The 71,442-nt window shown below is 46.0% G+C and overlaps 5 protein-coding genes across 7 annotated transcripts in view; 2 read left to right on the top strand and 3 right to left on the bottom strand.

Annotated features, from left to right (window-relative positions):
• Positions 1 to 2,426: 2,426 nt before the first annotated feature.
• Positions 2,427 to 4,028, bottom strand: LOC138358883 (transcription initiation factor TFIID subunit 1-like). The gene has a single exon (XM_069317234.1). The coding sequence runs from the start codon at positions 4,026 to 4,028 to the stop codon at positions 2,427 to 2,429; it is 1,602 nt and encodes a 533-aa protein (XP_069173335.1).
• An 18,004-nt stretch (positions 4,029 to 22,032) lies between these two features.
• On the bottom strand, positions 22,033 to 37,455 carry LOC138358882 (collagen alpha-2(I) chain-like). The gene is made up of 4 exons (XM_069317233.1): positions 37,383 to 37,455; positions 36,499 to 36,549; positions 26,904 to 27,413; positions 22,033 to 22,535 (listed from the first exon to the last, which is right to left on the bottom strand). The coding sequence occupies exons 1-4, from the start codon at positions 37,453 to 37,455 to the stop codon at positions 22,033 to 22,035; spliced, it is 1,137 nt and encodes a 378-aa protein (XP_069173334.1).
• Positions 37,456 to 39,395: 1,940 nt separating this feature from the next.
• On the top strand, positions 39,396 to 64,437 carry Lk6 (Lk6 kinase). 2 transcript variants are annotated; one of them, XM_045729064.2, is made up of 6 exons: positions 39,396 to 39,499; positions 52,142 to 52,186; positions 58,629 to 58,754; positions 60,007 to 60,104; positions 60,311 to 61,131; positions 61,576 to 64,437. In XM_045729064.2, exons 1-6 carry the CDS (start codon positions 39,469 to 39,471, stop codon positions 61,796 to 61,798), a joined length of 1,344 nt encoding a protein of 447 aa, XP_045585020.1. In that variant the 5' UTR covers positions 39,396 to 39,468; the 3' UTR covers positions 61,799 to 64,437. The 2 variants fall into 2 exon arrangements, with proteins under 2 accessions (XP_045585020.1, XP_045585021.1); XM_045729065.2 differs by lacking the exons at positions 39,396 to 39,499; positions 52,142 to 52,186 and adding an exon at positions 55,620 to 56,001.
• Positions 64,438 to 64,771: 334 nt separating this feature from the next.
• Positions 64,772 to 66,178, top strand: LOC138358881 (protein roadkill-like). Its single transcript, XM_069317232.1, has one exon. The coding sequence runs from the start codon at positions 64,772 to 64,774 to the stop codon at positions 66,176 to 66,178; it is 1,407 nt and encodes a 468-aa protein (XP_069173333.1).
• A 2,749-nt stretch (positions 66,179 to 68,927) lies between these two features.
• LOC123747072 (uncharacterized) overlaps positions 68,928 to 71,442 on the bottom strand; it is a 12,073-nt gene continuing 9,558 nt past the window's right edge. For both annotated transcript variants that reach the window (XM_045729067.2, XM_069317368.1), the window contains exon 7: positions 68,928 to 70,660. In XM_045729067.2, coding sequence (XP_045585023.2) covers positions 70,121 to 70,660 — 540 coding nt within the window. In that variant the 3' untranslated portion in view covers positions 68,928 to 70,120. The remainder of the gene's footprint in view (positions 70,661 to 71,442) is intronic.

Below are 71,442 nucleotides of genomic sequence, written 5' to 3'. Positions count from 1 at the left end.
TCAACCCCCAAGACACTCCAGACAAAGCCAAAGTAATTACCAGGGTCAGATTGGGCTGCCTTAGACAGGTCCCGACACGTCACGAATCTCCCAATCCCGAGCACTCCAGGTGCAAACTCGGACCAGCAACTGTGTCATAGTCTCTCGCATTGCAGGCATTGAAATCCCACCTGTCGGTATGAGGTACCTGGCGCTCTGTATCAGTATTCTAGCCTGATACTGCATTCGGAGTATGCTAATGCCAGCTCCTGATCACATGGTCAAGTGAGATGAAGGAGTTTAGTGTCTCATTGCTAGCAATTGCTCACTGATTGGTGGGGCCAGGATTCTTCAGCCACGTCTTGGGCACTCAACAGGGCCATTGGACCAGCGTCGTCCACGCTAAGACCTTGATAGTGCCGAAACTAAAGCAGTTAACGCCTTGTAAGGGCAAGCTGTGTGTGTGTGTGTGTGTGTGTGTGTGTGTGTGTGTGTGTGTGTGTGTGTGTGTGTGTGTGTGTGTGGTGCAGTCCTGCTTATATGCATGCTTGAGACGTGGCTGTCTTAAGCAACCCCCCCTGCATGACTGCACACTAAATGTGTGTCCCAGGTGGGTGCTGAGACGCAACACACACACACACACACACACACACACACACACACACACACACACACACACACACACACAAACACAAACACACACACACACACACACACACACACACACACACACACACACACACACAAACACAAACACACACACACACACACACACACACACACACACACACACACACACACACATAGTTGAGAGGCGGGACCAAAGAGACAAAGCTCAATCCCCGCCAGCACAACTAGGTGAACACACACAGGTGCTGGAGGAAAGTCCTGCTATCATTACACAAGAACACAGTGATAGCGGTCCGGATATCGTGAGAAAGCAAGATGACTCACTTAGGTATCGAGGCATTTCCAAGAACTTTGTACAGACAGACGGAATCTTGGAATAACTGTGTAATAGAGAGACGGAGAGAGAGAGAGAGAGAGAGAGAGAGAGAGAGAGAGAGAGAGAGAGAGAGAGAGAGACAGCGAGAGAGACAGCGAGAGAGAGAGAGAGAGAGAGAGAGAGAGAGAGAGAGAGAGAGAGAGAGAGAGCGAGAGAGCGAGAGAGAGCGAGAGAGAGCGAGAGAGCGAGAGAGAGAGAGAGAGAGAGAGAGAGAGAGAGAGACAGAGAGAGAGTAACACATGTGTAAACATATGTGGTGTCTGGGGGGGAACCTGTCAACACCTATAAGACCTCGTGGGAACGCTGAAGGAGATAACAGCTTCCTGAACCATTAGTCACTCCACCACTCTCCCATCTTAAGGCAGGAAAGCGGTCAATCAGGAAGACAGACAGGTTGTCAATCAGTCAAGCAGGATGGCGGCCAGGCAGACAAGCCTCGCGATAGACTGCCAAGCAGGTAGCCAGCAGTGAGAATCAGGCCCTGGAAGGTGGGTTAGTAGTCAGCAGTCATCTGCTCTTTAGCACCCTCTACGAAACCGCTCCATCTTTGCTCAAACATGATAGCCAGGTCTACAGTAAACACTTAAAACAGTAAACACACAAAACAGTAAAAACACAGTAAAAACAGTAAAAAACAGTAAAAAACAGTAAAAAACAGTAAAAACAGTAAAAACAGTAAAAACACAAAACAGTAAACACAGTAAACAAAGCTCCGAAACACTGCGAGGTTATCAATAACAATAATAATCTATTGTAACTAATTCGCCATAATTGGGGAAAGATGAAGCGGTTTCGTCAATAGGCACGTAAGATGCTTGGGGAATGCTGACCTTGGCCGTTATCTGTACTCACCTAGTTGTGCTTGCGGGGGTTGAGCTCTGGCTCTTTGGTCCCGCCTCTCAACTGTGTGTGTGTACTCACCTAGTTGTACTCACCTAGTGGTGCTTGCGGGGGTTGAGCTCTGGCTCTTTGGTCCCGCCTCTCAACTGTGTGTGTGTACTCACCTAGTTGCACTCACCTAGTGGTGCTTGCGGGGGTTGAGCTCTGGCTCTTTGGTCCCGCCTCTCAACTGTGTGTGTGTGTGTACTCACCTAGTTGCACTCACCTAGTGGTGCTTGCGGGGGTTGAGCTCTGGCTCTTTGGTCCCGCCTCTCAACTGTGTGTGTGTACTCACCTAGTTGCACTCAGCTAGTGGTGCTTGCGGGGGTTGAGCTCTGGCTCTTTGGTCCCGCCTCTCAACTGTGTGTGTGTACTCACCTAGTTGTACTCACCTAGTGGTGCTTGCGGGGGTTGAGCTCTGGCTCTTTGGTCCCGCCTCTCAACTGTGTGTGTGTACTCACCTAGTTGCACTCACCTAGTGGTGCTTGCGGGGGTTGAGCTCTGGCTCTTTGGTCCCGCCTCTCAACTCATCCGTGCTAATTGTATTGTGCAGGAAGCACAATTAGTGCCTTGTTTGAGATGAGTTATTCTGTAGTTCTGATTGGTCGCTCTCATGTTCTGATTGGTCGTTCCTGTGTTCCATAGTGGTGTGTTCTGATTGGTCGTTCCTGTGTTCCATAGTGGTGTGTTCTGATTGGTCGTTCCTGTGTTCCTTAGTGGTGTGTTCTGATTGGTCGTTCCTGTGTTCCTTAGTGGTGTGTTCTGATTGGTCGTTCCTGTGTTCCTTAGTGGTGTGTTCTGATTGGTCGTTCCTGTGTTCCTTAGTGTTGTGTTCTGATTGGTCGTTCCTGTGTTCCTTAGTGGTGTGTTCTGATTGGTCGTTCCTGTGTTCCTTAGTGTTGTGTTCTGATTGGTCGTTCCTGTGTTCCTTAGTGGTGTGTTCTGATTGGTCGTTCCTGTGTTCCTTAGTGGTGTGTTCTGATTGGTCGTTCCTGTGTTCCTTAGTGGTGTGTTCTGATTGGTCGTTCCTGTGTTCCTTAGTGGTGTGTTCTGAGTGGTCGTTCCTGTGTTCCTTAGTGGTGTGTTCTGAGTGGTCGTTCCTGTGTTCCTTAGTGGTGTGTTCTGAGTGGTCGTTCCTGTGTTCCTTAGTGTTGTGTTCTGATTGGTCGTTCCTGTGTTCCTTAGTGGTGTGTTCTGATTGGTCGTTCCTGTGTTCCTTAGTGGTGTGTTCTGATTGGTCGTTCCTGTGTTCCTTAGTGGTGTGTTCTGATTGGTCGTTCCTGTGTTCCTTAGTGGTGTGTTCTGAGTGGTCGTTCCTGTGTTCCTTAGTGGTGTGTTCTGAGTGGTCGTTCCTGTGTTCCTTAGTGGTGTGTTCTGAGTGGTCGTTCCTGTGTTCCTTAGTGGTGTGTTCTGAGTGGTCGTTCCTGTGTTCCTTAGTGTTGTGTTCTGATTGGTCGTTCCTGTGTTCCTTAGTGGTGTGTTCTGATTGGTCGTTCCTGTGTTCCTTAGTGGTGTGTTCTGATTGGTCGTTCCTGTGTTCCTTAGTGGTGTGTTCTGATTGGTCGTTCCTGTGTTCCTTAGTGGTGTGTTCTGAGTGGTCGTTCCTGTGTTCCTTAGTGGTGTGTTCTGAGTGGTCGTTCCTGTGTTCCTTAGTGGTGTGTTCTGAGTGGTCGTTCCTGTGTTCCTTAGTGGTGTGTTCTGAGTGGTCGTTCCTGTGTTCCTTAGTGGTGTGTTCTGAGTGGTCGTTCCTGTGTTCCTTAGTGGTGTGTTCTGAGTGGTCGTTCCTGTGTTCCTTAGTGGTGTGTTCTGATTGGTCGTTCCTGTGTTCCTTAGTGTTGTGTTCTGAGTGGTCGTTCCTGTGTTCCTTAGTGGTGTGTTCTGAGTGGTCGTTCCTGTGTTCCTTAATGTCGTGTTCTGAGTGGTCATTCCTGTGTTCCTTAATGTCGTGTTCTGAGTGGTCGTTCCTGTGTTCCATAGTGTTGTGTTCTGAGTGGTCGTTCCTGTGTTCCATAGTGTTGTGTTCTGAGTGGTCGTTCCTGTGTTCCATAGTGGTGTGTTCTGAGTGGTCGTTCCTGTGTTCCTTAATGTCGTGTTCTGAGAGGTCGTTTCCATTTTCCTTAAGGTCACAATTACGTTCGAAAACTCCTGTACGAAACCTGTACATCTTTCCTCAGTCAAGACGGCTTTATTTCACATCTTAAACAGTAAACCAATCCTATATGAGCTTTTGAGCCTTCACAACCCAAGGTTGTTGTTGGTGTAAACAACCTTGCCGCTATGAGGACGGATGTATAGGTTTCGCAAGTGTTAGGGAAGCGTCTCGTGAGCACTAGGAAAATACATAAGTTTTGGCAACGTCACTACGACGTTCAAAACAACCTATTAGCAACGTTGCGACAACCTACATGCATCTACACGTGAACAAGGGAAATCCTGTGATACAACGTTATTACAACGTTCAGTTGAACGTTAATAAAACGTTATTAAAACGTTGCAGTTGTGTAGGAAGTAGCTTATTGAGACTATAGTAATCGGGGTCACACATCACAGTGTGATGTATTCAGGGTCACTAGTTCGAGGTCAAGGTATGCCATCAGGGTTCAGTGGTTCAGTGGAGAGGGAGGGTGGGACCTGCTGCATGGGTAACAGCTTCTCCTCCGTATCAACCTACCCAGGCTTTGCGACCTGGAGAGGCCACTCCAGACCGACAACCACGACCAATCAGGTACAGTGGTAGGTAATTATCATAGGACTAATCGGGTTACCTTGAGGTTACCTTGAGGTGCTTCCGGGGCTTAGCGTCCCCGTGGCCCGGTCGTCAACCAGGCCTCCTGGTTGCCGGGTTAAGTAACAAGTAATGGACAGTTTTATAGGACCAGTCAGGTCAATTGAAAGATAAATGGTAATTATATAGGACCAATCAGGTCAAGTGATGCAAACGATGAGCCACAGATAACGATACAGATAACGAGGCTGAAGATATGAGAACAAAACCACTCATCAGAAAGTGAAGAGACTACGACGTTTCGGTCTTTTTCTGGACGGACCGAAACGTCGCCGTCTCTTAATTTTCTGGGTCACAGTTATATTTGTTTGTTTGTTTGTTTGTTTGTTTGTTTGTTTGTGCAGACACCTCGCCAGGAGGCACTGTTGCCAGGGACTTGCTCGGCAGGCAGTGTCGCCAACTCCCTCATTCCTGGCTCGTGTCCCACGGGAAACAATTGATGATTACCGGGCTCACCATAGCCCGTGCTACTTGGAACTTTATGTTCCAGGTAGCGAATCTTTAACAACAACAATTGGTTGTTTAACCAATCATCTCTGCTGAATAAAGGAGACGAAAAGAGTGATTGGCGAATGAATTATGTTAATCTTGTATAGTCTGATTGGTTACTGATGGCCCTCACACTCTCATTAAAACCGGGTTTGATGCCTCAGTGGCGTCATTCGCTTCTGTGATTCAGTAAGTTGTGATGGTTGGTATTGTGTACCTGGTCGTTTGTAGGTCGTCGACCTTTGACCTGAGCAGGTATAGAGGTCTTACCCTGGAAACACAACCCGTAATTGTCTCTATTTTCCGCTTGTTACAACTTGTAATAAAGTTGTTACATCTTGGCTTAACGTGTTTATGACGTATTAGAACGTTGTTACAACTTGCTATATTGGTTGTTATAACTGGTTAGGTGTTAAAACTTGTTCGAACGTTGTACCAACGTCGTAGTTTCGGTGTGTGTTTGGCGGGTGGGCACTCACACACACACACCTGTTCCTTTGTAGTCCTTGTTTGCAACTTGTCCTGGTTTGCCTGTTTGCAGTGTTGGTTTGTAACTAGCGCTTGTTTGTACCTCTCTAATGGCCTCGTTAGTCGGTGGTTCCGTCTCTTGATTTCTCAGTGCGGGAGAGAGAGAGAGAGAGAGAGGCTTGTTATTGTTTTAAGTCTCTCTCTCTCTCTCTCTCTCTCTCTCTCTCTCTCTCTCTCTCTCTCTCTCTCTCTCTCTCTCTCTCTCTCTCTCTCTCTCTCTCTCTCTCTCTCTCTCAACCGGTGCACACAGAAGCAAGGCCAGCTGACCGTTGTCATAACAACACAACCAGCTAGGTTAACTTCGTCAACAGTGCCCCCCCTCTCCCCCCCTCCCACCCACCCCATATGTACAACCCTCATTAACAACCACAATTAGTCCACGTCAACCACCTCCACCACCACCACCACCACGTGCTTGGATTCCACAGACTCTGTGTAGCGGATCTATCAGTTGATTGATAGTTGAGAGGCGAGACCAATGAGCTAGAGCTCAACCTCCTGTAAGGATAACTAGGTGAGTACACACACACACACACACACACACACTACACACTACACACACACACACACACACACACACACACACACACACACACACACACACACACTACACACTACACACTACACACACACACACACACACACACACACACACTACACACTACACACTACACACTACACACTACACACACACACACACACACACACACACACACACTACACACTACACACTACACACTACACACACACACACACACACACACACACACACACACACACACACACACTACACACTACACACTACACACACACACACACACACACACACACACACACACACCATTCACGTAGATTTCCAATCTTTATTGTATCTGTGGAAACCATGCTGCCAGCTTTGGCCTACATTCGAAGACCGTCTACACGATGTATTTATAGAGCAGACACGTGTATAGTCGCCACACACCTGACAAGGCACACCAAACATGCCACACACACCTGGCAAACACACCAAGCATCCCACAAGATCATTAACTACGACTGTATGTTGGGAATCCTCATTTTGTTTTGAATACAGTCGGAACTGTATTAAAGAATTTGATATTGTTATCAAATTTTAAAATATTGTGTGACCGAGATAGTTGTTAGGAGAAAGCGCTAAGCCATTATGACTATATAGCCCTTGGAAGGGATGAGGATAAGGATTTGGGATAAGAGGAAGGGAAGGAATGGTGTCCAACCTACAAGGACAGTCGGGGATTGAACGCCGACCCGCAGTTCAATTTTTTGTATGATAGTGCAAATATTATAGCGTGTTTTAAAGGTTTATTAGTTATCTCTACTGTCTATCGAAGTCTTCGGTCTGCTAAAGTTTTCTGTCTACCAGTATCTACTGTCTACTAATATGTTGTCTACTTGTGTGTACTGTCTACTAGTGTGGTAATCGTCTACGAACATCAATCTAGTGCATTGTTAGGGACAGAGACAGACAGCGACAGACAAAGAAATACAGAGATAAATATACAGAGAGAGAGAGAGAGACAGAGAGAAACAGATAGTCAGACAGAGAGAACTTTACCAATACTATTTTCCCAATTCTGGCGTTCTCAGAACTTCATGGACATTACTTCTAGCCGAAAAAAACAAGTTATAGGACAATATGGCACTTAGAAGGAATGGCAGGATAAGAATCTAGGATACGAAGACTGTCTTAATCCAGCAATTGTGTTCAGCTTGGATGATAAGACGGAGAGATCTCCGTCTCTCTCTCTCTCTCTCTCTCTCTCTCTCTCTCTCTCTCTCTCTCTCTCTCTCTCTCTCTCTCTCTCTCTCTCTTTTCCACCTGTCACACAGGTAAAGGTACTACTACTCCCTCGCACCCCTCAACACACAATGACAGGTTGCAACAGTGCACAACCGTGTTCGTTCGCTGTCTTGACGTGATACATGCACCAAAACAGAGTACCATTGTGATTCACTCCACATTGCATGTGTGTCAAGGTTACCTTCAAAACAATTATTCCCATGAGCTATTTTGGCTTTTTGATAATTTGTCTTTCAAGGAAGTAATTTTTGTCTCGAAAGAAACTTTACAAATTGTTTTCTGGCATCAAAATCCCCCCCCCCCCACCCCCAAAAAAAATTATTTTGAAAAATTACCCTTTCTCTGAAACGTTCAAAAAACCATCTTGAAGGGGGGGAATTGAATAAGTTATGAGACTGTGTGGGAGACTCGAACCCTGGTCACGAAAACGCGAGAGAGAGATCCACATGCCAGCTCCCTGTATTCTTGTACGAAGAGGAAAATATAAATGATGTAATCAAAACTTCTACACAATTTCGTGGATTCTGAAAGTTCGTGACTGTGGAAAAGCGTAAATTCTGGCTCAGGTCTCGGCATTTCACGACCCCTGATATATATATATATATATATATATATATATATATATATATATATATATATATATATATATATATATATATATATATATATGTGTGTGTGTGTGTGTGTGTGTGTGTGTGTATCACGAAAATAAACACGTGATTAAAAATGTGACAGTGTCAGACCACGGAGGAAAATTGAAACAGAAATTTCCTTAAGTACTTTCGTATATTAATATACGTAAGTACTTAAGGAAATTTCCTGTTTCAATTTTCCTCCGTGGTCTGACATTGTCACATTCTTAATCACGTGTTTATTTTCGTGATATACACACATATATATATATATATATATATATATATATATATATATATATATATATATATATATATATATATATATATATATATATAATATATATATAATATATATATATATTATATATTTTATATATATAATAATTTCATTCGATATAGTCGTGCCATTTGCATTTAATTTATTTATTAAGCCAATAAGTCGTCGTCACGACCTGATAACACTCCAGGAGTGTTATTACTTAAGGATTATTACTTAAATAATCCTTATCCTGACCTCTTCCAAGTGCTACATAGTCGTAATGGCCTGCCGCTCTCTCCTGATAGTTCCCCCTTCCCTTACTTCATGTGTGTGTCGTTAGGCTTATTCCTCTCATACATGAGTGAATCAAGTTAAAAAAACACATAGGATAAAATCTATATATGATTAGATAAGATTAACGACCTACCTGAATAGAGAGGAACGAGTGTGTAAATAATGACATTCTGTGATTCAGAGTTAATTCAGGTTTCATTTGTTGATGTCCTTCGCACCCATTTGTACCCCATTTGTGCTGATTTGTGCCCATTTGTACCCCATTTGTGCTCATTTGTACCCATTTTGTACCCCATTTGTACCCATTTTGTACCCCATTTGTGCTCATTTGTGCCCATTTGTACTCATGTGTACTCATTTGTACCCCATTTGTGCTCATTTGTACTCATTTGTACCCCATTTGTACTCATTTGTACCCATTTGTGCTCATTTGTACCCATTTGTACCCCATTTGTACTCATTTGTACCCATTTGTGCTCATTTGTACCCATTTGTGCTCATTTGTACCCATTTGTGATCATTTGTACCCATCTGTACTCATTTGTACCCATTTGTACTCATTTGTACCCATTTGTACTCATTTGTACTCATTCACACCCATTTGTACCCATTTGTGCCCATTTGTACCCATTTGTACTCATTTGTACTCATTCACACCCATTTGTACCCATTTGTGCCCATTTGTACCCATTTGTACTCATTTGTACTCATTCACACCCATTTGTACCCATTTGTGCCCATTTGTGCCCATTTGTACTCATTTGTACCCCATTTGTGCTCATTTGTACTCATTTGTACCCATTTGTACCCATTTGTACCCCATTTGTGCTCATTTGTACTCATTTGTACCCAATTTGTACCCAATTATACCCATTTGTACCCATTTCTACCCCATTTGTCCCCATTTGTACTCATTTGTCCCCCATTTGTACCCATTTGGCTACTCTGAATCAGACAAATTCGGGCTCACATCTCGGAGCAACTGAGAACAACTTGAAAATTACGCATATCTGCTTAAGTAAAGTGGCCGGCTGTCTTTATTACATCCGTGGAACCTTCTAGAACAAGATGGCGCCTGTTAGTACTAAACATATGTCAAAATGCGACGTACTAGTCGACAGGACACCACCACCCGCCCATGTGACAGATTAACAATTAGCCAATCAGTTGCATTAAACAATCAGACCTTCTGTCTTCCATACCTGAGTGTGGGAAGCAGGTTTCAGCCACTCGATACCAACTTTTTGAGTACCTAAAGTTTTCTGAGTGTTTTGCTGTAGAATTAGTGTCTTCTGAAGGGCTCAAGTTGATGCAAGCCTAATGGCTGTTGTTTATTAGGGGTATTGATGACCCCTCGGGTATTGTGGTATTGAACACCGGTTGGAAATGTGGGTATTGATGACTGTAAAGTATTAGATTATTAATGACGGGTCGGGTATTTCTTAACTATTGGGTATTGGGTATGGAGTGAGGCATTAGGCTTCATCTCGTCGGGGGCTAATGTGTTTCAGATATTGTTTCTAGCCAGAAATTTAGATATCTAAAATTTCTAAGTGGATACCTCTCATACACATCCTGGTTAATTTTTTAAGTGGATATACACACTTGTGTAAACTTGAATTTTGTGTAAACCTGAATTTTGTGTAAACCTGAATTTTTGTGTAAACCTGAATTTTTGTGTAAACTTAAATTTTGTGTAAACCTGAATTTTGTGTAAACCTGAATTTTGTGTAAACCTGAATTTTGTGTAAACCTGAATTTTGTGTAAACTTGAATTTTGTGTAAACCTGAATTTTGTGTAAACCTGAATTTTGTGTAAACCTGAATTTTGACGATTGTTCACCATGTGTGGTGAAGATAGTTGTTAAAAAATCTATAGCTAGTGTGGTTAGCATTGTAATGTGTGGAATACAATGATCGTGGTGTCATTGTATGTGTGTAGTCATTATTCCCACTGAACGGGTTCCAATTATAAAGGAGAATACCTTGTAACCAGATCCAATTATGTTAAATTATTTTAACGTGGATATCCTCCTTTATATTCCATGTTAAATTGCAAACAAAGCTTCATTATATCTATGTTTACATAGGTAATTTGTTGCTGTTTAAGATTCGCTACCTGGAACAAAAAAAAATTCCAAGTAGCACGGGCTATGGTGAGCCCGAATACAGAGTAGATTGGGTTAGGTTAGATAGGTTTTAAAATCCGTTGGCAAACAGTTTTGCGCATGACAAGACTTTGTGTGTCCGGGAAGATTGCCAAACTGCAGTCTTTGTGTGATGGAAAACAGTGTTTCTCCACAGTCCAGCTTGGGCAACACTCTAAGCTGGGTACGTTTTAGATGATAATTTAGATAATTTAGATGATTTTAGATACATTAGGCTGCTACTAGAATACTCATCTACACCTCTACTTACTCTAGCACTTACACGACCATCAGTTATCATCACCTCTCACAAATCATCAATTCAAGCGTTCTGATGTTTACTAGAACTGACTGAAGCTTGACACTGGCTTCGTCAACAACAAAGTATGGAATGTCCTAAAGTTGTGAGACATGAATAACGGCGCCTGTTCATCCCGTTCATAATAGGTCGCGTTTTTTACGTTAAGGGAGACACAGAAGAAGTATTAGGTCTGTAGATACAGTCTGTGCTCTCTTCTGTGATGTTTGGAGTATTTAGATGCCCCAACCTTCTTAACAAACGTGAGCTGACAGAAGCTTTGTCCACTCTGACTTAAGCTTTGCTCGCTCTGACTTAAGCTTTGCCCACTCTGACTTAAGCTTTGCCCATTCTGACTTAAGCTTTGCCCATTCTGACTTAAGCTTTGCCCATTCTGACTTAAGCTTTGCCCACTCTGACTTAAGCTTTGCCCACTCTGACTTAAGCTTTGCCCACTCTGACTTAAGCTTTGCCCACTCTGACTTAAGCTTTGCCCACTCTGACTTAAGCTTTCTCCTCTTTATTAGTTGGCCTCTTGCAGTTTTTTTCTTTTATTTATTTTTCCTTTTTTTTTGTCTTGTTTTTCTGGGACATCTCCCTGTCCCAGGAGAGATGTCCCTGTCCCAGGAGAGATGTCCATGTACCGTGAGAGATGTCCCTGTCCCAGGAGAGATGTCCCTGTCCCAGTAGAGATGTCCCTGTCCCAGGAGAGATGTCCCTGTCCCAGGAGAGATGTCCCTGTCCCAGGAGAGATGTCCCTGTCCCAGGAGAGATGTCCCTGTCCCAGGAGAGATGTCCCTGTCCCAGGAGAGATGTCCCTGTCCCAGGAGAGATGTCCCTGTCCCAGAAGAGATGTCCATGTCCCAGGAGAGATGTCCCTGTCCCAGGAGAGATGTCCCTGTCCCAGGAGAGATGTCCCTGTCCCAGGAGAGATGTCCCTGTCCCAGGAGAGATGTCCCTGTCCCAGGAGAGATGTCCCTGTACCGTGAGAGATGGCCCTGTACCGTGAGAGATGTCCATGTCCCAGGAGAGATGTCCCTGTCCCAGGAGAGATGTCCATGTCCCAGGAGAGATGTCCATATCCCAGGAGAGATGTCCATGTCCCAGGAGAGATGTCCCTGTCCCAGGAGAGATGTCCCTGTCCCAGGAGAGATGTCCCTGTCCCAGGAGAGATGTCCCTGTACCGTGAGAGATGGCCCTGTACCGTGAGAGATGTCCATGTCCCAGGAGAGATGTCCCTGTCCCAGGAGAGATGTCCATGTCCCAGGAGAGATGTCCATATCCCAGGAGAGATGTCCCTGTCCCAGGAGAGATGTCCCTGTACCGTGAGAGATGGCCCTGTACCGTGAGAGATGTCCCTGTACCGTGAGAGATGTCCCTGTCCCAGAAGAGATGTCCATGTCCCAGCAGATGTCCCTGTCCCAGCAGATGTCCCTGTCCCAGCAGATGTCCCTGTCCCAGCAGATGTCACTGTCCCTGGAGATGTCTCTGTACCGTGAGAGATGTCCCATCCTTGTGGGATGCTCAGATGAAATAATAAAAAAATCTCTGTAATCATGATAGAGATTCTTATTTGTGACACAGTTTTTTGCCAGAGATTACTGGTGGGGAGAGGCCATTCAAGGGCCCCAGATGGTGGCCGGATATCTGGGTCAGGCCGGTTATCAGGCTCCGTTGCTCAACCTTTCACCTCACTATTCCTCCTCATATTCACTATTCTTTCACACTTTTATCTTTGATGATGTCCTTTTTCTGTCTTATCTTCGTTCTTAAGCTCTTCTCATTCGCTTCCCTCCTCCTTTCCCCTTATCCTTATCACCTCATCATCCTCATCATCCTCATCCTCCATCTCATTTTTTCTCCTTATCAACATTTTACATTCCTTACGAATATCACAGTAAACAAACATGCTATTTTGCTTTATTTTTGTAATTCTAAGACGATTGGGCACTTGGGTAGTTGTGGTGATCGGGTTGTGGGCTTCAGGGTGCCCCATGGTGTTGGGTCGTAGATGGTAGATAGCCATACTTCAAGGTCGTATAGATGGTAGATACCCACACAACAAGGTCGTATAGATGGTAGATACCCACACTTCAAGGTCGTGGATGGTAGATAGTACCCATACTTCAAGGTCGTAGATGGTAGATACCCACACTTTAAGGTCGTGGATGGTAGATACCCACACTTTAAGGTCGTGGATGGTAGATAGCCATACTTCAAGGCCGTATAGATGGTAGATACCCACACTTTAAGGTCGTGGATGGTAGATAGTACCCATACTTCAAGGTCGTAGATGGTAGATACCCACACTTTAAGGTCGTGGATGGTAGATAGCCATACTTCAAGGCCGTATAGATGGTAGATACCCACAGCACTGAAGAGGGTTGCATGTCGATGCTTTAAAAAATGCATCGGGGGGAGGTGGGGGGGATAGATTAGCGATAGCAGGAAGCAGTGAAGAGAGAGAGAGAGAGAGAGAGAGAGAGAGAGAGAGAGAGAGAGAGAGAGAGAGAGAGAGAGAGAGAGAGAGAGAGAGAGAGAGACCATGGCAACAGCAGGCTTTCTGACCCCAACACCTGATGCGGCTCTCAGTACATTGTAAACACAATCCCCTCCCCCTCATTCCATCCCCCCCCCCACCTTCCCATTAACCCATAACCCCCCTCCCCCCTCCCTCCTCCCCCTCTCCCATGTACCCCCCCCCCCCCCCCTTCCGTCTTGCAAAACACCCCATTAGCGCGTACAGTGTTCCCTGGATACAAGACACGTCTCCTCAGCGTAACAAGCATTCAGCCAATTATAGTGACTATTTACCATCTATTCATCACGAATCAGCCAATTGCATCGATGATATCAATCTCGAGTCTGCTTATGCACTCTTGAGGGGGGTCTCCGTAGTTCAGTTGGATTCGTTCTCGACGCACGGTCGAGAATTCCGGGAAATGGGTTGAGGCACATTTTCTTTCGCCTAATGGCGCTGTTCACCTAGCAGCAAGTTGGTACTCAGGCGTTAGTTAGCTTGTCGTGGTGTTACATGCTGGGCGGAGTCAGTAATTCGACCTTTGGGGGGGGGGGTAGAGGGGGAGGGGACCTTGATCAAAGCCTAACGTGTATACATACACTCAGGCTTCCTGTCCCCCCGACACAATGAATTATATAATGAATTATTATAAATTATTATTATATTTTGGGATAATTTAGCTGTGTTAGATTTAACCCAAACAAATCTAATTGGAACAGAAAGCTGATTATCTTAGCTTGATGCTATACTGGTTTAATGCAAACGTATTGCAGAAAAAGTCACAATATCATTAATTAAATCAACTCAATTAAGCATCTCAACTTCTGCATATCACACGTGCTGATCCAGTCACAGGCTGCTTGATCTTCTGATAAGTAAAAAAATAAGTAAAGATAAGTAAAGTTATACAAATTAATGTCTATAAACAACAATAGAACATAAAATATATCATTATTATACAAAATAAATTTTCTTTTAACTGTCCGAATTGATATCAAAGCTCACCTATTACGCCATAAAAATTGGGACAGATTTAATAGGATATATATGTATTGGTAACATAACCAAAATTTCGCATTAACGAGTCGTTGTTAAGTAACAACGACTCGTTAATGCGAAAATTAACTTTTATTAATTAACTTAAATTAACTTAAATAAAACTTAAAATTAACTTAAATTAACTTAAATAAAAATTAATTAACATTTGCAAGTTGTCCCAGACTGAACTTCGAGTCAACTTGTCAAACTTATGCAGTTGCACGATCGGTAATGTTGCTTATTTGATCCTTATAGATTGGCACCAGCGAAGTCATTTACTCAGCTAAACGAACAATGGGGGGGGGGGTACAGTTTCTGAATCTCATATGTGCTTCTGTAACCTTCTCCACCACCGCCCACGGGATGGGTAACGGGTGCATAATAAAGGAATGAGGTGACTTAAGTCTGTATGTAAGCGTACAGACTCGTTCTCTAAGTGTGTATCCAAGCGTACAGACTCGTTCTCCAAGTCTGTATCCAAGCGTACAGACTCGTTCTCCAAGTCTGTATCCAAGGGTACAGACTTGGTTATTTGACGGCACGCAATGAGTACTCGATCTCGACTTCGAAGCTCCGCGAGCACCCGAGTCTTCGTCTCCTTCGAAGACCGCACACCAGACCGACCCATAGATTTGCGGTGATCCCGAAGTGGAGTCGAAGCATCTGAGGACCCACTCCCAGGCAGACTGATAAGTCTGTTAGGGATAGTTATCTTCACGACGTTGGAGGGAAAAAAAGAGTGTTATGTCAGTGATTCGTTGGAGCTTCGTTCTGAGACTGCTCCTCTTTCTTTCTTTCTTTCTTTCTATTCTTTCGCTCTGCTCTATGACCTTTTGTTCTTCACGCTTCACGGCCGCTCCCTTTCCCCTCTCTCTCTCTCCCTCGCCCTCTCTTCCATACCTCCTCTTCCACGTGGTGTGTATATCTAGGGAGGAAGGAGGAGGGGGGTGTAAAAAGATATCGATTTAAACTTTGGTTATACTGCAATGCAGGTTGTAGTTCCTGGATCACTCTCTTGGTCAGCAACACTGGTGGTGAGAGTGGTGGTAGTGAGAGTGGTGGTGGTAGGAGGGGTGGTAGTAAATTTTTAAATTTTGCCCCGAGGGGCGAGTTTGTTGGGCAGTGGTACTCATCTTGTGAGCGGACACACCGCCATAGCAGCATGTACAACACTCCCCAAAAGGAAGAAAACCCGCTGGGTTGTTCATCCTGTCGCTTGTACAGGGGTGTTAGTGTCTACCGGTCACACAATGACAGGTCCCAGAACTGAAAGGTTTGGTGTGCAAGGAAAGGCTGAAGAAACTGAATCCTATTAACAGAATTTCTTGGAAGAGGAAGATAGCGAACATGTCTGAGGCGTCACACTGTCTCTTGCCTCCTTAGTCTCCTCCCTGTCCCCTCCCTGTCCCCTCCCTCCCATGTACCCCCCTGCCCCCTTCCCCCCATGTACCCCCTGCCCCCTTCCTCCCATGTACCCCCCTGCCCCCTTCCCCCCATGTCCCCCCTGCCCCCTTCCTCCCATGTACCCCCCTGCCCCCTTCCCCCCATGTACCCCCTGCCCCCTTCCTCCCATGTACCCCCCTGCCCCCTTCCTCCCATGTACCCCCTGCCTCCTTCCCCCCATGTACCCCCCTGCCCCCTTCCCCCCATGTACCCCCTGCTCCCTTCCCCCTCTCTGTAGACACGCAGAGGCAACACTCGGGGTATCGAACCAGATACCATGAGGTACTCTGCGCAGATATCTGTACCTGGTGACCCAGGCCTGGTAGCCTATGGGGGGAGGAGTATGGGGAAGGAATTTGAGGAATGGGGAATGGTGGGGGGGGGGTGAGGGGTTTGTTGTGCGGGAGGGGGGGAGGGGGGTCGTCGGCTATTATAATTCATGCTATATATCCCCATTTCTAAACTTTCCCCATTACCTGTACCTCTCTATATTCCCTCTCTATATTCCCTCTCTATCTCCATCTTGAAATTAAACAAATGACGTAAGCACATCTTCCTCCTCCTCCTCCTCCTTTTCCTCCTCCTTCTCCTCCACCTCCTCTTTCTCTTTCTCTTCTTATTCTTCTTCTATTCCCATCACGGCTGTTTTCCAATATATTGTTGACTCACTGGAATCCTGGAATCCGGGTGGATGTTCCAGGAATTGTTTGGAATTGGAGCGGCATGCGGCATTCCTTGTACTTTGATCATGCTTCAACACACACACACACACACACACACACACACACACACACACACACACACACACACACACACACCTGTTCTACCAATCTACCTGTTGATTGACGGTTGAGAGGCGGGACCAAAGAGCCAAAGCTCAACCCCCCCCTCAAGCACAATTAGGTGAGTACACACACACACACACACACACACACACACACACACACACACACACACACACACACACACACACACACACACACACACACACACACACACACATACAATAGACTGCTCAAAATATTTGAAACTGCCTCATAAATAAAAACTGTGAGACAGACAGACAGACAGACAGACAGACAGACAGACAGACAGACAGACAGACAGACAGCCAGGTCCTGCACATCATAAGCACTGCATCCACAGCAAGTTATAGTGACCACTGTTGACCACACAAGGCAGGACCGGCCTTGTATAGATTTTCTGAACAAAAATGTTACCACTTACGGGGCTATTCATGCCCGTGCCACCTCTTAGGGTGGCTTCATCAATCTGGGACCGACACACCTGCCTCGCCTCAGTACACACCACAGCTGGTCACTACAGATATGGCTTTTTAAGGTATCTTGGCGTACCAGTCCGGTGCTGCTAACTGTATAGGGTTACTAATATTTCCGGCATCACTTTAGCTGGAACATCTCTTGGGGTCCTTCCGATGATTGGGACGTCTCTTGGGGTCCTTCCGGTGATTGGGACGTCTCTTGGGGTCCTTCCGATGATTGGGACGTCTCTTAGGGTCCTTCCGGTGATTGGGACGTCTCTTAGGGTCCTTCCGGTGATTGGGACGTCTCGTGGGGTACTTCCAGTGATTGAGACGTCTCTTGGAGGTACTCCCAGTGATTGGGACGTCTCTTGGGATACTCCCAGTGATTGGGACGTCTCTTGGGGGTACTCCCAGTGATTGGAACGTCTCTTGGGGTACTTCCAGTGATTGGAACATCTGTTGTGATACTCCCAGTGATTGGAACATCTGTTGGGATACTCCCAGTGATTGGAACGTCTCTTGGGATACTTCCGGTGATTGACGCCAACTGTTAGGCTGTTTCTGATGATTTTTCTACACATAAACAACTCCTCATCTGTCAATATATTAAATCTGACGATGAATTGTTAAATAATTTTCACTGAGGATACGAACATTTAAATTATCATTTTCAAACCCAAATGATCATATTCAGAGCTGGCAGCGAGACCCCCTTGTACTCACCTAGTTGTGCTTGTGCGCGCGCGCGTGTGTGTGTGTGTGTGTGTGTGTGTGTGTGTGTGTGTGTGTGTGTGTGTGTGTGTGTGTGTGTGTGTGTGTGGGGTGGGGGTTGAGAGAGAGAGAGAGAGAGAGAGAGAGAGAGAGAGAGAGAGAGAGAGAGAGAGAGAGAGAGAGAGAGAGAGAGAGAGAGAGAGAGGCTCTTCCTCTGGGTACGTCTTGCACGCTGCAAGCAGAAAGGTGTTGGGCAAGAAGATAAGAGGTTTGACAAACAGACATGTGTTGGGGGCCCCGTGCAGCAGCAGCAGCAGCAGCAGCAGCAGCAGCAGCAGCTTACTCTGCAAATGCTGAGGCAACATGCAAGCGCATGTAATGCCCCAATCATGCACAGAGGCAGTATTTCAGTGGAGTGAGCTATGTAAGCTGTGAATCAGTCAGCAGGCTACGACACATTGCAAGCCAGGGTGATAAGAGAATGAAACGATAATATTTTAAATGGAGGGAGGAAGGCAGAGGCAGAGAGAGAGAGAGAGAGAGAGAGAGAGAGAGAGAGAGAGAGAGAGAGAGAGAGAGAGAGAGGGGGGGAGAACATAAAGACCCTCCAAGTATCAGACACAGACATAAGAGGAAGCCTAAGTCTGTATAGCCGCTGATATTAACAAAGTTAAATAACTGTTTTTCTCTTAATCGGAGTAATTCAGTTAGGTCTTCTTGCAGTGAGGTGCTGCTCATATTCACTGACACACAAGACAGTGAGGTGGTGCTCATATTCACTGTCACACAGGACAGTGAGGTGCTGCTCATATTCACTGACACACAAGACAGTGAGGTGGTGCTCATATTCACTGCCACACAAGACAGTGAGGTGCTACTCATATTCACTGCCACACAGGACAGTGAGATGCTACTCATATTCACTGCCACACAGGACAGTGAGGTGCTGCTCATATTCACTGCCACACAGGACAGTGAGGTGGTGCTCATATTCACTGCCACACAGGACAGTGAGGTGGTGCTCATATTCACTGCCACACAGGACAGTGAGGTGGTGCTCATATTCACTGCCACACAGGACACTGAGGATGCTGCTCATATTCACTGTCACACAGGACAGTGAGATTGCTGCTCATATTCACTGCCACACAGGACACTGAGGATGCTGCTCATATTCACTGCCACACAGGACACTGAGGATGCTGCTCATATTCACTGTCACACAGGACAGTGAGATTGCTGCTCATATTCACTGCCACACAGGACACTGAGGATGCTGCTCATATTCACTGCCACACAGGACAGTGAGATTGCTGCTCATATTCACTGCTACACAGGACAGTGAGATTGCTGCTCATATTCACTGCCACACAGGACAGTGAGGTGGTGCTCATATTCACTGCCACACAGGACAGTGAGGTGGTGCTCATATTCACTGCCACACAGGACAGTGAGGTGGTGCTCATATTCACTGCCACACAGGATAGTGAGGTGGTGCTCATATTCACTGCCACACAGGACAGTGAGGTGGTGCTCATATTCACTGCCACACAGGACACTGAGATTGCTACTCATATTCACCAATCTAGCAGTATCCTGGTTCGAAGCTCTCCCTTGATAACGTAAAAATGCCTCTCTTTTGTGGGTACCCCACTGCCTGATTGCCAACTGATTGGATCCAAGTGGAATGAAGTACATTGTCTCAGATGACTGGGTCAACGGGTTTAAGTCAATCGTCTCTCTTAAAACGAGTTCAGTTTGCTGAAGGAATGTGTGTGCGGTGAAGAGCACTGCTACAGGCGTCTCGAGTCACTGTTAGAGTCTATTTCACTTCTCTGTATAAAGATAAATGATTAATATCTCTCTGATGTAATCATTCGACTGTTGGCATGTTGTATATTTTTGTAAAGTGCTCGTGAACTTTGGAGCACTGTTCCAGGAACTTTATCTGGAGAATAAAATCTCCAGATACTGAGCCAAAGTGCTCGTGAACTTTGGCTCAGTATCTGGAGATTTTATTTTATTTGCCTCCGGGAGCGTTGAGTAGTTATATATCTATCCTGTAGGCTTGTTGGATAGTGTTATCTATCCTGCAGGAGTCTTGGACAGTGTTATCTATCCTGCAGGAGTCTTGGACAGTGTTATCTATCCTGTAGGCTTGTTGGACAGTGTTATCTATCCTGCAGGAGTCTTGGACAGTGTTATCTATCCTGCAGGAGTCTTGGACAGTGTTATCTATCCTGCAGGAGTCTTGGACAGTGTTATCTATCCTGCAGGAGTCTTTGGGGCAGTATTATCTGTCATGAGGGGTAATCGTGGACAATAGTATCTATCCTGATGGCGTGTTAGACAGTAGTATCTTTTCTGAAGGCATGTTGGATAGTAGTATCTTTTCTGAAGGCATTTTGGACAGTAGTATCTTTTCTGAAGGCATTTTGGTCAGTAGTATCTTCTCTGAAGGCATGTTGGACAGTGGTATCTGTCTACCAGGCGTCTTGGCGTCAATGGACGGTCCCACCTCTGTCTACGAGGGCTCTTGTGTGGTCATTTGCCTCAAGGAAAATCCTGTTTTTTAGATCATTGAGACCTCTAGTTAACTGTGTTGTCCGCATTGGGCCTCTGGTGGCCGCGATGGCGCTCTCCTCAGAGGAGATTCTGTCTGTACTAAATTTAAGCGTTAATTCAAGCTTGGAGAAGCTTCAGTAATGTATTCGAGGGTCGAAAGTCTTCAGAATCAAGCGCACTTTAAGCTCTTTTTCGATAGGAAAGACAGGATAGCAGGCGTTATTCCCTTGTAAACAACAACTTATTTCACTATTTGCCTTCGCCTGAATGGCTTTTCTTAGATGAAAAGCTCTCGTGGGAGTCTGACGGGTTTTCTCATTAGCGTAGCCCATTGGCAGAGTTCTCGTGAGGCAGCTCCAGTACGAGCTGTTGAGATGTGTTCGTAGTCATCACGAACGCCGAGTTCTCTGTCTCCTGCTGTACTCGAGGCCAAGATGGCTGTCTTGGTTGGCATGACAACTGCTAGGGACGTCGGAGGACTGAGTTATAATCGGCGCTGATTTTAGTGAATGGAACGTTTCTACCTCATTGTTGAGGGGATGTTAAAGAGATGGAATTTCTTTTTGGGTGTTGAGGTGAATGGAGTTGTGTACCAAAGTGTGTGGTAGAGCAGAGAGGGAGGAAGCTAGCTCTATGCCACAGATAGAGAGGGGGAGGAAGGCAGATCTGGCCAGAGGGGAGAGAAGGGAAGCAGATCTGGAGCACAGGAAGGAAAAGGCAATAGGTCCAGACCCATGGGGGACAAAAAATGGACCGTAGGGACAGGCTGGTATTGACAGTGGAACCATGAAGGAAAGGTAGTGTGGATGGGGAGAACACGTCACAATAACGGGTCTGAAACATATAACCCAGCTAAGAGATATATAACATGAACGTTTCTGTCGTTCCTTGGACTCTTATCAAGTCTTGGACCTTCATCAAGTCCTGGATCTTCATCAAGTCTTGGACCCTTATCAAGTCTTGGACCTTCATTAAGTCCTGGACCTTATCAAGTCCTGGACCCTTATCAAGTCCTGGACCCTTATCAAGTCTAGGACCCTCATCAAGTCCTGGACCCTTATCAAGTCTTGGACCTTCATTAAGTCCTGGACCTTATCAAGTCCTGGACCCTTATCAAGTCCTGGACCCTTATCACGTCTAGGACCCTCATCAAGTCCTGGACCCTTATCAAGTCTAGGACCTTATCAAGTCCTGGACCCTTATCAAGTCCTGGACCCTTATCAAGTCTAGGACCCTCATCAAGTCCTGGACCCTTATCAAGTCTTGGACCTTCATTAAGTCCTGGACCTTATCAAGTCCTGGACCCTTATCAAGTCCTGGACCCTTATCAAGTCTAGGACCCTCATCAAGTCCTGGACCCTTATCAAGTCTAGGACCTTATCAAGTCCTGGACCCTTATCAAGTCCTGGACCCTTATCAAGTCCTGGACCCTTATCAAGTCCTGGACCCTCATCAAGTCCTGGACCCTCATTAAGTCCTGGACCTTATCAAGTCCTGGACCCTTATCAAGTCCTGGACCCTCATCAAGTCCTGGACCCTTATCAAGTCTAGGACCCTCATCAAGTCTAGGACCCTCATCAAGTCCTGGACCCTCATCAAGTCCTGGACCCTCATCAAGTCCTGGACCCTTATCAAGTCTAGGACCTTCATCAAGTCCTGGACCCTTATCAAGTCTAGGACCTTCATCAAGTCCTGGACCCTTATCAAGTCCTGGACCCTTATCAAGTCTAGGACCTTCATCAAGTCCTGGACCCTCATCAAGTCCTGGACCCTTATCAAGTCCTGGACCCTTATCAAGTCCTGGACCCTTATCAAGTCCTTGACCCTTATCAAGTCTAGGACCCTCATCAAGTCCTGGACCCTTATCAAGTCCTGGACCTTATCAAGTCCTGGACCCTTATCAAGTCGTAACTATTCTAGATATTAAAAAGATTTGGAACACCGAGAGAGGTAGACTTTAGCACTGGAATAACGGAGAAAATCCTGGACCATGTTTTGATAGATTTACCTCGAGACTTGTAGGACCGACACAAAATCTGGACAATGCAATAAGAATGGAGGCAGTCTTCTACCCCGCATTGAGAACGGAAACAAAAAACGCGGGAAATGCGAGATTGGAAACCCTTACTTAAAACGGAATGGAATAGTTCTGGACGCTGTATACATGAGTGGAACAGGTCTTGACCGCAGAAAGTCAAAAAGAGACCAAACCACAGTCCAGAAACAGAAAGCATAGACGAACGAGTATCAAACGCTGTATTAAGCTGATAGCGAACGAGATAATGACTGAATCCTGGAATGAGGCACGATCAAAGCATTCAGACCCTTGGAAACAGGGTGAAAGGGGGTGATTTTAGCTTCCAGGAAGACGCCAGAAGTCACATCCTGCAAGGCAAGCCATTATATATGTTCGGACAAACAACATGTTAATGTCAGTCCTCATATGAGGACTACCACGCTTATAGCGGACGACACTATACCCGTTTCTACGCCACATTGTTTCATAGGCCATCTATGTCAACAGAGAGATCAGGACGCCCGCCGCGCCATCTATGTCAACAGAGAGATCAAACCAATAAAGTATCAATAAATACCCAAGCAATGGCTGCATGTCCTCCTTATATCTCCCATGTAAGAGAGAGATAACAGAGGAATACAGTGATAAACAGAGATAACGAGGAAGGGCAGCTATATGTAATGATGCCAGAGAAGGAGGAGTGAATAACAAAAGAGAATTGGAGAGAAAAAGAGAGGAGAGAGGCAAGATTGAACTCTAAAGAGGTAAAAAGAGAAATGGTAGACTTGTGTGGAATGACGATAGCGTCGTCTGGAATGTACGAAGCGGTGATGGTGGTGATGGTGGAGGTGCTGGTAGTGGTGCTGGTAGTGGTGGTGATGGTGATGATAGCAGAGGTGAAGTTAGTCAACTGCTTATGCCAGAGGCGATTGAGGAAGAGGAGGGGAGGTTCCTGGAATTGACTAAAGGTGACACAACCATTCCCCCCTCCACCAAGTGTGTCTTGGTGTCCCAGAACGTCATCGTCAAGCGTCATCTTGTGTCCCAGAACGTCTCCCAAAGCTCGTTTGCCTAAACCGGCTTTTGAGTTCGATGACGCGAAGAGACTCTTGTTAGCTCCAACGGCCAGAGGCTCTCAGGCCCTCAGGTGACCTCCTGTCGCTAATTGGCAATCCCGGTTGCTGTGTACACAGGTGATGTGCCTTTGTTGAGGTGCCCTTGAACCCTGGACATGTTTGCCTTTATATATCTCCTGTGTTGCTTCTTCTCTTGTGTTGCTCCTGTCTTGTGTTTCAGCTGTGTTGCTTCTTCTCTTGTGTTGCTCCTGTCTTGTGTTTCAGCTGTGTTGCTTCTTCTCTTGTGTTGCTCCTGTCTTGTGTTTCAGCTGTGTTGCTTCTTCTCTTGTGTTGCTCCTGTCTTGTGTTTCAGCTGTGTTGCTTCTTCTCTTGTGTTGCTCCTGTCTTGTGTTTCAGCTGTGTTGCTTCTTCTCTTGTGTTGCTCCTGTCTTGTGTTTCAGCTGTGTTGCTTCTTCTCTTGTGTTGCTCCTGTCTTGTGTTTCAGCTGTGTTGCTTCTTCTCTTGTGTTGCTCCTGTCTTGTGTTTCAGCTGTGTTGCTTCTTCTCTTGTGTTGCTCCTGTCTTGTGTTTCAGCTGTGTTGCTTCTTCTCTTGTGTTGCTCCTGTCTTGTGTTTCAGCTGTGTTGCTTCTTCTCTTGTGTTGCTCCTGTCTTGTGTTTCAGCTGTGTTGCTTCTTCTCTTGTGTTGCTCCTGTCTTGTGTTTCAGCTGTGTTGCTTCTTCTCTTGTGTTGCTCCTGTCTTGTGTTTCAGCTGTGTTGCTTCTTCTCTTGTGTTGCTCCTGTCTTGTGTTTCAGCTGTGTTGCTTCTCTCGCAATCTCAACGTTATCTTGAGGTTATCTTGAGATGATTTCGGGGCTTTAGTGTCCCCGCGGCCCGGTCCTCGACCAGGCCTCTACCCCCAGAAAGCAGCCTGTGACAGCTGACTAACACCCAGGTACCTATTTTACTGCTAGGTAACAGGGGCATAGGGTGAAAGAAACTCTGCCCATTGTTTCTCGCCGGCGCCTGGGATCGAACCCAGGACCACAGGATCACAAGTCCAGCGTGCTGTCCGTTCGGCCGACCGGCTCCCGTTTGGGAGTGTTTGTGTGTAGTTCTCAGGAGACACGCAATTGCGGGTTTCTATACAAATGTTAGCCATCGGTTATTTGATACCTGATCAACCAGGCTGTGACTCGTACGTCAGGCTGCGAGCAGCCGCGTCCAACAGCCTGGTTGATCAGTCCGGCAACCAGGAGGCCTGGTCGACGACCGGGCCGCGGGGACGCTAAGCCACGGAAGCACCTCAAGGTAACCTCAAGGTAATCGGTTCGGGGTCAAGGCTAGGTCAGTAGGTCACGTTTATTTCAGGGTCACATTAAGATCAATGGGTCAATTTGAAGTTAAAGGGGGAGGAGGTCATGTCAAGGTCACTAATGGGTGACCTTAGCGTCCATCTAAGGATCACCTCAAAGGCATTTAAGAGTCGTACTACGAGCTTCTGAGAATCATATCAGTGTCCTCGGGTCACAGCAAGGTCAAAGGGTCAAATTAAGGTCGCTGGAAAACACAAATATTGTTTGAGTTCTGGGTCGCTACGGTGATAATTGGAGCCGCTTAATCATTGTTGTTGCTTATCTGGGAATTGGAAAAACCTTTTTTTCGTATATTTTTACAAAAAAAATAGTTAGGTTAAATATTGCGAATTTTCTCTATGTTTCATATATTCTTCAAGTTGACAAATTAAAGTATTCAACGTTTATTTTAAAATATAATTGTGCCTGGCAGGTACCTGGGAGTTAGACAGCTGCTACGGGTTGCTTCCTGGGGGGGGGGGGGGTGTAACAAAAAGGAAGCCTGGTCGAGGACCGGGCCGCGGGGATGCTGAGCCCCCGAAATCATCTCAAGATAACCTCAAGATGTTACTTAATTTCTCGTCTCGCTGAAGCTCTCTTCAGCATATTCGGAAGCAGAGGAAAATTGAGCACCTATTTATATATATATATATATATATATATATATATATATATATATATATATATATATATATATATATATATATATATATATATATATATATATATACCTTGTTATATTTTGTGTGGCTGGGGAGATTTTGAGCCCTACGTGACTGATTGAAGTATACCTTGTGACCTTTGACCTCTGACCTCAACAGCAGTAGTGAGAATAGTTACTTAATAGTGGACACACTAGTCAGCTTTATGTACGAAACATCTACAGCTTCTCAGACTTCACCCCCACCCCATGTGCAGGTGCCCCCCCCCCAGGTAACCCCAGCTCCCCCCTCCCCCAGGTGACTCTTCCCCCTCCCCCAGGTGACTCCCCCCCTCCCCCAGGTGACTCCCCCCCTCCCCCAGGTGACTACTCCCCCCCCTCCCCCAGGTGACTCCCCCCCCTCCCCCAGGTGACTACTCCCCCCCCCTCCCCCAGGTGACTCAAGCTGGGGGAGTCATGCAGGCAGCCACGGACGCGACGCACAGCTTAACCAAAATCAATGGCCAATACCTGCGTCTCGTACCGGAACACCGCCGCCAACACCCGCACATCTTCCCGGTGGCCGCAGGCGGCTGAACACCTGCGGTTCTGGTGCCGCAGGCCAGCAGGAAATTAATGGTGATAACGGCTATCTTAAGAAGAACATAAGAACAAAGGTAACTGCAGAAGGCCTATTGGCCCATACGAGGCAGCTCCTATTGGTCCATACATAAGAACAAAGGTAACTGCAGAAGGCCTATTGGCCCATACGAGGCAGCTCCTATTGGTCCATACATAAGAACAAAGGTAACTGCAGAAGGCCTATTGGCCCATACGAGGCAGCTCCTATCTATAACAACCCAATCCCACTCATATACATGTCCTTATCTTGAGGCTATATATCGGGGCTTAGCGTCCCGCGCGGCCCGGTCCTGGAACAGGCCTCCTTTTTGTTGCACATCCCCTAGAAAGTAGCCCATACCAGCTGTCTAACTCCCAGGTACCTATTTACTGCTAGGTGAACAGGTGCATCAGGGGTGAAAGAACCCTTGCCCATTTTGTTTCCGCCTCCACCGGGGATCGAACCCGGAACCTCAGGACTACGAATCCAAAGCGCTGTCCACTCAGCTGTCAGGCCCCTCACGGATACGGACACAATCACGGATACTCTTGACGTGGCACTGTTGGACCACGTGGCACTGTTGAACCACGTGGCACTGTTGGACCACGTGGCACTGTTAGACCACGTGGCACTGTTAGACCACGTGGCACTGTTGCACCACGTGGCACTGTTGCACCAAGTGGCACTGTTGGACCACGTGGCACTGTTGGACCACGAGGCACTGTTAGACCACGTGGCACTGTTAGACCACGTGGCACTGTTGCACCACGTGGCACTGTTGGACCACGTGGCACTGTTAGACCACGTGGCACTGTTAGACCACGTGGCACTGTTGGACTACGTGATACTGTTAGACCACGTGGCACTGTTAGACCACGTGACACTGTTAGACCACGTGGCACTCTTAGACCACGTGGCACTGTTAGACCACGTGGCACTGTTAGACCACGTGGCACTGTTAGACCACGTGACACTGTTGCACCACGTGGCACTGTTGCACCACTTGGCACTGTTGCACCAAGTGGCACTGTTGGACCACGTGGCACTGTTGAACCACGTGACACTGTTAGACCACGTGGCACTGTTAGATCACTGGCCTACAACCTACAAAATTCTCAGGGGAATCGACCGGGTAAACAAGGATGAACTATTCAACACTGGTGGGACGCGAACAAGGGGACACAGGTGGAAACTGAGTACCCACATGAGCCACAGGGACGTTAGAAGGAACTTTTTCAGTGTCAGAGTAGTTAACAGATGGAATGTATTAGGCAGTGATGTGGTGGCGGCTGACTCCATACACAGTTTCAAGTGTAGATATGATAGAGCCCAGTAGGCTCAGGAACCTGTACACCAGTTGATTGACGGTTGAGAGGCGGGACCAAAGAGCCAGAGCTCAACCCCGCAAGCTCAACTAGGTGAGTACACACACACACACACAACACACAAGCAACACACACACAACACACACACACAACACACAAGCAACACACACACACACACACACACACAACACACAAACAACACACACACGCAACACAACACAACACACACAACACACAAACAACACACAAGCAACATCATGCATTAACACAGTCACACACACACACCAACACTGGGACCAATGACGTCAGCGAGAGACACCTGCAGTCTGTTATGTTGGCCACAACACACACACGCACGCACGCACGTGCTTGCGTGCGGTCACCCGCCCAGTTTTGGCCATAACCTGAGTGAGGCGCATCATTCACTGCGCAGCTCAATGGATGACCCTTTTACCCGGGAGACGACAGGTGTCAATCAGGCAGTGAACGACAGCTGTCAATCAGGTACTGAACGACAGCTGTCAATCAGGTACTGAACGACAGCTGTCAATCAGGCAGTGAACGACAGCTGTCAATCAGTGAACGACAGCTGTCAGTCAGGTACTGAACGACAGGTGCCAATCAGGTACTGAACGACAGCTGTCAATCAGTGAACGACAGCTGTCAATCAGTGGACGACAGCTGTCAATCAGGCAGTGAACGACAGCTGTCAATCAGTGAACGACAGCTGTCAATCAGTGAACGACAGCTGTCAATCAGTCAGTGAACGACAGCTGTCAATCAGTGAACGACAGCTGTCAATCAGTCAGTGAACGACAGCTGTCAATCAGTGAACGACAGCTGTCAATCAGTGAACGACAGCTGTCAATCAGTGAACGACAGCTGTCAATCAGTGAACGACAGCTGTCAATCAGTGAACGACAGCTGTAAATCAGTCAGTGAACGACAGCTGTCAATCAGTGAACGACAGCTGTCAATCAGTGAACGACAGCTGTCACTCAGTCAGTGAACGACAGCTGTCAATCAGTCAGTGAACGACAGCTGTCAATCAGTGAACGACAGCTGTCAATCAGTCAGTGAACGATAGCTGTCAATCAAGCAGTGAACGACAGCTGTCAATCAGTGAACGACAGCTGTCAATCAGGTACTGAACGACAGCTGTCAATCAGCCAATGAACGACAGCTGTCAATCAGGTACTAAACGACAGCTGTCAATCAGGCGGTGAACGATAGCTGTCAATCAGGCAGTGAACGACAGCTGTCAATCAGCCAATGAACGACAGGAGTCAAAGATTAGACCCCCCTCCCTCCCCCATCCCATCAAATGCGACTTGGTGGGATGGGATTGGGGAATAGAAATCTATTCCCCAATCCCTCTCTAACTTCTCCAGTTCCTGTGCCAATCCTGATAACTGATTAGATCTAATCACATAGGTAAGCTTACAGTCCTATAGACACAATTTTTATATTGTCTTGTCCTATATTATATAGGACTGCATCCCTACTGGGTCCTATGACAGTGAAAACATCCTCTACTGGGTCCTATGACAGTGAAAACATCCCTACTGGGTCCTATGACAGTGAAAACATCCTCTACTGGGTCCTATGACAGTGAAAACATCCCTACTGGGTCCTATGACAGTGAAAACATCCTCTACTGGGGTCCTATGACAGTGAAAACATCCTCTACTGGGTCCTATGACAGTGAAAAACATCCCTACTGTGTCCTATAACAGTGAAAACATCCCTATTGTGCCCTATGACAGTGATAAACATCCCTACTGGGGTCCTATGACAGTGAAAAACATCCCTACTGGGTCCTGTGACAGTGAAAACATCCTCTACTGGGTCCTATGACAGTGAAAACATCCTCTACTGGGTCCTATGACAGTGAAAACATCCTCTACTGGGTCCTATGACAGTGAAAAACATCCTCTACTGGGTCCTATGACAGTGAAAACATCCTCTACTGGGTCCTATGACAGTGAAAAACATCCCTACTGGCTCCTATGACAGTGAAAAACATCCCTACTGTGCCCTATGACAGTGAAAACAACCCTACTGTGTCCCATGACAGTGAAAAACATCCCTACTGTGCCCTATGACAGTGAAAAACATCCCTACTGAGTCCTGTGACAGTGAAAACCTCCCTACTGGGGTCCTATGACAGTGAAAACATCCTCTACTGGGTCCTATGACAGTGAAAACATCCTCTACTGGGTCCTATGACAGTGAAAAACATCCCTACTGGCTCCTATGACAGTGAAAAACATCCCTACTGGGGTCCTATGACAGTGAAAAACATCCCTACTGTACCCTATGACAGTGAAAAACATCCCTACTGGGTCCTATGACAGTGAAAAACATCCCTACTGAGTCCTGTGACCGTGAAAACCTCCCTACTGGGGTTCTATGACAGTGAAAACATCCTCTACTGGGTCCTATGACAGTGAAAAACATCCCTACTGGCTCCTATGACAGTGAAAAACATCCCTACTGTGCCCTATGACAGTGAAAACAACCCTACTGTGCCCCATGACAGTGAAAAACATCCCTACTGGGGTCCTATGACAGTGAAAAACATCCCTACTGTACCCTATGACAGTGAAAAACATCCCTACTGGGTCCTATGACAGTGAAAAACATCCCTACTGAGTCCTGTGACAGTGAAAACCTCCCTACTGGGGTCCTATGACAGTGAAAACATCTCTACTGTGTCCTATAACAGTGAAAACATCCCTATTGTGCCCTATGACAGTGAAAAACATCCCAAACACTGGCTTTTACGACAGTGACCTTGCAAGTGGACTAATCAATGACCTCCCAGGATATCAACCCACGTCACAATCAACTCCCCCTCCCCCCAATCCCCCAATCTCCCCCCCTCCCCCTCTTCCCTCCGGCCACCGTAGAAGGTGGCAGAGGTACGACGACCTACCATGTTTGGTTGCATCTAAATTAGCTGTTGCAACTGAGAGAGAGAGAGAGAGAGAGAGAGAGAGAGAGAGAGAGAGAGAGAGAGAGAGAGAGAGAGAGAGAGAGAGAGAGAGAGACAGAGAGAGAGAGAGAGAGAGAGAGAGAGAGAGAGAGAGAGAGAGAGAGACAGAGAGAGAGAGAGAGACAGAGAGAGAGAGAGAGAGAGACTTAGGGTTGTTGTTGTTATAGATTCAGCTACTGGGAATAAAAAGTTCCAAGTAGCACGGGCTATGGTGAGCCCGTAGGGAGACTTATAGGGCGTAGACACGCTATATATATATATATATATATATATATATATATATATATATATATATATATATATATATATATATATATATATATATATATATATATATATATATGACCTACACAAAGCGAGTCTGGTGAGGGTTCGACTTATCTCATGTTATCTCTCAATTGTCTCTTTATCTCTCTCTCTATGTCGTTTTCCAAAGCCTTGGTTGTGTGACCTTCTGTCTCTCTCTCTCTCTCTCTCTCTCTCTGTCTCTCTCTCTCTCTCTCTCTCTCTCTCTCTCTCTCTCTCTCTCTCTCTCTCTCTCTCTCTCTCCCATTATCATAATTGCATATAATATAAATTATAAAATCATTAATAAAAATATAAGCTTAATAAATAATTTTAATATATATTAATAACAACGTTAGAAATAATACATCATACATCACCATTCAGCTGTATCACCCCTCCCCCCCCTTGTTCAGTCATTAGTTATATTATATAACACAGTTTTGCCCCCGTAATATACAATAGACAAATAGATTTAACCCGCCGAACACACCACGATACCACAACATTGCTACAACGTTAGAACAGGTTGTTAACCGCTAACTAGTTGTAACAACCAATATAGCCGGTTGTAACAACGTCTTAAAAGCCGTGATAACAACATGTAACAACTTTATTACAAGTTGTAACAAGCGGGAAAATAGAGACACACACACAAATCACACTAGCGTGATGTATCAAATGAACAAATCCACAAGGGCCGTGACGAGGATTCGAACCTGCGTCCGAGAGGGTAGATTCGCTCGTTTCGAGAGCATAGAGACAGTTTCCAACACACTGCCAGCCTCAGCCTATCGTAATACCCAGTGTATATTATATAGGAATAGGTATATTATATAGGAATAGGTATATTATATAGGAATAGGTATATTATATAGGAATAGGTATATTATATAGGAATAGGTATATTATATAGGAATAGGTATATTATATAGGAATAGGTATATTATATAGGAATAGGTATATTATATAGGAATAGGTATATTATATAGGAATTATAATATACCATCCCGTTCGTTGCCAAGAGTTGGTTTATATATCAGGTCAACGGTAATAAGTCAGAGGTCATAGATGGCTGGCCATTAGGTTACAGGTCAGAGGTCATAGATGGCTGGCCATTAGGTTACAGGTCAGAGGTCATAGATGGCTGGCCATTAGGTTACGGGTCAGAGGTCATAGATGGCTGGCCATTAGGTTACAGGTCAGAGGTCATAGATGGCTGGCCATTAGGTTACAGGTCAGAGGTCATAGATGGCTGGCCATTAGGTTACAGGTCAGAGGTCATAGATGGCTGGCCATTAGGTTACAGGTCAGAGGTCATAGATGGCTGGTCATTAGGTTACAGGTCAGAGGTCATAGATGGCTGGCCATTAGGTTACGGGTCAGAGGTCATAGATGGCTGGCCATTAGGTTACAGGTCAGAGGTCATAGATGGCTGGCCATTAGGTTACAGGTCAGAGGTCATAGATGGCTGGCCATTAGGTTACAGGTCAGAGGTCATAGATGGCTGGCCATTAGGTTACAGGTCAGAAGTCATAGATGGCTGGCCATTAGGTTACAGGTCAGAGGTCATAGATGGCTGGCCATTAGGTTACAGGTCAGAGGTCATAGATGGCTGGCCATTAGGTTACAGGTCAGAGGTCATAGATGGCTGGCCATTAGGTTACAGGTCAGAGGTCATAGATGGCTGGCCATTAGGTTACAGGTCAGAGGTCATAGATGGCTGGCCATTAGGTTACAGGTCAGAGGTCATAGATGGCTGGCCATTAGGTTACAGGTCAGAGGTCATAGATGGCTGGCCATTAGGTTACAGGTCAGAGGTCATAGATGGCTGGCCATTAGGTTACAGGTCAGAGGTCATAGATGGCTGGCCATTAGGTTACAGGTCATGGCTGGGTCACTGGATAAAAGGTCACAAATTATAGGTCAACCAATTAGATGGAGCTCAAAATATATCACCAGCCATATAAAATATAGCAAGGTATATGTAATGTTTAACTAGACAATGTGTTCGGTTGACAGAGCTTCACACGCTTGGGGGTACCCAGTTCGAGTCTCTTAAGTGCCCAGGTGAGTGGAAAGGTGGACAATATGTGTTCAATTTTTCCCCTGGGCTTTCGGCCATGTTGCAGCTGGTGGCACTACACCCTTCCTGTCAACTATCCTGTATAGTGGTACTACATTTGCCATCTTCTAACTGCTGGGCAACTCTCCTCTCGCTGTTAAATCATTACAGAGCCAACTTAAAGGCTCAAAGGCCCTCAGCCAATCTGAGGACTTTTGCAGATCATTTCAACATCCATTACGATGCGTTGGCAAGTCCCGTTGGCAGTTTCCGTTTCAACCAGTAACGCCAATTGCCTCGTTACTGCCTCTGTTACCTCAATAACTGTCAGTTTCTCATGTAAGGTTATAGATGAGAATATAGTTTGTGTCTCGGAGAGGCTACAGGATCCAAGTAAGTTCAGTAGAACTTCTGGTTTCAATTCTTTTAACCATGTCGTAGCTCAGTCGATAAAGGCAGCGTCTGGGATGCTCTCGGACGTAGGTTCGAATCTTCGTCACGGCCCTTGTGGATTTGTTCATTGATGAGAAAGTGAGAGTTATTGAACACCTCATAGATGTTCCTCGCTTCACACTACAACCTGCTCATGCTCCGGTAGGTGTGAGGAGAGAGATGAGGAGAGGTGAGAGAGAGAGAGAGAGAGAGAGAGAGAGAGAGAGAGAGAGAGAGAGAGAGAGAGAGAGAGAGAGAGAGAGAGAGATCAGTTGTAAGCGAAAACCCGAGAGATTTTAACTATTAAATTTAGCCACAAGAACATAGCTAATGAAGAACAATGTCTACTTTTTGTTCTTGGTAAGAGAACAGTAAGGGAGGTCAAGGTGCCAGTGTGGACCTCAAGGAACAACTCAAGGGTGAACTTCAAGGGACAACTCAAGGGGCGGACCTCAAGGAACTAATTTAACAAAATATTGTACCTATTTAGAGAGAGAGAGAGAGAGAGAGAGATAACAGACAAGAGGGCGAGCCCAGGAGCTAGAGTCACATTAGAGACGTAAGAAAGTCTGTACACGTGTACAGATATACCAAATGTGTGTGTGTGTGTGTGTGTGTGTGTGTGTGTGTGTGTGTGTGCTGATCTCCGAAGACAAAGTTCATTGGTTTGACCTTTTTAACCACCAGTCGTTTGGTATGATGTCTTTTGACCATTTTAGGCTTATGTTCAATTAGACTCCCTGCATGGGTGGCAGCCTCCAGTGGCTGAGTAGGCTGCGTAGTGCATTCTCTCACGCACCAACTTCCTCTCCTGTTTTGCCACTCCGTAAAAAAGATAACTGTTTTATCTTTTATCTTTTATCAGAAACCTAAATAAACAAAACTGTTTTATATACGACCAGAAACGTTTGAACCCAAGCCACCCACCTAACCTTATCGCATCCGAAGCATAAGAAAACGTCAAATATGACGGTGATTTAATTTGTATTAATACGTCAGATTCGTAACGGATTGGTCCGTTCCGTCACAATGCAAGGTGTTTGGACGGGTTAATGTCAGGTTAATGACTGGACAGGTTAATGACAGGACAGGTTAATGACAGGTTAGAGTCCTCACGCGCCACAATTCCCAGGTATGGAAAGGTCTCAAATCTCTCACCTGAGAGATATAGTGAGAGAGATGGTAGTGAGAGACAGAGATAGTGGTGGTGGTGACGGCTCAAGGTTGACAGGAAAGCTTTCTCTCTCCCCCGTTGTGTCAAGGTTGGTTGGGTTAGGTTGGGGTTGCTTAGGGTTTCCCCGCACCCTAAAACCCTCAGACCTTAGGTGTGGTGGTGGTTGTTAGTGGTGGTAGCATATCGAATTGTGGTAGTGATGCTGGTCTGTTTAACAGTGGTCTCCTGACAGTGACTGCTTGGGCAGTGAGGTCTCTGGTGTGGGACCTGTTCACGGCTTAAGTGTGGACTTACGAAACCTGTACATCTTTCCTCAATCATGGAGCTTACTTTGCATATATTAAACAGTTTATGAACTGTTTAATAAACGCAAAGTTGTCTATAACAATGCTAACCCGTGGCTTGCTGGAGTTTCAAAGCGGGTAAACTGCTTCATCAATACATATTATGCCGCTATATTCGAGGAAAGATGTACAGGTTTCGTAAATGGACACTAAAGGCTTTACGTACACTTGTCCTAAACAGTTTGTCAAGGTTTTGTTGTCCTGACCACAGGAAAAATATTTTTTGTACCCAGGTTACCTTGAGGTTATCTTGAGATGATTTCGGGGCTTTAGTGCTCCAGCGGCCCGGTCCTCGACCAGGCCTCCACCCCCAGGAAGCAGTCCGTGACAGCTGACTAACACACAGGTACCTATTTTACTGCTAAGTAACAAGGGCATAGGGTGAAAGAAACTCTGCCCATTGTTTCTCGCCGGCGCCTGGGATCGAACCAAGGACCACAAGACCACAAGTCCCGCGTGCTGTCCGCTCGGCCGACCGGCTCCACCTCTTGTAGGTGGGTACAGGAGCAGGCGATTTCTGACTTTGCAGTCAGAAACTAGATTATTTTTTACTTAGATTTACTAAGTTAGAAACCTAACTTAGATTTCAGTTAGCAGTCTTCCCTTCCTGTAACTCAAGGTAGCCTTACTAATTATCCCTGGAACACGATCCGTTAATTGATTTACAACCCTAGGTTCTTAATTACTGCTGGATGATCTTGAGGTTATCTTGAGATGCTTTCGGGGCTTTAGTGTCCCCGCGGCCCGGTCCTCGACCAGGCCTCCACCCCCAGGAAGCAGCCCGTGACAGCTGACTAACTCCCAGGTACCTATTTACTGCTAGGTAACAGGGGCGTTCAGGGTGAAAGAAACTTTTGCCCATTTGTTTCTGCCTCGTGCGGGAATCGAACCCGCGCCACAGAATTACGAATCCTGCGCGCTATCCACCAGGCTACGAAGCCACCCCGCCATGGGGTAAATGATCAGGGGTAAACAGTTAAAAGATTAGTGCCCAGTCAATCCTCCCCGAGTTTATGTGGGGGACAAAAAAAGAGTGTATTACAGTTTGTGTCTGCAAGATCGAGCTGTTAGCTCTTGGACCCCGCCTTTCTAACCGTCGGTTGTCTAATTAACGTTCAAACTCCTGACTTAATTGTGTTTATATCTTCTACATATATTTCTCTCTCTCTCTCTCTCTCTCTCTCTCTCTCTCTCTCTCTCTCTCTCTCTCTCTCTCTCTCTCTCTCTCTCTCTCTCTCTCTCTCTCTCTCTCTCTCTCTCTTGGTCTGCACGGTAGAGCGACGGTCTCGCTTCATGCAGGTCGGCGTTCAATCCCCGACCGTCCACAAATAGTTAAGCACCATTCCTTCCCCCCCCCCCCCCCCCCTCTCTGGTGTACTCAGGTGACTTTAAGAAACAAACTGAGCCAAAGATAAGCAACCCCGATAAGACGGACGTCTCTGGTATTAATATTGCCCAAACGTTACGACCCCGGCGGCTGTGTACGCCAGCATCTTACCTGTTGGCTCCTCCCATTAGCACTTACCTGTCAAGACGGTATTCTTCTCCTGCAGCCAAGGGCACCAGGAGGTTACACCTGTCAAGACATGCGGTTATGTTGGGGCATGACACCAGTATGTTGGGGCGTGACACCAGTATGCTGGCATGACACCAGTATGCTGGGGTGTGACACCAGTATGTTGGGATGGGACACCACTATGTTGGGATGGGACACCACTATGTTGGGGTGGGACACCAGTATGTTGGGGCGTGACACCAGTATGCTGGCATGACACCAGTATGCTGGGGTGTGACACCAGTATGTTGGGATGGGACACCACTATGTTGGGATGGGACACCAGTATGTTGGGGCATGACACCAGTATGTTGGGGCGTGACACCAGTATGCTGGCATGACACCAGTATGCTGGGGTGTGACACCAGTATGTTGGGATGGGACACCACTATGTTGGGATGGGACACCAGTATGTTGGGGTGGGACACCAGTATGTTGGGGCGTGACACCAGTATGTTGGGATGGGACACCAGTATGTTGGGGTGGGACACCAGTATGTTGGGGCGTGACACCAGTATGTTGGGATGGGACACCAGTATGCTGAGTAGAGTGTAAATGTTGTTGTTGTTGTTGTTAAAGATTCGCTACTTGGAACAAAAAGTTCCAAGTAGCACGGTCTATGGCGAGCCCGTAGTGGTGTAAATATTGTCTTAAACATCACCAGAGATGAGGAGGGAAGAGGAGGGGAGGGAGAGGTTGCCATGGAGACGGAGGGAGGGAGGGAGGGAGGACCTATGAGGACAAATGCTACGTAGGTGTCTCTCTCTCTCCCCATGTTGCCACATAACCCCCTCCAATGACGCACTGACGCAGAAAACGACGCACTGACGCAGGAAACGACGCAGTTAACGCACTCGAATAATCCATTGCAATTGCGACGTTGTGGTCAAGACGAAAGCACCGCATTATTGACGTATCGTGTGCCATGGCCTCGATGGGTTAGGTGGGTTGCTGAGGTTTGTACGTTTCAATCTTTTTGGTCTGCATTTGAAGTTGTATTATTTTTTTGGGTGATTACAATTGTATTTTTTACGCTTTAGGTCAGGCAAAACAGTTGCATTTTTTACGGAGAGGGAGATGGAAGGGAGGTTATCTTGAGGTTATCTTGAGATGATTTCGGGGCTAATAGTGTCCCCGCGGCCCGGTCCTCGACCAGGCCTCCACCCCCTGGAAGCAGCCCGTGACAGCTGACTAACACCCAGGTACCTATTTTACTGCTAGGTAACAGGGGCATAGGTTGAAAGAAACTCTGCCCATTGTTTCTCTCCGGCGCCTGGGATGGAACCCAGGACCACAGGATCACAAGTCCAGCGTGCTGTCCGCTCGGCCCTCCCCGGGACGAGGCTCCGGCACCATGGATGCCGCTGGTGAAGCGCTACTCTAAAAATAGATAAAGATAAAGATAAAGATATCTCTACGGGGCAGGAATTGCGACTTGCCCAACATCCCCTCGACCTATACAGATAAGAGTCACGTGAGACTCTTTCTTAACCCTTTCTCACTTTTACTCTGACACTCGGGTTCGATCCCAGGCGCCGGCGAGAAACAATGGGCAGAGTATCTTTCACCCGGATGCCCCCTGTTACCTAACAGTAAATAGGTACCTGGGTGTTAGTCAGCTGTCACGGGCTGCTTCCTGGGGGGGGGGGGTTGAGGCCTGGTCGAGGACCGGGCCGCGGGGACGCTAAGCCCAGAAATCATCTCAAGATAACCTCAAGATGACACCTGAGCTCTTTTCTAATATAAATCAACTTTATCAAGCATTTACCCAACCTCTTACGAAACCTCTACATCTTTCCTCAAGCCTGATAGCTTTGTTTACATTTATTAAACAACTTACGAGTGTTTGAAACCTCCACAACCCCCAAATATTAACCAAGCCGCTATATGATTGAGGAAAGATGTACAGGTTTCGTCAGTGTGTTGGGTAAATGCTTGGTGACTTCTGGCTCCTGGTTAGTTATAGGTAATGCGCTCTCTAATGCTGTTAAGAGGTTACCATGGCAACCCTGGGATGCTACAACGGGTAATTGGATTGATGCAGATCTAAAGTGAATTTCCTGGGACGAAGATATATATATATATATATATATATATATATACAGAGAGAGAGAGAGAGAGAGAGAGAGAGAGAGAGAGAGAGAGAGAGAGAGAGAGAGAGAGAGAGAGAGAGAGAGAGAGAGATAGCGTTTCCCTGTTCCTATGGCAACGCTGGAGATCAGTCTCTTGTCTCCATTTCTATGTAAAAAAAATAGTTGTTTTGTCTAACCAGATAGGTAAAAAGTGTCGGTGTTTTGCCTAAACCAAGCTCCGCCCTCTCCTCTACCCGTCCTTAGACCAAGTCCATTCCATCCAGCGGTCGACCCCAAAGACGCATTCATAAATGCATGGAATGGACTTTGGGTCTTTGTCTGGAGGACGGGCTGATCTCCTGCCCATCCTCATCAACCAGCCCGTCCTCCAAACAAAGATCCAAAAGTGATTCCATCCACCCGCCAAACCCCAGCTGTTTATGAATGAAAAACGGTTTACACACGACTCACAACTGCTGACATTCGAACATATCCGGAACATATGCTTCACTGACGAATTTTGTTCGAATCACAACGCTATAAATGCTTCACCCACGTACTACAAACACAAATAATCGCCAACAGAACCTAAACACCCAACCCAACCTAGGTTTAAGTATACACAATATCTTAAGATATATAATACTATTAAGCTATACTCTAGAAATTCCTATTTTGAAGCACCAGTATGTTAAAATTAATGAATGACTCGTTGGGGGGTCGGCCGCTGGATGGAACGGCCATCGCCTGAGGACGGGCCGGCGGGTGCTTGAGGACCGGACACACAGTGTGAAGTACTGGCCGGGTGTTGAGGCGTCTGATGTTCTGCTGGTGGAAGCTAAAGCTTTTGGGGCGACTGTAGGCCACAATGGTGTTATCTGTGAAGCGCCTCGATCCAGGTACTGTGAGTGTTGTAGAGTCCTGTAGAGTGGAGAGTATTGTGGGAGAGGCATGGGGTATACACGGGTATACCCGGCTTCTAGGTGTATAGTCCTCGAGTATGTTTCAACATACACCATGGTGAAAGGAAAAATATTCTCTCAAACACCTTTTTCGTGTGACCCAGCAGACTGTATAACCCAATTCGATTACGAGGCCTGTTTGATGAAGGCCTATTGGCCCTATTTACATCCACCCAAAGGCATTCGGATATGTCTAACCTACGCTTAAAACAATCGAGTAATCCCATCACTTGCCAGGTAAATTTGTCGCATATAATAACCCCTTTTTTTTATTTCCCAACCAATATTTACCCAGGTCTTTCCGGAACCTAAATTTTTATAAAGGACTGAGATACAGGGGAATATGGACTACCCACTAACACTGATAGCGGAGGAGTTAGTAGGGGGAGCCCCTACGTAATAGGGGAAGGGATGGGGGGTAGGGGAAAGGGGGGGGGGTGTTCTCTGCACGTATAAGGGAAGGGGGAACCATACCCCCCTTGCCCATACTTGGGGTACTTTACCCAATTGTCAAAAGCTCCACAAAAGGCAAGATAATTAGGTAACAGGCAAATGAGACGAGGGAGGGGGGGTGGGGGTGATGGGTAATTGAGGGGGGGGGAGTTAAGGGTTATATTATTAATTATTAGGGGAGTTTGGTGTATGAAAGTAGAGCTAATTGTGGCGTTGAAACAATTTTAATTGTCTGGTAGTATGATCAAATTATTTTATTTGTAACAACTTGGAGAAATTGTTAAAATTCAGGATGTTTGTGGTTGCTTGAAAGTTGTAGAATGGCGGCCCCTGATTGTTGGAGCTTGGTACACAGCGTGTGGCTCCTACAGCGTGTGGCCTCCTACAGCGTGTGGCTCCTACAGCGTGTGGCTCCTACAGCATGTGGCCTCCTACAGCGTGTGGCTCCTACAGCGTGTGGCTCCTACAGCCTGGCCTCCTACAGCGTGTGGCTCCTACAGCCTGGCCTCCTACAGCGTGTGGCTCCTACAGCGTGTGGCCTCCTACAGCGTGTGGCTCCTACAGCGTGTGGCTCCTACAGCATGTGGCCTCCTACAGCGTGTGGCTCCTACAGCGTGTGGCCTCCTACAGCGTGTGGCTCCTACAGCGTGTGGCTCCTACAGCATGTGGCCTCCTACAGCGTGTGGCTCCTACAGCGTGTGGCTCCTACAGCCTGGCCTCCTACAGCGTGTGGCTCCTACAGCCTGGCCTCCTACAGCGTGTGGCTCCTACAGCGTGTGGCCTCCTACAGCGTGTGGCTCCTACAGCGTGTGGCTCCTACAGCATGTGGCCTCCTACAGCGTGTGGCTCCTACAGCGTGTGGCTCCTACAGCCTGGCCTCCTACAGCGTGTGGCTCCTACAGCCTGGCCTCCTACAGCGTGTGGCTCCTACAGCGTGTGGCCTCCTACAGCGTGTGGCTCCTACAGCGTGTGGCTCCTACAGCATGTGGCCTCCTACAGCGTGTGGCTCCTACAGCGTGTGGCTCCTACAGCCTGGCCTCCTACAGCGTGTGGCTCCTACAGCCTGGCCTCCTACAGCGTGTGGCTCCTACAGCGTGTGGCTCCTACAGCGTGTGGCCTCCTACAGCGTGTGGCCTCCTACAGCGTGTGGCCTCCTACAGCGTGTGGCCTCCTACAGCGTGTGGCCTCCTACAGCGTGTGGCTCCTACAGCGTGTGGCTCCTACAGCGTGTGGCCTCCTACAGCGTGTGGCCTCCTACAGCGTGTGGCCTCCTACAGCGTGTGGCTCCTACAGCGTGTGGCTCCTACAGCGTGTGGCTCCTACAGCCTGGCCTCCTACAGCGTGTGGCCTCCTACAGCGTGTGGCCTCCTACAGCGTGTGGCCTCCTACAGCGTGTGGCTCCTACAGCGTGTGGCCTCCTACAGCGTGTGGCTCCTACAGCGTGTGGCTCCTACAGCGTGTGGCTCCTACAGCCTGGCCTCCTACAGCGTGTGGCCTCCTACAGCGTGTGGCCTCCTACAGCGTGTGGCTCCTACAGCGTGTGGCTCCTACAGCCTGGCCTCCTACAGCGTGTGGCCTCCTACAGCGTGTGGCCTCCTACAGCGTGTGGCCTCCTACAGCGTGTGGCTCCTACAGCGTGTGGCTCCTACAGCCTGGCCTCCTACAGCGTGTGGCTCCTACAGCGTGTGGCCTCCTACAGCGTGTGGCCTCCTACAGCGTGTGGCCTCCTACAGCGTGTGGCTCCTACAGCCTGGCCTCCTACAGCGTGTGGCTCCTACAGCGTGTGGCTCCTACAGCGTGTGGCCTCCTACAGCGTGTGGCCTCCTACAGCGTGTGGCTCCTACAGCCTGGCCTCCTACAGCGTGTGGCTCCTACAGCGTGTGGCTCCTACAGCCAAGCCGGGACGCTGAAACCCCTACACACGAAGAATTTGTCAGGGTTAAAATTCCTGTGTAACCAAAAGGTTATTTTCACCTGTGTAAAATTAATATTGTAATTTTGTTTATAGACTAAATTGGGAGAAGTTATGTTTTTTTTCTGTTGACAATTGTTTTAAATAATTGGATGAAACGTTTAAAAAAGTGCCGTTTCTATCGCCGAAACGAAGCGAAACACTTAAGTGAATTTAAAGTTGGTCTGACGTGTGAAAAGTGGCCTTTATTTAAGAGGACAGGTTAAGTGAGGGAACAGCATCAAGAGGACAGGTTAATAAGGTAACTTGATCTCGCAACCACGGAGGACGGCAGGAACAGATGCAACATGATCACTACATGAAAGATACCGAGGTGGGGGTGATGGAATTGTTACGGCAAGGACTACTTTATATTTAAGAGTGGAACAAGACACAGACTGCAACTTGGAAACGCAAATGAATCCTGAGAATCAGAGGCAGTGAAGAATCTTGAACATTCAGACTAATCACCAGGTCGATTTTAGACTCTTAAAATGCAAGAACCTCGAACGTCAAACCAAGACAAAATACACCCTATACAGGTACAGCAAAGGTGCCCCTATTCACTGGACAGAATCACAAAAGACTATAGGTGTAAATTATAGTTTAAGATTTAAATACATTTCACCGTTGTATCACCATTGTATGACCTTGTATGATCCTGGAATGTATTACCTTGCCAGGATTTCGGGGTTTAGTGTCCCCGCGGCCCGGTCTCTTCCTCCTACGTCAGTTTCCTAACGCAAAACCTTATAATAGATCGGTAATCGGGCCCAGCGCTTAGCGATCCCTGGAAGGCGCTGTGTCAACAAGCACAGGAAATACTTGGATGTGAGAATTCCTCCACCTCGTCCTGCTCATCGGGCGGGGGTTGTGAGCAAGAGATGAGTGCACATGACGCAACTGTGTGTGTGTGTGTGTGTCGCCGTCCTTATAAAGTTTCACAACGTCGCGAAAATGTCGTATTAAAATACCCTTACCCTAGCCTACCAGAGGGCCCCAAACAGGAAGCAGTCCGGGCTGTAGTTGTGACGGGTGTATGTGTAGGTGACGGTAGTAGACAGGTAAACGCTCCTCCTTCCCTCCTGTCATTTACAGCCGCGTCACAGGTGCTGGTGAGGGTGACGGGACCTGTAGCGGTGACGGGACTGACGCTAGGGATTGCGTCAGCCAGAGACTAGCTGATAGTGTGGAGTACACAGTATTGTCTCCTGACACTCAAGCCGACATTAGCACCCCCTCCTCCAGCACCCCCTCCCCCTCCATCCCCCCCCTCCATCCCCCCCCTCCATCCCCCCCCTCCATCCCCCCCCTCTATCCCCCCCCCCCTTCTCCAGCACCCCCCCTCCCCCTCCCTCAAGGCGTGGTGGCTTGGCCAAGCTATGTTACGACTCACGAACGCATAATTCCCTGACTACATACAAATTAGTCTTCTTCACTTGACCCCCCCTCACTGCTTTTCCCCTCCCTTTCCCCTCCCATTACTTACCTGCCCCATCCCACCTATCCTACCCCACAGCCCAAATATAGTAGAGGATCGTCACACTACTCTCCAGGGTGATGCAAGCCGGAGCTGTAGAGCGGTCATGGTCCTTCATACACCTTCCCTCGCTCTGGTGTAATTACCTTCTCGACTAGTTAAAAAAAAAACATTGCACGTGTGTGTGTTAAACTCTAGTGTCCACGCCTTGCAACATGCCTTCAGTTTTCCAGGTCATCTCTTGCCGTTTTTCCACCACGTTTTTGGCGTATGTTGAGTTTCTTAACGACACGACGAGGTGATCTGGTTGGCCCGCTACGAGTGTGACCCCCAGTGATTGGGTCAGACATTATGCTTGCTTAAAAGTGGTCAATCAGCATTTGCATTTCCATGCGGGACTTAAGGATGCTGCCATGTACTCAACCCATGAGTGTGATGGCATACAATAGCATTTAAACGCATACAATAGCATTTAAACGCATGAAATAGCATTTATACGCATGAAATAGCATTTAAACGCATAAAATAGCATTTAAACGCATAAAATAGCATTTAAACGCATAAAATAGCATTTAAACGCATAAAATAGCATTTAAACGCATACAATAGCATTTAAACGCATACAATAGCATTTAAACGCATACAATAGCATTTTAACGCATACAATAGCATTTTAACGCATACAATAGCATTTAAACGCATAAAATAGCATTATCAGTTAACAATATCTTCTGTATAATTCCTACAAGATCGAAATACATGTTTTGCCAAAACTTTTAATTTTTTTTATTTTTTCTTATATATAATTAGGATGCTTGTATGATCTCAAGTTGCCTTGGCAACCTGAGATGATGTGATGCTTGCAATATTATTTAGTAAAAGTTTCTTGGCATTTCGGAAACTCTATTATCTATGAAACACAACATTGTGGTATTAGGTGGGATTGAACGTATGTTAATGGACTCTGAAACACGCTATATAACCTCTGTACCATGATAGTTTTCTAAACTATCGCTGCTAGTTATTCTTACTAGACTTGGTCGGCACCAGCGGGTACTCTCAATAGTCGAGAGGAAATGGTTCGATTCCATTTCGTGTCATAATACTCTCCTACATTTATGCATAGTGTTATCTTGAGGTTATCTTGAGATGATTTCGGGGCTTTTTAGTGTCCCCGCGGCCCGCTCCTCGATCAGGCCTCCACCCCCCAGGAAGCAGCCCGTGACAGCTGATTAACTCCCTGCCCTCCAAACACACACCGAAACTACGACGTTGGTACAACGTTCGAACAAGTTTTAACACCTCCTAACCAGTTATAACAACCAATATAGCAAGTTGTAACAACGTTCTAATACGTCATAAACACGTTAAGCCAAGATGTAAGAACTTTATTACAAGTTGTAACAAGCGGAAAATAGTCAGTTTCGGTTTGTGTTTCCAGGGTGGTACCTCTTTTACTGCTAGGTAACAGGGGCATAGGGTGAAAGAAACTGTCCATTGTTTCTCGCCGGCGTCTGGGATCGGACCCAGGACCACAAGACCAGTGTGCTGTCCGCTCGGCCGACCCTGTGTGTGTGTTAAGTCCTTCACTATACACTCGTGTCACTCGGGAATGGGCTTTATTAACCTCGTATGTCTCTCGGCAGGCTAATAGTGGTTGTAAAATATTGGGCATTAAAGTATTATTAACATCTTTATTGACAAAATAAATTACAATTTTGCCCAATTCCGTCCCACAGTGGTTGGCGACGGGAAGACTAGAGGCTCCACAGGAGGGGAGGGGGGGATTCCACAGGAGGGAGGGAGGGGGGGGTGGTGGTTTCCACAGGAGGGAGGGAGGGAGGGAGGGAGGGGGGGTGGTTTCCACGGGAGAGAGGGAGGGGAGGGGGGGGGGTGTGGTGGTGGTGGTTTCCACAGGAGGAGGGGAAGGTTTCCACAGGAGGGGGGGGTTTCCACAGCAGGGGGAGGGGTTCCACAGCAGGGGGAGGGGTTCCACAGCAGGGGGAGGGGTTCCACAGCAGGGGGAGGGGTTCCACAGCAGGGGGAGGGGTTCCACAGCAGGGGGAGGGGTTCCACAGGAGAGGGGGGGTCCACAGGAGAGGGGGGGGTCCACAGGAGAGGGGGGGGTTCCACAGGAGGAGGGGGGGTTCCACAGGAGAGGGGGGGGGTCCACAGGAGAGGGGGGGGGGGTCCACAGGAGGGGGGGTTCTACAGGGGGCTCACTTATAAATCGCGTCAGCTCTTATACTTAATACCGTTCCATTTAAAGTAATATTCATAGTGCCTTATTTTTAATTTTTTCCTGGAGTGAGACTGCTTGAACTGTGCTTAAAGCTTGGTATGTGACCAACACCCAGGTACCTATTTTACTGCTAGGTAACAGGGGCAAAGGGTGAAAGAAACTCTGCCCATTGTTTCTCGCCGGCGCCCGGGATCGACCCCGAGACCAAAGGATCACAAATCCAGCGTGCTGTCCGCTCAACCGACCGCCTCCCCGTGTTAATACATACATACATCGTGTTAATACATACATACACACATCAGAAGCAATAAACGTATTACCAAACATTCTGAGAGATAAACATATACATTTCGTGGTGGTAAGGTGAGACAGACCAGAGTTCATGTACTCGCTAGGAGAGTACAGGTGGTCCAAGACCCATGGTGTGTCTCCCACCTATCTCCCACCTTAGCTGAGATGAGAGGCAGCAGCTGATGCAGCATCCAGCACCCGGAGGATAGCTCTCTTTAACAGCACAACATCGTAGTAAAGCCTTATCACAAGTGATATCAGGCGACATTACCCAGTGGAGCACAACACAGAGGGGGGGAGGGAGGGATAGGGGGGGATGGGGGTACAGAACGGATGGGGTTAAAGTGTAGATACTCTCTCTCGCCTGTGACTTGGCAAAATAACAAAAAAAAAGAAGTCGCTGCTTCTAACTGCGCAATTTAAAAATTTGTCTAAATAACCAAATTTTTATTTTCTTTGGCTTAAATGTTTTTTTTTTTTAAGCGTGGAACAAAATGCCCCTTGGGTAGTTTACTGTATTCTTCAGTTTGTATAGGAGAGTATGCGACCATACACTTGGTTATACTCTTATATTAGATAACACCACCACCAATATGACCTCGAACTGTTAGATGTTTAAGTAATGTTTCTGGGTAGATTTGTTTTTAAGAATTCTGTCTCGGAAGGCTTTATCGAACCTTCAAGGTTCACACACACACACACACACACACACACACACACACACACACACACACACACACACACACACACACACAAGGGGACACAGGTGGAAACTGAGTGCCCAAATGAGCCACAGAGATATTAGAAAGAACTTTTTTAGTGTCAGAGTGGTTGACAAATGGAATGCATTAGGAAGTGATGTGGTGGAGGCTGACTCCATACACAGTTTCAAGTGTAGATATGACAGAGCCCGATAGGCTCATGAATCTGTACACCTGTTGATTGACGGTTGAGAGGCGGGACCAAAGAGCCAGAGCTCAACCCCCGCAAACACAACTAGGTGAGTACAACTAGGTGAGCACACACACACACACACACACACACACACACACACACACACACACACACACACACACACACACACACACACACACACACGGGGCTTGTTTTTTGCTAATGGGAAAAAATGGTGTGATGGGCATTTAGAGAATAAGATATCGGCATTATGAAGAACGGCATTTTGAATCGACTTGAGAATGGTCCAGGACGGACCGAAACGGCGTCGTCCCTTCACCTTCTAGTGTGTGGTCTGGTCAACATACTTCAGCCACGTTATTGTGACTCCTCGCCTGTATCGGCATTTTGTTCTTATACACGTTAATAAAATGGGTTTGGGGGTAAAAATGGCGCTAATCTGCAATATCTACGGTACGCTAGTTTGGTAGTGATGGGAGCGGAGGAGGAGGAGACTTATCAGCGGCAATGTCACAATTATCGAGAACGACCTTTTGGGTTTATGTAATGGGTGATAGTGGTTTGGTGGTGTCCCTGCCGGATGGGAACGACTGCGTACCGATGTCAACATCTGGTACCTTTTGATGTATGCCTTCATTCGTTCCCATCTCGTTGCTGTTTGCGCCTCTCCCCCTTGCCACAAGGGGGGCTCACCCCCCCCCCCCCTCCCAGGGTGCCTCACCCCCCAGTGCCCCCCCAAAGGGTGCCTCACCCCCAGTGCCCACCTCCCACAGTGCCCAGAATGGCACACTTTTAGCCTCATCTCTTGCAGAATGCACCACATTTTTTAACCGATCGACCATATTAAAAATTGCTGTGATTTAAGGATACTTAAAACGCCGCAATATTGACGTTTCGTGGGACTAACGAGTACAGGCATCAGTGGCTTTGGCGCGTTACTTTGGCGCGTTACTTTGGCGCGTTACTTTGGCGCGATCGATTTTGATTAGGCTATGCCACTGCATTTTTCTTTTTTACGTAGAGGGACATGGCTATGCCTAATTAGTAAACGAGAACGATAGGCCTTGATGATCCCCCCCCCCCATCCTTAAAGCTGGCCTAGGCCTCGAAATTTTCCCTCCCGAGGGCTGAAATAGGCCTTGATAACCCTCTACCTTGTTACAGGCTTTAAACCAACACATTATCATCATTCACGTGAAACTAAGATCGGTTAAGATATGAATATTTAACCCTAAAACGTTCAAAAGTATGAACAAATCCACGAGGGTCGTGACGAGGATTCGAACCTGCGTCCGGGAGCATCGCAGCAGCTGTCATTTGATGCATCACGTTATTGTGATCTGTGTGTGTGTTCAAAAGTATGTTGTACCGAGCCGGGAGCCGGTCGGCCGAGCGGACAGCACGCTGGACTTGTGATCCTGTGGTCCCGGGGTCGATCCCAAGCGAGAAACAATGGGCAGAGTTTCTTTCACCCTATGCCCCTGTTACCTAGCAGTAAAAATAGGTACCTGGATGTTAGTCAGCCTGTCACGGGCTGCTTCCTGGGGGTGGAGGCCTGGTCGAGGACCGGGCCGCGGGGGACACTAAAAAGCCCCGAAATCATCTCAAGATATACCCGGCACCTTGTGGTGTAGTGGTGGTAGCTCGCGTACGTAAGACTCTGGGGGTTCGCATTCCCTGGCATGACCAGACTGTGTGCAGCATCAAAACAAAGGGCCATCGGGTTCACGACGGTTAGGGTCCAGTACCGACTCGTTCAAATGTATTGTTAGCTTTAGAGTTCATGGGGCCAGATTCACGAAGCAGTTATAGGCAAGTACTTATGAACGTGTACATCTTTCCTCAATCTTTGACGGCTTTGGTTACATTTATTAAACAGTTGCATATGAATGCGTAGATGTTTGACAAATTCTGGCACTGTATTATAATCACTGCCACAATTAACCTATCTTGATTGATTGATTGATGAAGATTAAGCCACCCAAAAGGTGGCATGGGCATGAATAGCCCATAAGTGGTGGCCCTTTTGAGTCATTTCCAGTATCAATAGATGATACTGGAGATCTGTGGAGGTGCGACTGCACCCTGCGTGACGGGAGATGTCTCCCGTGCCTGTCTTGAGGTTATCTTGCCTATTTATTGCCTGTGTCTACCTCATCACAATCGACTTGAGAATGGTCCAGGACGGACCGAAACATCGTCGTCGTCCCTTCAACTTCTAGTGTGTAGTCTAGTCAACTTGATTTCGGGGCTTTAGTGTCCCCGCGGCCCGGTCCTCGACCAGGCCTCCACCCCCAGGAAGCAGCCCGTAGCAGCTGTCAACTCCCAGGTACCTATTTACTGCTAGGCATCAGGGTGAAAGAAACATGTTGCCCATTTGTCTCCGCCTCCACCGGGGATCGAACCCGGAACCACAGGACTACGAATCCGAAGCGCTGTCCACCCAGCTGTCAGGCGCCCTGACCTATGCGTAACTTGCTCGTTGGTCTGGCTATGTGTAAATCCACAGTATACAACAGTGAGAAACAATTAAGATGTATAGGCGACGAGTCACAATGTGGCTGAAGTATGTTGACAATCCACAGTAGAAAATGAAGGGACGGCGACGTTTCGGTCCGTCCTGGACCATTCTCAAGTTCAATCGACCTGAAAATGGTCCAGGACGGACCGAAACGCCGTCGTCCCTTCATTTTCTAGTGTGTGGATTGGTCAACAGTTAAGATGTATGAGGGTTTTATCACAGTTGACCGTTATTGACCTGCAGTCGGTAATTTAACCTCTACACTATTCCGTAACCAAAAAAATCTAAAAATTTGTCTTCTTCAGAGATGAAAAGGTATTTATCATGCGTTTTGACACGCTGAATTCAAATCAAATGGTTAGAATTGGTGATTAGTTTTTTGTGTACGGGGTGACAAGTAGGGGAGGAAGGGGGGACCATTGACTGCTTTGGAAGGGGGGGGGGAAGGGGGCTCGAACCATTGACTACTTCGGGAAGGGCAAAAGGAGAAACATTTTTTCCCTCTAACCACAGACGTTTGATCTTGAGACTCTACAAGTCTAAAATAGTTTTAATTAAACAAAAAATCATTGTGCTGTTATTGGCGTCGCCAGGTTATGATTGGCTGTCAAGAGATTGTTTACCCCATTTAAAAAAAATAGATTGGGTAGAGATTAGGAGGCTTGCCTGACGGACCCATTGTGTCTATAATGTTTAAACACTCACCCTAACTTGAAAATTAGATTCAACTGTCATACTTTCCAGGGAAACAGATGTCTGTGTGTCTGTGTGTCTTTGTGTGTGTGTGTCAATGTGTGTCTGTGTCTCTGTGTGTATGCGTGTCTGTGTGTCTGTGTGTCTGTGTGTCTGTCTGTCTGTCTGTCTGTCTGTCTGTCTGTCTGTCTGTGTGTCTGTGTGTCTGTGTGTCTGTGTGTCTGTGTGTCTGTGTGTCTGTGTGTCTGTGTGTCTGTGTGTGACGGTACTGGGAGAGGTCTTTACACGGGGGTTAGATAATTATAATATACAGAAAGAGAGAGAGCGCGCAGCCTAATATCATAGATTGATTTTGGGCAATAGTAGGAAATTTGAAGGATTTCTTCCGCGTTGACTGACCCAAACTCGGTCGACCTTAATGTGTGGGACCAAAGATTGGTCCTGAACAATCTTTGCGGCCCTTGTGGATTTGTTCATTTGATGTATCACGCTATTGTGATTTTTGTGTGTAATGAAGTAAGGGCGAAGAGGTAGAACGGCCTATTGACATAGCTCGAGTGTATGGTGGGGTTGTGTAAAACCCGGGTTTGTGTCTCAGAGAGGCTGCAGGAGCCAGTAAGTTCAGTAGAACTTCGGTTTCAACTCTATTTGCCATGTCGTAGCTCAGTCGATTAAGGCAGCGTGGGGGGGGAGGGGGGAGGGAGAGAGAGGGGGGGAGGGAGAGGGAGAGAGGGGGGGGGTAATCTCCAAGCATAGTTATAACTGCCTTTGACTTTACTGTTCTACAGGTCGCGTGGGTTTCTTGATCCCTTGAACTGTGATGACCTGGGAGCCTCCTTGGTCACTTAAGCCTCTCTACAAACAGTGGACAAATGGTGGACAAAGACTAACTCTTTAGCACGGGTGGAAGAAGGGCGACGAGTCACAACGTGGCTAAAGTAAGTTGACCAGACCCCACACTAGAAGGTGAAGAGAAATCGACTTGGAAAATGGTCCAGGACGGACCGAAACGTCGTCGTCCCTTCACCTTCTAGTGTGTGGTCTGGTCAACGAACAAGGGGACACATTTGGGTACTCTCACTTTCAACCTGAGCCACAGACACATTAGAATTTATTTTTCAGTGTCAGGATAGTTACCGAATGGAATGCACTAGGCAGTGATGTGGTGGAGGCTGACTCCAATACACAGTTTCAAATGTAGATATGATAGAGCCCAGTAGGCTCAGGAACCTGTACATCTGTTAAGAGGCGGGACCAGAGAGTCAAAGCTCAACCCCCGCAAGTACAACTAGGAGAGTAGAGATTTAAGAGCCGATCAGTCACAAGGCTCCAGGTACCTCGTCCTGACAGGTCTGAAGGGTATAATGATTGGACACTCATTGTAGTGAGTTTACCTATCCCCAGCCTGGTAAACCCAGGGGGGGTTGGGGGGGGACTGCGCCCCTCCAGGGAGGTGTAGGGGACTGCGTAATACGCCGAGGGGGAGGGGGGGGGAAGAGTTTGAAGGGTTGCGTAAATACCTTATCACGGAATACTTATGAATATGAGTAGAAGAGACGTTGTGGTAATGTTGTTTTTAGATCCACCTACTGGGAACAAAAAGTTGCAAGTAGCACGGGCTATGGCGAGCCCGTAGTGGACTTACCTGGCACAGGAGCCGGGCTGCAGAGGCCTCACTCGCATCCGTTTTATAAAAGGCTTTATGGCATCTCACTCTAAAAGAAAACAGTTGTCTTGAGTGGAACACCCCGGTAGGAGGAAGCGTTGTGTTGTAAGCTGGAGCTTCAAGCTTCCTTCCCTAACAGCTTGTTCTCTTCCCCTGACAGCTTGTTCTCTTCCCTGACAGCTTGTTCTCTAGACTGTAAAAAATGCAACTAGTTGAGCCTAACCGGAAGCGTAGCGAGCCTAAGCAACCCACTTAACCTATCGACTGAACCGCGAAACCTATCATTAGGCTAGTCCAAGTAATATTTCGTGAATTACAAATTATGTTGGAAAGTGTGTACTAACAGCAACCTTGTCTTTCCCCGCAGGCGAATGCTGGACATGTGAGGGTGTGACCTGTTCCATGGGTAAAGGTAGGTACTGTTTGTTGTTAAAGATTCGCTACCTGGAACAAAGTTCCAAGTAGCACGGGCTATGGTGAGCCCGTAGGTAGGTACTGTATTAACCACAGTTACGTACAGCACCTTCTTTTGTAATTTGGATCATCTCTACTCATTGATAATTTTGTAACTAGCGTCAAACATTACTTGCTTAGCTAAAGGAACTAGAGGGTTCAGTTCCTGAACCGATTATGTGCCTCTGTAATCCTTTACACCACCGCCCACGGGATGGGTATGGGGTGCATAATAAAGAAATTGAATTCTACTCGCCGTTTGGAGGCTGTGTGTGACTACGGTGTGTGGTTAATGGCAACCAAGATTAACCTTTGAAGGCATCAAAGTGGTAAGTATTCCCATTTGGCTGCTACCCAATGGGGTGCATTAGGAGGTGATGTGATGGAGCCTGACGACATGCAGTTTTATATGTGGATATGATGGAGCTCAGTAAGGTCAGGAACCTGTACAACACCTGTTGGTTGACGGTTGAAAGGCGGGGCCAAGGAGCCGAAGTTCAACCCCCAACAGCACAACTAGGCGGGTTCAGAAAGTTAAGAGACATTAACATGGTAAACTGTGAGAATACCTGGGGTATACTTAGTGGGTTCTGGGTGGTATACCTCTCCATAGTTCGACCAGACCAGACCAGACTAGGCTAGGCTTGTCTTGTGATAATTTGCTCTGGAAGACTTTTTCCTTGGCCCCCCCCCAGTCAAGCTTTGCCCCCCCCCCTCCCCAGTCAAGCTTTGCCCCCCCCCCAGTCAAGCTTTGCCCCCCCCAGTCAAGCTTTGGCCCCCCCAGTCAAGCTTTGGCCCCCCCCCAGTCAGGCTTTGGCCCCCCCCCCAGTCAGGCTTTGGCCCCCCCCCCCAGTCAGGCTTTGGCCCCCCCCTCAGTCAGGCTTTGGCCCCCCCCTCAGTCAGGCTTTGGCCCCCCCAGTCAGGCTTTGCCCCCCCCCCTCAGTCAAGCTTTGGGCCCCCACAGTCAAGCTTGGGGCCCCACATATCAATTATAAGCTGGTTGATGAACGTGTCAAATTTGAATAAATTGCCAAAGTTGTTCTAAACATTCCATAGTCATTGAAGACAACAGAGTTCGAAACTAAAGAAACCAATGTGATTCAGGTAAACCTGAGATTAGTGAAGTTAGCAACGTTGCGGCAGCATTTGGATGGGTGACCGCATTTACCTTAGAGGAGGGATAGAATAGCCTAAGCGCTCCCCAGGGAAACTATTGTCTCGGCAAACTTGCTTGAACTTGGCCCTCAGAAGGGTGGGAATCCCTTGGATTAAAGTTCCCACATGAGCCACAATGGGATCAGAGGCAGAAGCGCATTCTGGGGCCCCAGTTCGACGAGGTTTTTAAATATCTAACCTAATTTTTATCTTTAAAATTGTAAAAAGTAACATGGTGGATAAAGTGTGTTCACTATGGGCACAATTTGATCAAAGCAGGTATGAATGGAGGCTTGAGCAATGGATGAATCACATCTGCTGAGTGTTCTGTTTTTTCTTAATTCCATTTTCTTCCTGTTACGTTAACTGAATCGGGTAGTAGAAGCCAACTCCATTCACAATTTCTAAAATCGCTACGATCGAAAAAAAATCGACAGGGGGGGGGGGTTTAGGGGGGAATGACTGCATTAGACCCCCTGGTGGCCGGAAAGCCCCAGGGTAAGAGCGCAGTAGTTCAATCCCACAGGCATAAATAGGCGAGTACAAATAGGCCATTACATTAAATTGCATACGCTCAGGAGACCATTTGGAAGCTTCACACACGCCTTTTTGGAGGATTGCAAACTATTTTATTATATAGCAAGTGAAATAGGCATATAATTGAGCCGAGGTTAAGTGTCGTCACACACTTGTAAAAGCAGGTATAAGCCATTAAATGGGGGTGGGGAGTGGAGAGCTGGAGCCCAACCCCTGCAGACCCCGCCAACAACACGCCCTCTGCTTGATCTTGTCATTTTCCATTTCTCGGCGCGGCCAACGCTATGCTTTGATTCAACCCTTTATGTACCTCTCTTAATGTCTCTCTAGTGTTTGAAACTAACTAAGCCTGTTGATAAGTTTGTGTATACACACAAACATCTGTGTAATGTATTCTATGAACATTTGAGAAGGGAAATTAAAGTATAATCTTGAAATCTGGCAACATTGCGGGGTGCTGACGGAACATTTGCTGTTGTTGTCGTTGTTTGTGGCTTGACCTGGGGAGGGGGGATTACCCCCTCTGGGGAGGGGGTTCTGGGTGGGGGGGTTAAAGGGGGATGGGCGAACTTTACTTTTAAAATTGCTTCGTGTGCGTTTCAAAAAGATTCATTGCCCGTGTATATGAAGATGGAGCTGTATGATGTATGTGTAGGATGTCAAGCTTGTGTATTATAAAGGGGGTTTATGGGGTTATACGTAGTGTATTTTGAAGGATAAGTTGTATTATTGAATGTCTACCCCTTGAAGAAGGGAGCAAAATTAGTAGATAAACAAGATTGTCTTCCAGTACCACCTAGAGTTTTCTACGCACCTAGGGACTACCAACATGGGCAACATATTATACGTAAGTCAATGTATACATAAGAAGCTTTCTACTTTCCCTATGTATAACATCTTGTATAAATTGAATGTATTTTATCGATTACTTGCACTTGTATGTAAATAAACTTAGGCGGTTTAAATGACTCTTGACGCAGTAACCCCTGGCATGTTGGCAGCCCTGATCGCGCCACAACATTGCCAGCGTGGAGACGGACCTGCCGAAGGGCTCGATTTTTATATGATATTATATTAGCGTTCTTGTTTATATTTGTTTAATATTGCAATATATACACGAGGTGTCTTTTGAATAGCCTGAGATCATTGGTAAGTGTTGTGTTTTGTGTCTTGCGATGACGTGTTTCTTGACGTTTGTAATGATTTAGGGAGTTGTTGAATTTTTGCTATCTTGGTAAGAAAATGTTTTAGCGTGTTAAAGAGTCGTATTTAATTCACTTGACAGCTGTTGATAAATGGCTTATCAGTAAAGCGGCATTACTATATCACTGAATGTGACACTAGAACGTTAATAAGAAGTGTACAGAGTAATGAATTTTCTTGCAAATAGGCTTAAAGCTTGGTTGATGCAATGTCAAAGTGCATTGGAGGGATTTAAAGTTGGCGACTTGTGTACGTGAGATGACGCTAAGAGTGTTGCCACCAACTGCCTCATCATCAAGTTAACATCGTTAAACACACAGAGAATAACACCACAAACACCATACATTACTACACATCCTAGGATATGGTAACCAAGCCTACGGATGATGAGTAATAATAGAGGTGGATAGAGCGGAGTGGAGAGAGGATAGGGTTGAGGATAATGGCGGTGGCCGGCAGTGCGGGCGGGTGGCGGGCCGGCCTATATAAGGAGCCGCCGCCGGGCACCCGACGCAGTTCGCCAACAGAGAGAGAAAGAGATGGATAGATAGGAGTGTACGCGCGCCAAAACGGGATCTTTTCCTACCTTTTCTAGCTTCCCAAAGCTGGTTAAACTCACGGCTGGGTACGACATCAGGAGAGAGAGAGAGAGTGTGTGTGTGGCGCCAGCAAGTGTCTGCGACGTGATAGTGCAAAAATAAGAGAGGCCCCACGGCGGTTTTAAGAAGGGTCTAGTCAAAAGCATCTCAAAAGTGCTACTCAAGAATCTGTGATTATTTTTCCCTTCTCTTCTCTACTTCCTTAAACTTCCTTCCCGCTGATTGTGATATATTATTCTTCGTTCAATTGATACTCTACAAGCCGTCAAGATGGTGCAAGGTACGTAAGACAATCTTAAGGTACATTGGTGAAAGTTTAAGAGCAAAAATGATGTCAAATGGCTTTTGAAAGTTGGATTTCACGTCTTGATTTGCGTGTGGGGGTGTAGTGTGTGTTTGTGGGGGAGTAAAGTGCGTGTGTGGGGGGGTGTAAAGTGCGTGTGTGTGGGGGGGTGTAAAGTGCCCGCAAGGAGGGTGTGCCTTGCCCGAAACGCATTGCGTAATAGTGGCTTTAGGCATTGTATGTACTAGCTCTATCTATATATCAATCCATTAATGTAACATCACTTGTATGTATATACCTTACCTGAATAAACATCTGAATCTGAATCTGAAGTGCGTGTGTGGGGGGGGGGGGTGTAAAGTGCGTGTGTGTGGGGGGGGTGTAAAGTGCGTGTGTGGGGGGGGGGTGTAAAGTGTGTTTGTGGGGGAGTGTAAAGTATGTGTTTGTGTGGGGGTGTAAAGTGCGTGTGTGTGGGGGTGTAAAGTGTGCGTGTGTGGGGGTGTAAAGTGTGCGTGTGTGGGGGTGTAAAGTGTGCGTGTGTGGGGGTGTAAAGTGTGCGTGTGTGTGTGGGGGGGGTATAAAGTGTGTGTGTGGGGGTGTAAAGTGTGTGTGGGGGTGTAAAGTGTGTGGGGGTGTAAAGTGCGTGTGTATGGGGGGTGTAAAAAGTGTGTGTATGTGAGCAATTAACCCTTTAAAGGGACAAGAGGAGTGTTGGCAAACAAAGAAAGCAGTGTGGCCGCTTCTTGCTTTAAATTATACTTTCTTTTCGTTTGTGTGTGTTTGTGAGAGTTGGGGTGTGTGTGTATGTATGTATGTGTGCTTTTGGTGTGTGTGTGTGTGTGTAGAGAGGCAGGGCTGGCACCTATGGTGGTGTAGGGAGTGCCGGCGGGAGGGTGCCAGATGTGGCAACGCAGCCACGGCTGTTGCCATCGAGGCCCCGTGTCAAGGTGTGTGTGTAGTTGTTGTTCTTGTTTTGTTGCTCTGACATCTTTCTGGAAACTTCCTTGTCTGGGGCGTTGGGTTAGGTCGTTGTAGCGGGTGTTCTTGTACCTCTCTTAAGGGTGTACGAGGGTGTCTTGAAGGGTTAAAGGTGAGGTGTTGAGACCTCGTGCTTGTTGGAATATGTCTTATGTCTTGTCTAAGAATGTCTCTTGTAGGAATAGCAAGAAAGTTTTAATGGTAATTTATTACTTAATTGTAAATTATTTCGCATGTGACATGACCATAAACGGTTTTAATTTCATTTTAGCGAATACAGGGGCAAATATCAGACGAAAAATAATTTAATTTAAAATGGTTTTGTCAGACAATATTATATATACCAGTCAGGAGAATGTGTTGTATGGGAGAACATGCAAGTCTTGCAATACAAGCCAGCTGTGTATAGTGTTTCATCGTATTTAAGAGAATATACAGTTTGTAAGAACTTTGTCTTACAAATGTCTCTGGTTAGATGACAATACGTGTGGTTTGTCAATGCTAGGATATATATAACACATTATATGAAGGACTGTCTATAATTCTAGTCAAAGGAATGTATGTATGTATGTAGAGGTGTAGATGGGGAAACGAATTTGTGATGCAAGTGCTGATTTAATTAAAGTTGCTGGTAAAAGATGTATGTGAAGAGTGTAAAGTCATTTACTGTATTAGTTATGAAATGATTAAATATTGTTCAGTTTTGAGACCGGTTTTAAAATTGTGGCCTTTCCTTATTCTGTTGATTTTGCATTTTGTAGTTTTAAGAGAAAAAGATTTAGGCGTTAGTCGACAAAAGTCTATGGGAATTTTACGCCAATTCTGAATATTATCAATTTATCAATTGACATTTGCTGCTTTTTATATTCTCAGTATAAAGAAATAGGCATTTATATGGTTAACACCATTCCGAGTATGTGTGTGTATTCAGAAACTTTAGAGCAAAGCAGATAGGATAGTTTTGTGTAGTTAATTTATTATGCACCCTATACCCACTTTGTGGGGTGTAGTGGGAAAGGTTAGTGTCACATAAGGGAAAAAGGCAATATTATAGCGGTTCCTTGGCATGGGCGCAGGTTGTGGTGTGTGTGCACGCGTGTGTGCGCACGCGTGTGTGCGCACGCGTGTGTGCGCACGCGTGTGTGCGCACGCGTGTGTGTGGGTGTGGGTGGTGTCGTCAGCAGTCAAGAATAGCACCTAGCCAGGTGAGGGTCTCAGCCATGCTCTTCCTAACGGAAATACTTACCGGCTTTTGTTACAACAGCATTTGGCACGTGAAAGTTTTAATTTGGATCTGTCTACTTGAAATAGGAATATACTGTAGTTAACATTTACTTAAGGTTAGTATAGTTAGAATTTTCTAGGGATATTGGCTAGTGTTTATAGAATATTTTATGTATTCAGTTACTTGGAAGAAAGTATGGAGTTGTACCATTGTTGGTATAAATGATAGTCTTGCAAGCCAGTTGCACATCAGATGTAGATAGATTTTTGAAGGCTATTGAGAAGCTAAGATTACTGTACACATATCTGTAGTGGTTTGTTAATCTTTATTGCATAATGCCAGACATGTTTTTAAACAAGTAGCCATGTTTACATATCATAATGTAGGTCAGTGGCTCACAGTTCTATTGTTGTTGTTGCAGGGGATGTTACAAGCGTATTACGAGACACCACCAATCTGGAGCAGGTGCGCGAGGAGGCGAAGGAGAGAAGGAAGAGGCGCAAGAAGAAGCGTTCGGGGTCCACTCTGGTTGCCAGTGTTTTCAGTGGTAAGTTTCTAAAAAGGCTTATTTAAAGTTTTTTCTTAAATTAATTTAAAAATATATTGTCTGAAGGGTTGTATGCAGTAGGAGAATGTATATATATTTTAAATTCAGTAATTTACTTTCCTACATAAACGAATCATTAAAGGTAATTATTGGGGAAAAAACAAGAGCCATTTTATTAATTTTTATTTAGTTTGGAATACTGTAAGTTCTGAATACCCTGGGCTGGGAGTAGGATAACTCTCAGAACTCGGTTCAGATGCAATACAGGAATAATGCTACTCAATATTGTTCTGTATCAGCATAATCATCTTGCTGGACTTGTGGTCCACAAGTGGATTTTTTAGCCTAATTCAATTTTTTCATGTATGATTGATGGTGCATCATAAATGATGCACCATTAAAGTTCATACCTTTTTCGTGCAAAATACTGTACTGTTATTCATTAAAGCCCTATTTGGCTTAGTTAAGGTTTTGTTAAAACCAACAAGGTCTAGTTAAAGCTAACAAAGTTTTGTGGAGTATAATTACTGGCATTAGGTTTAAAATAAACCAGTTTACCAAAACGGTGTAATCATTTTTGACACATGCTGGGCCACCAGACTACATTCTTTGTGCATTTTACATTGAAGTGGAATGATGCAACATTTAAATGTTACTCTTGCCAGAAAAGGGTAAATGTATTCATTCTTTTCACATATATACATACAGTACATGTATATACTACATGTATACACATATATACACACAATGTATATACATAAATACACATATATGCATACACATGCATACACTCATGCATACGCGGGACCAAAGAGCCAGAGCTCAACTCCCGCAAACACAACTAGGTGAGTACATGCATACACACATGCATACACACACATATGCGCGCGCGCACACACACACACACACACACACACATATATACACACATATGCGCGCGCACACACATATATACACACACTCTAGGCGGGATCCAAGAGTCGATTCTTGATCCTGCACACACAATTAGGCGAGTACACACACACACACACACACACACACACACACACACACACACACACACACACACACACACACACACACACATAATAAATAAATAAAAATATATAAAAAAAAAATTGAGAAATCTTGACAGGCTTATAATCTGCAAATGTTGACAATAGTTAAATTTGACTTTGAAAGATTATATCATCTTGCCTCCTATAGTGAGTACATAATATTGATGCCTTATTTTATTTTTTTTACTTTTCAGATCTGTACAAACTTACCGGTGAGGTGTTGGGGCAGGGTGCATATGCGTCAGTGCAGACATGTGTCAACATCTATACAGACATAGAGTATGCAGTAAAGGTGAGAGTTTATACTTTATTTTTTTTTTCTTTTTTTTTTCTTAATTTTAATTGAGTTCTAGTAGTTCACTTGCACCCATTTCGATGTGCTATATTTTGTGCTAGTCTCCAATTGCCACATTTCATTATACCATTAATCACTTTAATTTACAAATTGTCCAGATCAATTTGATTGCTTAGTTTAAACGGTGACTTTTTTTCCCACAGATCATAGAAAAGGTACCATCACACAGCCGAACGCGAGTCTTCAAGGAAGTAGAGATGTTCCACCACTGCCAGGGACACAAAAATATCATCCAGCTGGTGGAGTTCTTTGAGGAGGAGGACAAGTTCTACCTAGTTTTTGAGAAGATCTACGGAGGTCCTCTGTTGTCCCATATCCAGAGGAGGACGCATTTCACCGAAGCGGAAGCATCGATGGTGATCAGAGATCTTGCCTCGGCTTTGGCGTTCCTCCACAGCAAGGGCATTGCTCACAGAGACCTGAAACCCGAGAATATCCTTTGTGTATATCCGGACCAGCTATGCCCTGTAAAGATCTGTGATTTTGACCTGGGTTCTGGAATTAAGTTCAATTCCAACCTGAGCTCTCCAGTGGTGACACCGCAGTTGTTAACCCCAGTGGGATCGGCAGAGTTCATGGCCCCAGAGGTTGTAGAGGGATTCATCAGCGATGATGCTGGGCCTTATGACAAACGGTGCGATTTATGGTCTCTTGGTGTGGTGACATACATTCTTCTGTGCGGTTACCCTCCTTTCTGTGGCAACTGTGGGGAAGATTGTGGATGGGAGCGAGGGGAGGCTTGTCCCCAGTGTCAAGATCTCCTCTTCAACAACATCCAGGAAGGCAGCTATGAATTCCCCAAACCTGAGTGGTCATCAATAAGTGAGGAGGGAAAGGATCTGATTCGCAAGCTACTGGTGAAGGATGCTTCGCAGAGACTGTCAGCGGAGATGGTCCTTTCCCACCCCTGGATCAGAAATGGCGGTCCCTCGACCCGCCTGGAGACGCCAAATGTTATCAGGAAGTGAGTATAAGTAGCATTTAATCTAGAATGAGTGGTAGTGTGATAATGCAATCAGTTAAAAAATTTTAATTGAATGATTAAATTACATTGAAAATCATTAAAAACGGTACATCGAATTGGGCAAGTCTAAATACTGCAGAATTCACAAATACAAACCATTTTATCAAAGGTAAAACTGCCTAATGATCCTTTTCTGAAATTTTAAATGTGAAACATAAAAGGTAAAAATACTTGTACTGTATATGCAAAATTTGTCTAAAAACCATAAGCTGGGTTCATTGACCATGTGGGAAAAGTCAATTTTTTGTCTATAAATTGTTCAGTTTGTGAATTCAGTTTACTCTTTCTCTCACTTTAGAAATAAATTAAAGGTTTACCAAGTTGCAGTTATCGTAACTGCTAGTCTTGTTTTATCGTAAAGTTATATAAATTTTTCTTTTGCAGGAACCATAGCGCGCAGCAGCTGTCACTCTTTGCAGAATCCTGCATGGCGCTGAACAGGGTCTTGCTGCAGCATTTCAGTATGAACCAGGATGAGGATTGTGAAAACATGCATGGGGATGATCCGCCTTTCGGATTATCGCCCCCATCAGAGTCGCGGCTTGCCCAGCGGCGGCTCCGTTCTCTCAGCCTCAACACGGAGCATTTCCTCACTGCCACCGGCTAACTGGCACTCTTGCCAGTAACTCAGGGTTAGGTGCTACGCCAGGATAAAGTATTGGCATGGCACCGATTTTTCATTCTTGTTAGGCTTGGGCTCTACAAGCAAGTTTATGTTGTTTAGAATCCTGACAGTGGACAAGGAGTCTGAACAGCAAGGCTAGCTGTAAGCCAACTTTATAAGCCTCAGGTTTTTCTACCTTGTAATGTTACAATAATAACATATAATGGAGGTTTAGCCAGCTCATTAATGATCAAATATAAAAAAAAAATATAAAAAATATTTGTTTATTAAGTTTGATATATGTAGGCACAAAATTTTGAGATATATTTTCATATGGATATGCTTTATTGATTATTGAGTTCAGGACATTTAACATCATTTTTTACCTGGATTCTTTAATTTTTTGAGTGCCAATAAGTAAAGCAGTGTGGGCTACAACCAACAAATTAAGTACAAAGATTAAAAATCCTTTGAATCTGTCCTGAATGCCACTGTCAAGTAAACTAGGGTTATGGAATGCGCGGCGGTGTGGCTAGTTACCCCCTCCGTGGAAGGAGTGTGTGGATCGGTTGGAGTGGGCACTGTGATAATTCTTTATTAGTGTGTAAGTTGAGAACGGACCCAGTCGTAATATTGCTTGGAATAATGTTTCTCTTTGTGTGTGGTGCTTAGTAACTTAAGTTTATAGTAGTAATCCCAGTAAGTGCCTACGCTTTTACAATGTCATAGTTGACACTTAAGTCCCAATTTATTTGGATGATTTCAAAAGAGCATTGATTTAAGGTTCAATACAATTAGCTATACAAGCCAGAGGGTTAATTCAGGGCAGTTCAGCTTAAAAATGTTTTCAAATAAAAGGAGGCTTCTGTAAAAGCTTGTCGGTTCTAGTCGCATTTGAGAATGCACAGAACGCTCTAGTTTTGTTCTTTGCTAGAGCGCTGTATCAGCTACCAGACTTATTTTGTGGTGAGAGTGGTGAATTGTATGCAGTAGAGGCAGATCACTTGAATCTCGATAAGTTTGTCAAAAACCAGGGAAGCCTTTGTGATTCTGTAGTAAAGGTGCAATATTCCTGCTCGCTCCACATGTAGGGAAGGAATTGTTCCCGAGCCACACCCTCTGGTGTGTCGCCCAGTTTCAGGGAGCCTGTGCTGGACCCCCACCCAGGAGGGCCGCACAGGCATGGCACCCCAACACGAGGCTGCCCTATAAAAGTGATGTGTGTACCTGGAGTGCCATGGCTTGTGCACACGTTGCCCCGTCCCGCACGATCCACACACACCTGTCCCATAGAGTTACGTTTTGTTACTGTTTTCTATCTTTTTTATACATTGGAATAGGAGATAAAAAGTAAGAGTTACTTTTTAAATTTGCCAAAAAGGTTTTGTTTCCTGCGGGGTAAAATAGTCCCCAAGACTTTGGTTTTGTCATGTTTGGCTTTGTCTTTCTGGTTTGTACCTTGTTTTTTGAAGGTAGTTATAGAATACCTTTCAATTACTAAGGTAAAGACTGGATGATTGAAAGACAAAGATTTTTGGGGTCTTAAGAAGAGCCATTGGGGTTGTTCATCTTGTCTTATCCCAGTGCCACCTTGGACAGGCTGATTATGTATTGTAATAGTTCTGTAGATCCTGACACTCCCCGTGGTCTGCCGAGATGGTTGCCCGGGGTTGTTTGTTGTCCCAGTGATGTAGGTGCAGTGGCCAAGGTGGTGTGGGCGAGGGCAAGTGTGCGAGCACAGTGGCTGTCTTGTGACGACCCCCACAACATTCCTCATACATCATCGTATCATTCAGCTGCGCGGTCGATCCACAACACTGGTCCATGCTTTTCTCATGCTCCTGTCATATCATGATCTCATTTTTGTTTGGCCTAGCAGGGCTAGAGATATTCATTTTCTATTTTAATTTATTTGTCATTATCAGATGAATTCCTTTGCTACCTTCATAAAGCCATTAGGGGCCTAATTTGCAAACAACACAAAGTCCTGTTTAAAATAAAGATGGTGAGCATTTCTAATTGCAGTAATGTAGTAGAATTCAATGTATTTACGAAATTGTCAAGAACTTTAATGCTGCTGAGTGTTGTTTGTTAATTATGGATTGGGAGTATAGTCCATGCGATAGTAGCTCAAGGATCGATCACGCTGCTTCATCTTTCATCCCTGTCTTCCCATTGTACCGCCTATGCGCGTTAGGCAGTACGAGAGGAGAGAAAAAGTTATCTAAAGTGGCCCCTCCCCTCTACGCCCTCGATGTCTATAAGACCAACTAATCTGAACTTCATCATGGGTGATACAAAGAGATATTCCTGTTTAAAACAGCCTGCATTAGCTAGTCTCGTCACGAATGTCATGCATTAGCAAAACATTTGAAGATAAATATTAATTGCCATATATGGAATAATTTATAACATGGAATTTATATATGTAATTAAAGACGGTATTGGGAGGCCCACGTATGTAACCATATGTGGCGTACCAGTTTTAAATAAGATGGTATGATTCGCAAGTGTTTTAATAAAATACTTGATGGTAAAAAATGAAAGCCGACATTATCTTGTACTGGACCCTGTGTTCGCTGGAACACCTCGATAAATTAGCGTTACCAGGGAGGAAGTGCAAATAAAAGTTATCTTTTTAATGCTTGCTGTTTTGTTAACCAGCCACTTCGAATATTGTCTTGAAAAAAATTGAAATTCCCCAAAAGTACTGTATATGTGCTTTAGTATTTAAGTAAAACACAATGTTGAATATTTTCTTTTATGCAAGATGGAGAGATTATACACGAGATGTGTAAGATTTGCACAAGTGTCTGCAGAAACCAGTAACCCTACACAACTTGTAAGCCAATGAGTACAAATTAGTGTGTGAGTACAGTGTTCACATCCTCTCACAATCTTACTGAAATAGACAACTTGTATTCTTTACCTCAATAGAGGACTTTTACAGTTTGCTACCCACAACCCTCTGGCTACATGGCCATGTTGAAAACCCTCCAGCAGCAACATGGCCACGTTCACAACCCTCCAGCAGCAACATGGCCACGTTCACAGCCCTCCAGCAGCAACATGGCCACCTTCACAACCCTCCAGCAGCAACATGGCCACCTTCACAACCCTCCAGCAGCAACATGGCCACCTTCACAACCCTCCAGCAGCAACATGGCCACCTTCACAGCCCTCCAGCAGCAACATGGCCACCTTCACAGCCCTCCAGCAGCAACATGGCCACCTTCACAACCCTCCAGCAGCAACATGGCCACGTTCACAGCCCTCCAGCAGCAACATGGCCACGTTCACAGCCCTCCAGCAGCAACATGGCCACGTTCACAGCCCTCCAGCAGCAACATGGCCACGTTCACAGCCCTCCAGCAGCAACATGGCCACCTTCACAGCCCTCCAGCAGCAACATGGCCACCTTCACAGCCCTCCAGCAGCAACATGGCCACCTTCACAGCCCTCCAGCAGCAACATGGCCACCTTCACAGCCCTCCAGCAGCAACATGGCCACCTTCACAGCCCTCCAGCAGCAACATGGCCACCTTCACAGCCCTCCAGCAGCAACATGGCCACCTTCACAACCCTCCAGCAGCAACATGGCCACCTTCACAACCCTCCAGCAGCAACATGGCCACGTTCACAGCCCTCCAGCAGCAACATGGCCACGTTCACAACCCTCCAGCAGCAACATGGCCACCTTCACAACCCTCCAGCAGCAACATGGCCACGTTCACAACCCTCCAGCAGCAACATGGCCACCTTCACAGCCCTCCAGCAGCAACATGGCCACCTTCACAACTCTCCAGCAGCAACATGGCCACCTTCACAACCCTCCAGCAGCAACATGGCCACGTTCACAACCCTCCAGCAGCAACATGGCCACCTTCACAACCCTCCAGCAGCAACATGGCCACGTTCACAGCCCTCCAGCAGCAACATGGCCACGTTCACAGCCCTCCAGCAGCAACATGGCCACCTTCACAGCCCTCCAGCAGCAACATGGCCACCTTCACAGCCCTCCAGCAGCAACATGGCCACGTTCACAACCCTCCAGCAGCAACATGGCCACGTTCACAGCCCTCCAGCAGCAACATGGCCACCTTCACAGCCCTCCAGCAGCAACATGGCCACCTTCACAGCCCTCCAGCAGCAACATGGCCACCTTCACAACCCTCCAGCAGCAACATGGCCACCTTCACAACCCTCCAGCAGCAACATGGCCACCTTCACAACCCTCCAGCAGCAACATGGCCACCTTCACAACCCTCCAGCAGCAACATGGCCACCTTCACAACCCTCCAGCAGCAACATGGCCACCTTCACAACTCTCCAGCAGCAACATCCACCCCCCCTCCCCCCCGTCCTTACATCCCAGCCCCTTGACCTCGTATACCTTGAAAATATTATCCTTCCTTGCTAAATTGGCATAATTATTTTAAAAGAAAACGTAGGTTTTTGAGATAGATGGTGTGCAAGGAATGCGTGTGTAAACTAGAGTAGAGGAGACTGTTGGAGCTATTTTCTTTGAGAACCCTAAAGATGGGTTTGAGAACGAAGAGAAGAGAACTTTGAGAACGCTCATAGGTCTGAGTTCTCTCTCCTCCACTAGGAGAGGAGAGAGAAAAAACTACTTTGTGCCGTGCCAGAAAGCCTGCATCCTGTACCCAACCTTTCCGGAAATCCGTTTAACGCTTGTTTGGGGAAGGAAGCGGTTTGGTGCCTTCTTTTGATAATTACTTACTTGGGGAAGGAAATAATATTGTTGTAGATTTGTGGAATAAGTTAACAGATGATGCAATAGACGCGGGATCGCGAGTGTTTAAAGTGCAGGTTAGTATAAGAGTGAGTTTAGCTGTTGGTCAATATACAATTTAACAGTTTCCTCTTACGACACATGGTGCAACCCGTCCTCTTGAAAATAAGTCGCTTTTCATCTCGACAAACTCATAGTACTCGCCTAATTGTGCTTGCGGGGGTTGAGCTTTGGCTATTTGGTCCCGCCTCTCGACTGTCAATCAACTGGTGTACAGGTTCCTGAGCCTACTGGGCTCTATCATATCTACAGTTGAAACTGTGTATGGAGTCAGCCTCCACCACATCACTGCCTAATGCATTCCATTTATTAACTACTCTGACACTGACAAAATTCTTTCTAGCGTCTCTGTGGAACATGGTCCTCTGCTACTACCCAACTCTTCACCAGAAATTACAGAAGGTAAAGCATCAGCTGTAAGTTCACCTGATATACCCATCTTACAGGATGATTGGTCATGTAGTGGAATGAGAAACAAACATGAACTCAGTCTAGTAAAGTCTACTAACCTGTACCACCAGACTTAAGACAGAACGTGAGACTCTCCTAATATTCGTAGCAAATGAAATAGTTATATAAAGCTCAGAATATCTGAAGTCGTATGGGTAAAGATAGTTGATAACTGAGCATTCACAAATATAGAGCTGAAAGTCTCTCTCAGCTCTGAATAAGAGTTTACCATTACTAACTTTGACTTAGTTACCTGCCATTACCAACGATCTCACAGCCTAATTTCTGACAACTACAATGTCGCAATCTGGAGCTCCATGTCATATCCCCTCCAGGTGATGTAGTCATATTTTTTTCTTTTTTTTTTTTTGAGATGTATACAAGAGTTGTTGCATTCTTGTACAGCCACTAGTACGCGTAGCGTTTCGGGCAGGTCCCTGGAATACGATCCCCGCCGCGAAGAATCGTTTTTACAACCAAGTACTCATTGGTACTTGGTTGTAAAACCAAGTGTGTGAACTAGAACCACACCATCTAGTGTGTGGTTCTAGACCACACACTAGAAGGTGAAGGGACGACGACGTTTCGGTCCGTCCTGGACGTTTCTTGGTCCAGGACGAACCGAAACGTCGTCGTCCCTTCACCTTCTATAGTGTGTGGTCTGGTCAACACGTCTAAGTACATTTCCTGATACCCACGTACCTATTTACCTATCAGTAAATAAGTACCCGGGAGTTGGGCAACTATTGTGTATGTTGCATCCTTGGCAAGGTCAGAAGTTTGACCTTTGATGCCATGGCTATAATATAAAATTTGAGAAGAGAGTTCTAAGCCAGGATGACTAATAAATTTCGATATAAGGTTCCTATCCCTGATAACGGGATTTGATTAGTTAAGCATTTGAAACCACCGTTTTTTAATTCGTTGTAGAAAACGTTCAAAATCAACTCCGTAACTTAACAAAAATGCATGAACTAAATCGTGATTGTATTGTTGGGCAAAAATACATTGAGATAATCATTACAATTGACTTGCGAGGCGAGGCTCAAGAGCGGCATCTCGCTCCCCGAATTCAGTTTAAGCTAAATAGGTCATCAAACCAGAACCCACCTATGGAACAGAACGCTGAAGTTGTTCAGAATTATACTGAAACACACTACTTTCCTGAAGAGCAGAACTCTCCAACCGGACAGAAATCTCATATGGCTACTTGGGATGAAGAATGGGTACATCAGTCCTCTCCCTCTAATGATATTTTTTCATTTAAACATGTGCGAATTTTTAAAATTCCTCTGTTATTTCCTCTATAATAGGATCTAAAATGGGCTCAAGGATGATTTCTCTTTGCCTTATTTTCTTCTTTTCATCATGTTCATCCACCCTCCTATGGTAGCGATCCATGCCCTCCAGCCATTCACTCCAGAAAAACTTCGCAATTTTACGGATGCGGCTACAGACAGCTGCCGCAGCTGACTGTAAACCAGTCAAGCAGCTGTCGCAGCACTCGCTGACGTCTGGCTCTGGGGGCGATGTTTTGAAGAGGTAAGTTGTGGTGTGTGGTCGCACTCGAGGGACAACTTTCGGGAACTCTTCGAGAACTTTTTGCTTTTACTTTCTCTCTTATTTACTTTTTGAGGCTTCTTTGAGGTCTTTTCTTCCGAATGGTAAGCTGGGCTAAGTCTCAGGAGACAGTGTCAATCCAGTATGACCATATAGCACCTTGGTGGGATATGAGTGCAAGGAGCTGGGATATGAGGGCAAGGAGCTGGGATATGAGGGCAAGGAGCTGGGTTATGAGGGCAAGGAGCTGGGTTATGAGGGCAAGGAGCTGGGTTATGAGGGCAAGGAGCTGGGTTATGAGGGCAAGGAGCTGGGATATGAGTGCAAGGAGCTGGGATATGAGTGCAAGGAGCTGGGATATGAGTGCAAGGAGCTGGGATATGAGTGCAAGGAGCTGGGATATGAGGGCAAGGAACTGGGTTATGAGGGCAAGGAACTGGGTTATGAGAGCATGGAACTGGGTTATGAGGGCAAGTAACTGGGTTATGTGGGTTGAGTGAAAGAATATCCATAAGCTTCCATCATGACAAACTCTAATAATATGTATTCCTTACTGAAAAAAGACTGGAGAGTATTTAATAACCTAATTAATGCGAATGTAATTTACAATTTACCTTCACGTATACATATGTGTGTCGCTCTTAAATGATGGCAGGCTGGAATGTCGCATTATCCGGGAAGGGGAAAGCTCTTTAGTCTGTGCTGCAGGAATCAGCGTTGCAGGCTCTTCATCGTTGTGCTGGTTCACCGTTGTGCTGGTTCACCGTTGTGCTGGTTCACCGTGGTTGTGCTGGTTAAAGTGTTAAGGAAAAGATAAACGTATTTGTCATTTTTAGTATTTTCAATTTTTTTCTATGTTTATCCGACTTCTGGAAAATGTCTCCCCCACTCCATAAAGTTTACGAGGTAATAGGAAAGTACATCGGCAGTAATTAATAATATCTATCTTAATAACTTACAGGGATGGTGTATATATTTATATTCAAGTTTACTTTAGTCCTGGGCTAAAGTATACATGCTGGGGGTTGGTTTACATGTTTGTGGTGGCCTTAATAACCCTCTAGAGGTTGACAGGCCTTTTGCACAACACCAAACTTAGGAAGGTAAACTGGAGTTTACTAAACAGTAACATAATAATAACCAGTTAAAGTTTGCAATGGGTAAGAATACACATTGTTTACATCTGAAGCTTTCAGTGTGTTGTTATTGTTTAAATTATATTAAGAATTGTAAGAAATATTCCTAAACAGTTTAAAAAAGTAGGCAAAAATAAAGCCTACAAATTAATTTTTCCGTGAACTTCAAAGTACAAGAACGTAGTAGTAGTAGGCATCCATCAGTCTCGGGAGACTATGGAGTTGTGCTCTGGAGTGGCCTCACCAGGGCGCAAAGCCAGGGTAGGTTGATATGGAGAAGCTGTTACCCAGGCAGCAGGTCCTCCCTCTCCACTGCTCCGAAAGTCCCCAAGCCCCCACCGAACGTACTGTATAATAAATCTGAGGCTACAGAACTGGACAATGTTTATCACAAATGCTGGAATTCCTCTTGATGAAGGTGTAGTCACCGTCCCAGTAGTCATAGAGAACGTAGCCTCGCTCTGTCATGAACCTCACGAAGTAGTCGTCCTTGCCTGCTGCTGGGTCGTGTTGGTTCGTGTACACGACCCGCTTCTCGACTTGGATAACGACCCGCGGTGAAGCTGCGTCGTCCTGCTTGTGTAGGGTTGGCTTCTTGCGGCTCTCCATCGCTTGCGGTGTGGTGCTGGGAGTTTCATGAGGCTTCGAGTACAGGTCCCTGAAGTGCGAATTGTAAGGCCGGTGTTCGATGCTCCACACTGTGACGTTAGCCTTTTCCCACGGAAAACTCAAGAGAATATCAGCCTCGGCGCCTTCAACATCGAGGCTAAGATACTGGACGGAGGTGACGTTGAGAGCCAGTAGATAAGAATAGAGCGGGAAGCACTGGACCTTCTGCCTCTCTTTGGTTCCCATTTGACCAGCCGCGGGAGCTATCACGTCTGCTAGGTTTCCTGTAGAGCGAACCTGTTGATGGTTACAACTAGGATAATACTTGAGCTAGGAATTTAGTTTCTATATACAAACACTGCTGTGTTATACATGTGTATTTGTTAGTGTATTATTATAATGTAAAATGAATGTATAGTTATCCATAAGTACACTGTTGTGTGCTTAAGTTTATGAATACGCGAAAAAGGCTGGAACTGAGCAAATGCCACAATATAAGACTTTATCTTTGTCAAATAATGTATCGTAATATTGTGTAGAATATTTGAACCGCGAATGTAAAAGCATTTATGATTAGTTTTTGAATTTGAATTATAAATTGAGAGAAAACAAAGTATTGTAACATAGGCTTTCTACAGTAACTATTTTAATTCAGTTTTTTATTTTTATTAAAGCTTGATAAAATATTATGACAATGAGTGTTATTCCGTTGTGCCAGTGTTTGCTTTTCGTAAAAAATTTTTTAATTATAGCCTAGCATATAGTAGGCTTTTTGATTTCAATAACAGTTAAACGCTTTAAAAAGAAATCCAAGGTATTTTCCCACTGAAATTGCATAGGGGAAAAAAATGTAAGAATCTTTATCTAATAAACTTAAATCGTTGTATAAAGTCAAAATCTAACTAGCAGTCAGCCAAAATATTAATAATACACGGAAAAATTGCAATGTTCACTGCCATCTATTGGTGAGCGCCGCACTTAGCAAGGGTTGCCCCTTATTGCAGTAAATATTAACTGGAGTTACACTTAAGTGTCTCGTCCCACTCTCGTGTTTACGTTAGTTTAGAAGAGTCGTGTGT

This window comes from Procambarus clarkii, chromosome 87 (assembly GCF_040958095.1).
Source record: "Procambarus clarkii isolate CNS0578487 chromosome 87, FALCON_Pclarkii_2.0, whole genome shotgun sequence".
NCBI classification, from domain to species: domain Eukaryota; kingdom Metazoa; phylum Arthropoda; class Malacostraca; order Decapoda; family Cambaridae; genus Procambarus; species Procambarus clarkii.
Note: the sequence above shows the minus strand (reverse complement) of the source record. Positions and strands in the feature narration are given on the sequence as shown.

What these genes read in the sequence shown, in the direction of transcription:
- LOC138358883 (XM_069317234.1), bottom strand. Translation starts at nt 4,028, where the DNA reads ATGTACAGGTTTCGTACAGGAGTTTTCGAACGTAATTGTGACCTTAAG.
- LOC138358882 (XM_069317233.1), bottom strand. Translation starts at nt 37,455, where the DNA reads ATGGCACACGATACGTCAATAATGCGGTGCTTTCGTCTTGACCACAAC. An exon ending in AATTGCAATGGATTATTCGA is followed by an intron (nt 36,550 to 37,382) that starts GTGCGTTAACTG and finishes ATGTCTTGACAG; the next exon opens with GTGTAACCTCCTGGTGCCCT. An exon ending in GAAGAATACCGTCTTGACAG is followed by an intron (nt 27,414 to 36,498) that starts GTAAGTGCTAAT and finishes GTGGTCTAACAG; the next exon opens with TGTCACGTGGTTCAACAGTG.
- Lk6 (XM_045729064.2), top strand. Translation starts at nt 39,469, where the DNA reads ATGGTGTTATCTGTGAAGCGCCTCGATCCAG. An exon ending in GACCTGTTCCATGGGTAAAG is followed by an intron (nt 52,187 to 58,628) that starts GTAGGTACTGTT and finishes TTGTTGTTGCAG; the next exon opens with GGGATGTTACAAGCGTATTA. An exon ending in ACGCCAAATGTTATCAGGAA is followed by an intron (nt 61,132 to 61,575) that starts GTGAGTATAAGT and finishes TTTCTTTTGCAG; the next exon opens with GAACCATAGCGCGCAGCAGC.
- LOC138358881 (XM_069317232.1), top strand. Translation starts at nt 64,772, where the DNA reads ATGGCCATGTTGAAAACCCTCCAGCAGCAACATGGCCACGTTCACAAC.